At 43.8% G+C, this 71,421-nt stretch overlaps 2 protein-coding genes across 4 annotated transcripts; one reads left to right on the forward strand and one right to left on the reverse strand.

Annotated features, from left to right (window-relative positions):
• The first annotated feature begins 16,595 nt into the window (after positions 1 to 16,595).
• On the forward strand, positions 16,596 to 25,724 carry TMEM243 (transmembrane protein 243). Its single transcript, XM_065656261.1, has 4 exons — positions 16,596 to 16,673; positions 23,244 to 23,294; positions 24,281 to 24,385; positions 25,602 to 25,724. The coding sequence occupies exons 1-4, from the start codon at positions 16,596 to 16,598 to the stop codon at positions 25,722 to 25,724; spliced, it is 357 nt and encodes a 118-aa protein (XP_065512333.1).
• A 13-nt stretch (positions 25,725 to 25,737) lies between these two features.
• DMTF1 (cyclin D binding myb like transcription factor 1) lies at positions 25,738 to 55,691 on the reverse strand. Of its 3 annotated transcripts, XR_010607831.1 has the most exons (18): positions 55,568 to 55,691; positions 48,806 to 48,922; positions 48,187 to 48,306; positions 47,143 to 47,237; positions 46,325 to 46,439; positions 44,851 to 44,927; positions 43,320 to 43,477; positions 42,485 to 42,517; positions 41,013 to 41,122; positions 40,036 to 40,264; positions 38,169 to 38,320; positions 36,463 to 36,678; positions 33,561 to 33,646; positions 32,291 to 32,449; positions 31,189 to 31,563; positions 28,248 to 28,395; positions 26,547 to 27,457; positions 25,738 to 25,815 (listed from the first exon to the last, which is right to left on the reverse strand). XR_010607831.1 is itself a non-coding variant. In XM_065656273.1 (17 exons), the coding sequence occupies exons 2-17, from the start codon at positions 48,912 to 48,914 to the stop codon at positions 27,348 to 27,350; spliced, it is 2,292 nt and encodes a 763-aa protein (XP_065512345.1). In that variant the 5' UTR covers positions 48,915 to 48,922; positions 55,568 to 55,691; the 3' UTR covers positions 26,082 to 27,347. The 3 variants fall into 3 exon arrangements, 2 of the variants coding, with proteins under 2 accessions (XP_065512345.1, XP_065512354.1); XM_065656273.1 differs by lacking the exon at positions 25,738 to 25,815 and having other exon boundaries at positions 26,082 to 27,457; XM_065656282.1 differs by lacking the exons at positions 25,738 to 25,815; positions 36,463 to 36,678 and having other exon boundaries at positions 26,082 to 27,457.
• Between the last annotated feature and the right edge of the window lie 15,730 nt (positions 55,692 to 71,421).

Here is a 71,421-nt window from a genome sequence, read left to right on the forward strand (position 1 = left end):
AATAGCTAAGGGTTATGAGACTACAAAGGGCTGAAGTTGGGCCAAATTCAGGTCAAAAGGCTAAAGTTTCCTTGGAGAACAGCAAGGAGATCAAGCAGATAATTTAATGAAGGTCACCGAAAAATCAAGTAGCATGGACTGCAGATTCAAAAATGAGGTATGGTAATAGAAACAGTCACTATGAAAATGTATTTCTGAGCCATAAATAAGGTATCCCCAGAGTATTTTTGTCAGGTGCAAGTATTAATTACTTGAAGAGGAAGTATTAATTGACTTGATAGCATGCACCTTTTTATGGAGGGAAAAAAGAAAAAAGATTGTGCATTTACACATGGTGGGTTCAGGTAGTATAAAATTGCAGGTAGAACATGAAACCCATACCAAGTAATATTTATGGTTTGGTAACTTACACAGATGATACGTGGGATTTTTGTCAACATCTACACCTGACTTCACCCTTTGTTCTGGGTAGAGGGAAGTTGTCTCTTCTGACCACAATTCATTTAGTCTAAATGTAGATATGCAACATTTGCTTTGAACATGTTGCTGTGACATCAGCTCTGCAGAAGCTGTTCATACATGTGCTGCTCTGAGGTACCGTGCTTATCTTCACGCATTAGGGAATTTAAGTCAAATACTTTAAAATGCCAGAACTCTTTATGCAATTAACTTGTAGAACGGATTTTTGTTATGTAAATCAGTAGGTGTGTTCATGTTAGTTACCGAAAAAAATGTTATTAGTTAGTTACTGAAAAAATGTTATTAGTATCTCCTGTGTCTAGACTGTAAATCAAGTGGTATCTAAACTAAATTTTAGGCAAAGATTAGCAGTGTGCATTTGACTAACTGTCTTACAGATATTCTTCCTCCATGTGAACCTCAGATGGTGGCCAGCTCAAAGTGCAGAATAGAGAACTTACAGCTCCAAGTCAAAATAATTAGTATAGGTGCAATATTCAGAAGATCTTACTGACAATAGGTGACCATGATCTAGTCACCTTATTTAGACTATGTGGAAATTTCTATGAGCTCTATTAGATAAATGAGGTAATCAGAAACAAGTGCGAAGCTTTTTTATTCCAGGAAGGTTTTAATGGCATATAAATAGAGCGTTATTGCAATCATAGAAATAAAGCACTGCTACAATAATTTCTACTTCAGATTTTCATTCTGATTTCTTTTTTTTTTTGATTGCTCTGGGTGTACTTTTTAAGAGAGGATCTCTTGCATACTTTGCAATCAAAGAGTGGGAAAAGAACAGTTATTAAGATAATCCACCTATTATGTCACTTTAGGACAGTGAATCTCACTCGTGAAATTTATCAGATTCCTAAAAAAGAAATCTTCCAGGGGACATGAAAAGAGCCTTAGAAAAAAAATCACAAAAATAGATGTGTTATATACCCAATTCAAATTTATTGGCAGAGATCACTGCTAACAGCACACACAGAATAAGTAAGAACATTTGATACAGCCATTCTCTCAGTCTATGAAAAAGACATAGTTGGGTATTCAAGAGCAGCAGCTAAAACTGCAAGTAATTTTTTAGAGCTTAACTTTTTTTAAAGAAAGACCTCTTAAAAATTGAAACAAACGTAAAAGATTATTCTGTGCTTCCCTCCTTCTACCTGTCTACACCTCAATGTTTTTGCAATACTGCTGGATTCTTTCTCTCATATTGTGTTCTAAAACAATGAGTGTGCATTTCATATAGCCTACAGAGATTTCATTTCAAACGAGTAGCATGGGAATTCATGTTCCAGTTCTGAAATGCAGATTTTGTGTGAGTTGGCAGATGCTTCTCACTTTGAGAGAGTGAATTACCTAGATTTTATTACTTACATTTTTTAGCATTATCAGTGTGCTAAAAGGTTGAATCTCACTGTAATATTTAAAAGATTAATGGGCTGAAAATGAAAGATGAGCCTTATAATTAGCGCGGGAGACCCGTTTACAGACGTAGCCTTTGTCAGCCTCAATGCTGCATTTGGGAGTTTGCTTACTGCATTAGCAAAACAGCAGGATTTGTACTGACAATGGGAGTGTCACTTATAATTGTCCCTCGACATCCAGTTCATACCCATATTTCACTCCAACTCACGCTAAACTTAAAGTAATGTAAAACTGCGCTTTTTTAAAAAGACTGTAGTTGTGTGATGGCCCTGGCTATAAAGTTAATGGGGTTCCTCTCTTTAAAAAGCAACAGGTACAGGGGTTCTTGCTTGAATTCAAATTTGTCTGTGATCACAAACCAACATTAATCTAGTTTAAGGATGTTTACTTGAGTTAATTCTTAGAATTATTGAGTGGGTTGGGTTGGAAGGGGCCTTCAAAGATCACCCAGTCTAACCCCCTGCCATGGGCAGGGACATCTTCAACTAGACCAGGTTGCTCAGAGCCCCGTCCAGCCTGGCCTGGAACACTTCTAATGATGGAGCATCCACAGCTCTGGGCAGCCCGGGCCAGTGTCTCACTACCCTCATGGTGAATAATTTCTTCCTTATTTCTAATCTAAACCTACATTTTTTCAGTTTAAAACCATCACTTGTTGTCCTATCACAACAGGCCCTGCTAAAAAGTCTGTCCCCATCTTTCTTATCAGCCCCTTTTCAGCACTGAAGGGCCACAATAAGGTCTCCCCGGAGCCTTCTCTTCCCCAGGCTGAACACCCCAGCTCTCTCAGCCTGTCCGCCCAGCAGAGCTGTTCCAGCCTCGGATCATTTCTGGGGCTCCTCTGGCCCCTCTCCAGCAGGTCCATGTGTGTCCTGTGCTGAGGACCCCAGAGCTGGACCAGCACTGCAGGTGGGGTCTCACCAGAGCGGAGCAGAGGGGCAGAATCACCTCCCTGACCTGCTGCCCACGCTCCTTGTGATGCAGCCCAGGATACCATTGGCTTCGGGGCTGCCAGCGCACGTTGCCGGCTCATGGCCGATCTCTCACCCACCAGCACCCCGAAGTCCTTCTCGGCAGGGCTGCTCTCAGTCCCTTCATCCCAGCCTGGGTTGATACTGGGGGTTGCCCCGATCCAGGTGCACTTGCCTTGTTGAACCTCATGATGTTCACATGGGCCCACTTCTCAAACCTGCCAGGTTTTTTCCTGAAGTGGCTTTTGTATTCAGCTGTGCTTGTCGAGCATGAAGCTGATACTCAAATACTAACGAGTTTTCTTCTGATAAAGTTATGCTGGATGTATCTTTTTCAGACAAAAAAGCTGTCAACAAATATTAATGTCAGTATTTTCTCTTAATTTGATAAATCTATAACTGAAAAGTCTTGTCTGTCACCTCAGTTTGAAGCATGCTGAGACTCGTTAGCTTATTTGTGTCTTAAAGTCCCTATGTCAGGAAAAAGTATTGTAAGCAATCTGAGGAAGCTATGCTTCATTTTAGGGGTGACACAACAGTTCATATCAAGATAAAAACTTATTTCTGAATGCCATTACAAAAACTTTTTCAACTGAATTACTGTAACATTAAAGAGATAGAGATAAAATCACATCTCTCCATTTTATTTCCTAGAGATGAAAAATATATGTCATTTTGCTGATTTGAGTCTTGATAAAAAGTAATTCTGCGAAAATACTTCCCAAGGCACTTTTCTTATCTGTCGGTATTCCTCTTATCAGGAACACTCTAACGCTTTCCATGGCCATTTGTAGCAGCTCAACGTATGGAGCTCCTGTTGCTCCCTGTCAGCAAGCGCTTACCAGCTGCTGAGGTCTCAGGTACTTAGTCTAATTCTAATTCACTTCGTGGCTTTGCACGACACAAGCTCATAAAAAGAGGTAAAACAAACTTTTCCAAGACCTACTTTTCAGTCTTTGTGTTTGACAGCTACAAGTGAAATGGCAAGAGTGCAACTTCTCTGAATTCATCCAGTTACTTTGGGGAAATAAAGGCTGCATTGGCATGTTCTAGTTCAGTTTTCTGTGTTTTCATCCTTTACTTGAATTCATTATGCAACAGTATTGTCTGAAAGTGATACCACAGTTATTTGATTGCTTTACAGCCACAGCAGCTTAAAGCACCACAAAAATATGGTATAAGCATTTTAATTTTCACTTTGGTACCTGAGTGGACAGTGTTATTTCCAAATCTGAAGACACTCGAGCCTCAACCTTTTGTTTTTCAAACATAGTTCTCTTGTTTCAAGGTGTTGAAAATTATTGACTGGCTTCAAACTCATTAAAGACAAGTTTGTAACTCAACAGCTGTTGGTGCTGCTGTACCTCACGTTGTCTGATACAGGTGAGGTCTGTCTGAAAGCAGCTGGAAGGGAGCTGTCTTATGGCCTTCCAGGTTCTCTCCTATTACCCTAGTCCCACTGGATTTATATTTATTTCTAGGAGCTGCTTTCTAAGTAGCCAGCCTGTGCTCAGCACCTGTTGGCAAGTTCTAATTACTTAATAAAAACACGTTTTCTTTCTTGTTGCAGTTGAGACTTTGCACTTACTTCAAGTCTGAAGCTCAGCACACTCGCAAACAGCGTGTGGGAGGGTGACTGGTGACTATGTGCCAGTGGCTGGCACACAGGATAGACAGTGAAATGACGCAGAAAAGGTAATTAAGAACGGGATTTAACAAGAAGACAGGCCAGACTGCAGGGATCAGGGCAGGGCCCGGTCAGGTGAACGTCCTGCCCGATCGCCTGCTCACCTGTCTGACACTTCCAACCTCCCTCCTCGCCATCTTCCCACACTTGTTCTACCCTGATCCTTCCCTTTCTGCGTCTGTGGTCCTTATTCTATTGTGTGAAGTCCCCCAAATATCTCTTAATATTCACACCACGTTTTCTCCTGATAAGTTACAAAATCGAGGCTGACCCTCTCCAAGGCTGGAGTCATTCTTTTCATGGCCCATCGGTAAGTGCCTGATGAGCTCTGGCTTCCATTATTCTCTCTCTTATCACCTGCTTATTAATGTTTGTGTGTCTGTGTGTTTAATGTAGCATTTTCCTTGTTGTTCGTTCTTTCTGTGGTAAGGAATAATCCTTAACCAAATAACTTACTGAAGCCGATGCTGTGTGTGTATCCTCACGCCAGCATCCCCGAGGCAGGCGGCTCGGCTGCAGCGTGATGGATGATTCTGTGTAGAGACACCTACTCAGCAGGACATGTGTCCTGCTGCTGCAGATGTCCAGGCAGGTGGCAGCTCCAAGGATGTGGAGAGAAAGGGAACGGAACACCTTAGAACAGGAGGAGGAGGAGGATGGGGGAGGGAAGGAAAAAGGGCACATAATTTCAGGGAAGGACAAGCATGTGTAGGGAGTCGACCACACAGATGCACCGGCATTTTTCTAGTGATAATATACCCATAGAAACTTCCTCCCTTGCTGGCAGTAGCTCGGTTCTCGCTGGCTAGAGAAGCAGGATGCGGTCCCAGCATCTCGCTGCAGATGTTCATCCTTCCTTGACAGGAGCAGCCAAATGCCTCGGCCAGGGGGAAGGTGTCCTGCTTGTGCGGAGGAGCTGCTGGCAGCTGCTTGTTTTTGCATGGAGGATGGGGCAAAAAACAGGTGGACGAGATGCGTGGCAGCTTCTTCATTTTTGCCCATGGTGTCTAAAGGATGCCAGCTGTGCTGCACTGCCCTGGGGACGCTTTTGTGCCAAATACATGATGGTTTAGAGGAACAGCCAACACTGGGACGCGAGCGGGGAAAAGCCAGCAGGTGGGTGTTAGGAGATGGGTACTAGGATGCTGTGCACGGAGAGATGGGCGATACAGGGACATGGTGGGCAGTGTTTCTGGAGGAATGAGCATGGCAGCCCTGCAGATCTGCCTCTTTCCATGGCTCTGGGCTCCTGAAGCTACAGACAGCAGAGCTCTTGCTCCATAGCTCTGGTCTGCAGCTGCGGTGAGTAGAGCCTGTCCACTCCAATCCCAACCTCCCTGATGGATCCATCTTCATCTTGTTCAGAAGGAACCTGAGTCGCAGCCCAGAGGGACCCTGCTTCTCGCCATCGACTCTTCAAAAAGGAGGAGGTCTATGTACCAAGGGCTGAAAAATTACTGCTCATTAAAACCATTAAATATCTCTCCGATAGCCTATCACTTACAACCTTGGTCTCAACAAATGAAAAAGATCACTACACTTGCAACTGTAGAGATCTGTTTAAAATGTCATTTGATTAGTATCTTGCCAGGCCAGAGCAATATTTCAACAGAGAGGAAGAATTTATGTATCTGAAGGACGAATTCAGAAGAGGGGCTTAGAAGAGATATTAACTTGTACTACGTATGGCGCAAGCAGATTATTGAGAATGCAAGGCAAAAGAAACAGAAGAAACATAAAAGCTTAAGTATGCTACAGACAGTAAGGAGACATTAAAATGACATTTGGAATCTTAGTTTAGGAGTAGCTTCTTTGTTATTTACAATTTTACCGTTTGTATCCATCAGATAGGAGAAAAACCCACAACGAATGTTCATAATTCCTGCTTTACTATACCACAATAAACTAGTAGGATCCAGCTTCACCAGATGAACTAATTTACCATCTGCAACTGAGAAGGATGTGAATCATCACCTGCAAAATGTAAACACTTCCAGTTCAGAAGTCTGGGCTCGTGTATACTCCCAGTCTTAAGACCAGTAGCTCAGGACTGTCTAATTCTCTGATTTTAGATCGTAACAAACTTTGGAAAACTGGAGAGGTGCCAGAAGACTGATGGAGGGTCAACATGATCCGGTACTTAAAAGTACTAGACTGGGTAAATGGACTCTAATCAGGGATAAATTAATGAAGTGGTCACACTAGGACTCTGTCAATAAAGACAAATGGGTTAAAAGGTATTTTGCTCTATGCTCAGCTGATCAGATGCATCTTGGCTGATTTTGAAGTGTCAGCGATGAGACACAGGGAAGATGAAGAAATAGGTGCTTTGGAGATTTTTTTTTTGTCTGGAACATCTTATTTTACTGCCTGAGGACTAACAGATTTTCTAACTGATATCATCAATCTCAGCTCAGAGTTAGCAAATAAAAGCAATTACTGCACTATGCAAGACCCTGAGACGAGCGGTTCACAACTCTCACATGGGATGCAGCCCTCCACCCTCAGACTCTGTGAAAACCATAAACTTTTAGTAAGATAACAGCTCCTTTGTGCAAATGGGATTTAAATTACTCGGTTTTCAATCCAGACGCTGTAGCTGCCGCAGATTTTGAATTGCACAGCCCACAGAGAGGAAAAACCCCACGGTTGCTGGCTATGCCAGCTGGAAATATTTCAGCACAGGAGGCAGCAGCCTGGATTTCAGGCAGGTGTTTTTGTCACCCCCTGGCTAACCACTGTTTAATGGAGCATATGCCTCGGGAACACCGAGTTTTGGGAAGGAAAACTCCTTCTCCTGGATGTGCTTGGCTGCCAGGTGGCCCTGAGGTGACTTGGGAAGATGCAGGACTCACACAGACCCTCACCGCTGGTGGGATGACCTCTCCTGGCATGGTGAAGAAGGTCTCTCATCTCACCTCTCTGCAGAGATCATCACAAAACCCCGTATTTCAAGGATGTGGTGGTGCCAAAGGGACCATATGCACATGATGAAGAAGGATAAGGAAGATTTATTTTTTCTGTTCGTCCTGCTGTAGAAAGCTTAAATGACAAGATAGAAAACCTGCAACATTGGGAGGTGGCACTGCTGTTCTGTGTCACTTTCTGATTAAAAGTAGTGGGTTTTTTTCCTCTTGAAAATACAGTAACAATCCAGATTTAATTTACTGCCACCCTCCCTGGGCTGACAAGTGATGGTGTCTAATTTGCAAACGCAGCAGATGAGAGGGCTGGTTTCACTGTTCAGCGGGTGCAGAAGCTCCAAAGGCAGAAACAACTGGTGTTAGTTCGAGCGTCTTTCCTCTGCTCTTCAAAGGGAGGTTTTGAAGCGGGTCCGCAGGTGCTGCCCCACTTAAAGTGAGCCAACAACCTCAAAGAAGAGCTGCATGTTGGTAAATTGCTTACATACATCTCACAGGCTCAGAAGGGAAATTTTCATCACGTGTATACAAATATATATTTTTATTTAAACATTTCTTTTTTTCAATATATTTTTTCTCAAAAATAAAAAATCTTGAAAACATTTTTTCTCTAAATCGTCTTGTATCAAGCGCTGTGACTCAGTTGAGCAGAAGGAGCAGATGGGAAAGCTTCTGTGGTACATTAAATAAGACAATATAAAAGAGGGAGAATCCACAATCCTCATGAAACTCAAACTGCTGGAAAACCCAAAGGAGAGTCGAGATTAAAATGACTAATTCGGACAACACATCCCCGACTCCGTTTCAGCTTCTTCACTTGTTCAATCTCTCATCTGATGTCCAAGAGCTAAACATAAATGTGGAAAAAGTAAAACACAAGAGTTTTGCAGTAGCATTTAAAGCTTGCTGTGGGTATTTCTCAGCTCAGGGGGATGCCACGGGCTGGGGCTCACACTGAATCTGTGAGCTCGTGCCTCCCTCTGCTGACAGCCTCCCCCAGACCTGTCCTCGATTACAAATGAGAAAAGGCTGTGATCATTTTTTCGCCTTTTAATGAGCTGGATTGCTGGGCTGAGGCCCATTGTATGAGGTTTAACGAGGCCGAGTGCTGCACTTGGGTCACAACAACCCCAGGCAGCGCTACAGGCCTGGGGAAGAGTGGCTGGAAAGGGTCCGGTGGAAAAGGACCTGGGGGTGTTGGTGACAGCGGCTGAACGTGAGCCAGTGTGTGCCCAGGTGGCCAAAAAGACCAACGGCATCCTGGCTGGTGTCAGGAACAGTGTGTCCAGCAGGACTAGAGAAGTGGTTGTGCCGCTGTACTCGGCGCTGGTGAGGCCGCACCTCGAGTCCTGTGTTCAGTTTTGGGGCCCTCATCATAAGAAGGACATTGAGGTGCTGGAGCGAGTTGAGGGAAGAAAACGGAGCTGGGGAAGGGGCTGGAGCACAAGTGTGGTGGGAGCGGCTGAGGGAGCTGGGGGTTCAGCTGGAGAACAGGAGCTGAGGGGAGACCTTCTGATCTCTGAACTGCCTGAGAGGAGCCTGGAGCGTGGAGTGTGTCAGTCTCTGCTCCCAAGTAACAAGTGACAGGATGAGAGGAAATGGCCTCAAGTTGCACCAGGGGAGGTTCAGATTGGATATTAGGAAAAAATTCTTCACAGAAAGGGTTGTCAGGCATTGGAACAGGCTGCCCAGGGCAGTGGTGGAGTCACCATCCCTGGAGGGGTTTAAAAGATGTATAGATGAGGTTCTTAGGGACATGGTTTAGTGACAGAGTTATGTTAACAGTTGGACTTGATGATCCTAAGGGCCATGTCCAACCAAACCGATTCTATGAACCTATGGCTCTGTGTCGGGCTAACGTTCCTCCCTGTGTCGCAAGCAATGCCCGTGATGTCCAGGGAGCTGGTGGCTACAGGCTGCTCATTCCAGCAGTGCTGTGTTCCCCTGCGTGGCATCTGCTCCTTGGGTCCCACTGCCACTGGAGTTTTCCATTAATACTAGAATAATGTGTGAATCCTTTTTTAAGGGAAAATCTCTAAAAGCCTTACAAGGCAGACGCTCGAATAAAGTCACTGTAAGGTGAGAAAGGCAAGCAAGGACCTTTTGCTAGTACACTAGATTACAGCTGGAGTATGCTAGAAATATTTTTGCAGAATTCTGGTTATGTGGGTAGGGTTTTTGTTTGGTTTGGTTTGTTTTTTTTCAGTTCGAGTATGTCTGTAACGCTGCTTGGTATCGTTTTAAATATCTTAGTCATTACAGGCAGCTAAGTAAATCTGACCATGGGAACTGCAAAACACAAAGGTTTTGGTTTCTCTTCTCTTTTCACACTCAGCCTTCAGTAACCCCGTGTCCTTGCAGCAGACACGTCCCCCTGGCACACGCAAAGGCAAGAAATGTATAATCTCAGCATTGCGGGATTAATTGGAAAAAGTCGTGCCCCCTGCTCTGGGGTGGAGGAGCAATGCTGGAAGTCCTCGAGTTGGTTTTCCCCTTGATGGTGTTGCAAATATCTTGTCCATTTTCTCCTCTTCCACAGCATTTCCTCTAGCTGGGGGCTGTTGGATCGTTTGTTAGGACAGAGATGAGTTTGAAGTCCACTGTAACAAAGCAAGTTTGTTAATCAGGTTCCCTTTGGTCTTAAAAACACATGAAAACAGCTCCTGGGTCCTCCAGGAATTTGGGGTTGTGGAAGCTTTGTCAGAAAGCTCAAAAAAAAAAATCATATCCTTTAAAAATAAAACATGACAAATAGAATATCCAAAGGGCCATCGTGCTGGGAGCTGAAGGCTGATTTAATGGTGCAAAAACCAATTACCAGACTGTAATCACTAATGGCTGTGTTGGGAAGCTGAAAACGCTACGGGGAAGGAGACAGAAGAGCAGTGGCTGCTGTTGCTGGAGCTGCGACTAAGATAAATTGCAGCAGAAAGCCACTGCTAACAAAGAGTTATGGAATAAATTGATGCATTAGAAAACCCGGCGCATTAGATCATTTGAAAGGACACACAGAGCATCAGAGAACCGGTTTGGTGAAGAGCTGGAGACGGCATTGCCTGCACAGATGAGTTACTGACCTGCACCTGGGGACTCACACAGCCGGCTGATGAGCTACAGGGGCAGCAGCATCAGTGACAATGATATATAATTAGCCTTGGGATATATTAAAATTTTCATATATGTGCTGAATTGAATCTTCACCCAGAGTACAGGACAAACCACATGATGGCCTTTAGAATAAATAAAATATTAGACAGGGGAAAGCATATATTTTTTTTACAAGTCTACAGTGCTGATGTTCTGAAGAGACTCCAAAGCTTTTTGCAATTTATGGGCCAAATCTATTTATTAGGAGCAATGCCAGGACCATTTTTGAGAAAGGAGAGCTAGAGCTCAGCATGTAAGCCTTGGAACTGCTCTAACACTTAGAGGCAGCCAGCTATGATAAATGTAAACTGCGCTTAAGAAGAACAAGAGAAGGCAAACTGTGTCCAACCTGAGCAGAACAAACCTTTGCAATGTTCAGCCACCTGAGAGTTCCCGTCATTTCCTCTATTAAAAAGCAGGTTGGTTTTTATTTCAGACCTGAAAAGCGTACGTACTTTTCACTGAAGATCACTATACTTTCTTTAAATTGTAGCAAGAAGTGAGCCAGTGTTATGGGTCATCAAAATTGTGGCAGTCATGGATGCAATTGTTTTGAACTTGATACCAGGAGCTCGTCTTTATTCTCAGACAATACAGCTTGATTCAGTTTTTGGAAAAAAAAAAAAAAAAACCAGTCTGTGTGAGAAAGAGAACAAATCACCAAGCAAATGGGCCAAATAATTTTATTGTTTGTTGAATTTCACCGGGTAGGAAAGAGGGAACAGACGACCCCCTAAACTTTGAAACGTGGCAGAAAACCAACAGGTCCGTTGTACGATCTGTCCCCTGCGGGAGCATCAGCAAATACCGAGTGTGGACACCCTGCACACCCACGCTGCGTCGCTGCCCAACCAAGAAAGATGTGGAATAGCCATGAAGAAGGTTGACAGCATTTTCACTGAGGATGGGGTATGTGTTTTAAGTACTACCACAAATGTTAAGGTAGAGAGGTCTTTAACCACATGCACCAGGACTAGAGGCACGGTTTCATTTTCCAAGGGAGATTTCAGAAGTTTGATGAGCTCTGATGTGAGCTCAGTAGATCCTGCATCATAAATCACGTGTATCAGAGGACTTCAGGTTGAAAAGAATGTCTAGCTTCCAATGCCAATCACCTTCCCCCACCTGATATTATTATTCACAAGTCAGTGAAACTCCATCTTTAAAGCAATGTGATTTTCTGCTCCCCACAACTCTGCCTGAAAGGTTGTCCTAGAGCTGCTCTCCTTTGATTGAGATGCCCCAGTCTGACCACAATACTATGGGTGCATCCTTCACAGACATTTGCTCTTGTGCCAGCATAACCCATTAGCTTAAACATTTTAGCTTGCTCCCCAGTATTTACTCCTCCCCACGCTGTGTATAAAAGCCACAGTATCCCTTCTTGGCCTCCCTTTCACAGGACTAACCAAGCCAAGTTTTTCAGTCTTCTCATGGAAGACAGGCCCTTGTGCTCATCACCCCACTGTTGAGCTCCTCCTGATACCCGTTTCAGAAAAAAAACAGTCTTTCCTGAGCTTGAGTGGCTAAAATGATGAGCAGATTCCAGATGGGATCTCACCGGTACTGTGGCAGAAATTACTCCTTTTTTCCTGTAGAAATTCCTCACCTGGGATCTCAACAGCCTCCGCCACTGCTGTACCACACTGGTTCATAGACATCGAATGACCGGTACCAAAAGCTTTCTCCTCCTTTTCCATTTCTGACAGAGGGAATCCCAGCTTAGGGCAGAAATTCCTGGTTGTCCTGAAGTGACCCATGAGTCTTGGATACGTCCGCACCCCTCTCGCTGCTGTTATTCCTGTGTAGCCCCCCAATAAATGATCTCGCAGGGAAACTTTTCAGTCTTAGCTCGTTTCATCCCTTCCCTGAGGACTTTTACTACAAAGAGTTATTCATTCCCAGCCTCCAAAGGAATTCAGCTGCATCGTGCCCTGACAGAGAGAACGAAATTCATGGATGGGACCATGTGCACAAGCAGGGGTCTCACTGAGGTACTTGCTGCCAGGGAGCATCTCTCTCGGATGAAGCAGACCGGCTCCCACAGGACATTTCTCACCCAATGACCCAAGTGTGTCTCCTACTGAGAAAGAGAACCCAACTCCACGAGACGCACCTCGTGCTGAACAAGTGTTGTCGTCCACAGCAACGGACACATTGAGGAGAGACCTCATGGCGGCTACAGCTTCGTCACAAGGGAGGAGGAGGGGCAGGTGCTGAGCTCTTCTCCCTGGTGACCAACGACAGAACCCGACGGAACCCGAGGGAATGGCAGGAAGATGTGCCGGGGAGGTTCAGGTTGGACATCAGGAAAAGGTTCTTCCCCCAGAGGGTGCTGGACACTGGAACAGGCTCCCCAGGGAGGTGTCACGGCCCCAACCTGACAGTGTTCAAGAAGAGACTGGACAACACCCTCAGACACACGGTGTGACCTGTGGGGTTGTCCTGTGCAGGGACAGGAGCTGGACTGGATGATTCTTGTGGGTCCCTTCCAACTCAGGACATTCTATGATTCTATTAAATAATTTGTATCGTGAAAAAAGACGCTTGGACAAGTCAGCTGCTAAATCTGCTATGTTATTTGTTTGGTCTGCTACATTAATGGCTCAATCATATTTTCACTCATCAAATTAGAGTTGCTGCCTACTAACCGAACGTGTCACCCCGAGAAGTGTTTTAATGCACAAGCAAGTGGTCCAGGCTGGAGATGCAGATTGGTTAAGTTGAGAAGACATGTAGCATTTAAGAAATGAGATGCTACAACAAAGCATGGGCCAAGTAACACCCCTGTTCTCATCTCAGCATGGACATGTGAGCACTTTGTCCCTTTCAAGGTGCGTTTGGCTTGTCCGAGGTTCATGGGACAACCCACAGGAGCCAGGGTTGTCCCACACCACCACCGAGGCCCAGCTGTGATCGCAGTGCTGCCACAGCACCAGCTCACTGGGGCTCCGACCCATCTCTGAAGACCACAGGCTGCTGCATGCTGGAGGTCAAACCAATGGCTGTGATCTAGTGGCATTCGATGACAGAAAATATTGTTCTCAATATTTTGGTTCTTACTCCTGACCAGTCCAAGATATACCTTTCATACCAAAATCTTAGAGATGCAGGTGTTGGAGGGACTGATGAGGAGTAAGGAAGGAAGCAATGGAAAAAAGAGTTTTTGTCAGTTTATGTCCTGAAGAGGTTGAGACAAACACAACCCATCCCCCTTGGCCAGAAACCTGAAATGAGCTACACAAGCGAAACACCCGGTGGAACAACAAATGAACAGTTTTATTTATCTTATGAAACCCAGCTATTGTAGAGTGTATTTCTGAGTGCCATTGGTTGGCATCTTCATCTCATCTATTAACTATTTATTGGTGCCATCTCGGTTCAAGTAATGGTTTGTGGTTTTAATCTGGTCTTGCCTGTGTTTTGCGTTTGTTCTTAATTACTGCTAATTAGTCAATAGGTGTTGAAGAAGGTTGTGTCCATTTGGCCCTTTGAGCTGTAACTCCAAGCATAAACACAATACGCAATGCAGGGGACTCACACATTTGCTCCCCTCCAGCAACATGGTGCTTCCTGGGGCCCAGCCAGACCCTACACAACCCTCAGGAATATGCGTAAGTGCTGAAAAATGGGCGTAAAACCGCCCGTAAGGTTTCTGTAGGTCAAGAGCACTTGTGTGTCAGGAAGCCACATCCTTCCCCACACGGGATTTTTCTTTCCGAGTAGCTCAAGATGACATGAAGAGTCTTCCCACTGAGCCATGGAGACCCTTCTTCACCAAACGGTGAGTGTGGGAGCAAGTGCTGGAGGGTTACACAAGGTCTTTATGACTTTCCACCCAGTACTTAAGCTCAGGATGAAGTCGAGCTCATCAAAAGCTTGGTAATTTTCTGGCCTTGCTTGAATTTAATACCTTTCACCTTTGAAGTTGCGGTGCTTGGGTCTTCAAGCGCGTTGGCCACAGGAGACTGAGTGGAGATCAAGTGCAACCGGAGCCCTGTGTACACAGCACGTGCCCCGAGGTCAAGCAGCCCCCGTGTCGCTTTGCACCTAAACCGACTGAAATGTTTCGCAAGAAAAGTGACAGGTTTCACCAGGCTCTTGTTCAGGGGTTGGGGAGCTCCTACGAACCACGACCAGCGGCCTAAAGGGGGATCTTGGGTGGTGGGGGGTGACCAGGGACTGATCCCCAACCAAACAACTGCACAAACATTTAATATTTGCAGCTGGTTTTCTTCTTTCTGGTCTTTTTACCTACAGATCTGGCCTCTAAATCTTTCCTATCCAGCAAGAAGGAAATGCCCGTGTTATTTCTACTAAATTTCACTGCTATTTAGTGGAATTTGTCTTTCAGGATGAAGAAACCTCCTGGGGAGTCGTGGAGAGGTGCGTGGTGGGGGAGAACAGGGTCAGGAGGAAACAAGAGACAGTTTGAACCAACAAGTAAAGTCTGTTCTGGGAGATGTGACATTTAGTGCACCTTAACTGGTTCATTTTCATCCTAAAGTGCACTTGGAGAAATGCTGCAGTCAGGATGGTCTGGGGATGTCCAAGAGGAAAGATGTTTTGTGAGGCCCAGTGATACAGTTGGAAAAAATAAAATAAATAAAAAACGAATAAGATTTAAAATGAATACCAATAAATGCAAGAAAAATAAATAAAAAAATAAAATTAATAAGATTTAAAATTAATACAAATAAATTTAAGAACAATAAATAAAAATAAAATAAAGAAAAAAAAATTACCTCCCCTAGGCTTTCTTGCATGCAAACCTGTCTTTGGCTCCGAAAGAGCAGCAGCAAGCTTTAGGCGAAGCAGAGGGGGTGCACCGAATTTCACTTGGTGAATCTCAGAATGTATAGGCTAATGTATAGGACAGAAATATTTCACTGCCACCAATCCCAACTCTGGGGATGATCACTGCCTTCTACCTAGTTTATGTGGGTAACACAGGCAGGTGACTGGGAAGACTGTGTGAGCTTATTTTATTCAGTTCTGCTGAAGTTAGTTGTTTAAAAATAAAATACTAAAAAGAAGTAACATAAATTAACATAAAAATAAAAAGAAAATTAAAAAAAAAATAACATTAAAAAATCATAAAATAACATAACAATAAAATAAAAAATAAAATATTAAAAATAACATAAAAATAAAGGAAAAAATAAATAACATAAAAATTAAAAAATAATAAAAAATAAATAACAAAAATTATCATTAAAAATAAAATAATAAAATAAAATACAAATAAAATAACGTAAAAAAAATAATAAAATACAAATAAAATAACGTAAAAAAACCCAAACAAAATAACGTAAAAAATAAAAAAATAAAATACAAATAAAATAACGTAAAAAATGAAAAAATAACATACAAATAAAATAACGTAAAAAATAAAATAAAAATAATAAAATAACATAAACCCCATAAAATATCTCATAAAAATAAAATATCATAAAAAATAAAATATCATAAAAAATAAAATATCATAAAAAATAACATAAAATTTAAAATAACAGAAAAAACCCTCATTAACCCCCCCCCTAAAATAAGTAAACAAAATAAAATAAACCGCACAATTCCTCCAAATCACACCACCACCATCAACAATGAGATTTGCTTTAACAACGCGGCTCCGCTGACTAAGAAACAAGCCCCCCGCATAACGGACCGGTGCCCTCAGCTCCCCCCCGCGGAGCCGGCCACACCGCAGCCGCGCGGCTCCGGCTCCGGCTCCGCGCCCGCGTTAAGGCCCGTCACAATCCCCACACGTGCGCCACAGACACGCCTATAGACACGCGTATACGCCCCCCCCCAGGTGTAACGCCCCGGGCGGGCCCTGTCGCAGCCCCCCCCCCCCAACCTCCGCGGGGGCGGGGCCGGGCGCGGGGGGCGTGGCTGCGCGCGGCGGGGCGCGGAGGGACGCGGAGCGGGGGCGCAGCATGAGGGCGCGGCCGCCGGCGCCCCCCGCTCCCCGCCATGGACGGATTCGCCGCCCGCAGCTACGGCACCGGCGGGCCGGACAACCGGCCGCTCTTCGGGGAGACCTCGGCCAGGGTAAGGGCTGCGGCGGGCGGCGGGGCGCGGCTGCGCGAAGGGGAAAAACACCCCCCGGGACCGGACCCCTAATTCCCTCCCCGACAAAATAATCCCCAGCAATTAAAACGCAGCAGAAGCGCCCCCCCCGCCCCCTCCCCCCGCCCCGCGGCGTAAATGCCCCCCAGTTTCCGCCCGCTCCGCAATAACGGTGGTTCTACCCCGGGCTCAGCAAACGCAAAGAGCACCGCAGGCAGCCCCCCAAATGGAGAGAAACCTGCCCAAATCCGGCAAACATTTAAAAAAACCACACCTATGAAATAAAAAATAATTATACCCACCCCCCCCCCAATAGCACCAAAAATCAGTAAAGTCACAACAGAACTGAACCCCGGTGGAAAAGTGTAAAAGGAGCCCCCCCCTAATTCCAAAAGGAACCCCTCAAATTGCCGGAATTATAAAAACAAACGAAATCAAAATAAAACAAACTTCGCTCTGATCGGTGCAACAAAAATAATCCATCAAAACCAGCTCAAACAAACAAAAAACCCCAACTGCAAGAGCCCACCCGCATCCCCGGAACAATCCCCCACAGCAAGACCCCCTCCCCAAATAACAAACTCTCAAAACATCGCCCCCACCCCCAAAGAAACAAACTTCCAAATAATCCCCCCAAACCACCCCCCCTTCCCCAAGGCCCCCGGGGGGGCAGCAGGGGCTGGGGGTGTAGAGAGCCCCGGGGTGTCCCCTAAAGGGGCTGGGGTACAGCGGGGGGGTCACCCCAGCCAGGGTGCCCTGTCCTGGGGTGTGCCACCCTGCAGCCCCCTAACGCAGGGCCCAGCACCCCGAGCTGCATCTCACCTAATTTTGGGGGGGGTCTTGGCTGGAGATGGGGTTGGGGGCTGCCCTTGGTGCTCTCTTGGTAATTATTTTTTTCCGCGCTGACGTGCGGCGGCACCGACTCTTCAGGTGTCAAATCCCCCGTAAGCCGCTCAGCCGGGCGGCCCCGGGCGCTGCTGCGGGTCGGGGTCGCTTTCGGGGGGCTGCGCTGGGGAGGGGGCTCCCCGATTCCCCTCGGGAGTCGCGATGCCCGGCGGTGAGCGCCCGTTCCCAGCGGCTTGGGGCTTGTCCCGTTAGGAGAGGTCACCCATCAGCGCGTGGGTTTGCAGGGCTGCAGGCTGAAATTGTGCTGAGTTATTCACAAAAGCGTATAAAATACATCGTCCTCCCCCCAAACGCAATAGTTGGAAATGCTGCTAAAATTATAACATTTAATAAAAATGTAAATGAAGTGATACCAGCCAAATTAGGGGGGAGAAAAAGAATGATGGGGGATAGGAGGAGGACAGGTGGGACCTCCGAGAGGATGAACTGAGGGGGAACGGTTCTCCCGTGACAGTGGGTGCCAGCCCTGATGGGGAGCGCTGGAGGCGAGGGGACCTTTGCTGGAGTTGTGTTGGCCAGTTCTTGACCGGGGATTTTGGGAAGCCTCCAGGGATGGGGACGGCTGGGGACCGGGACGTGCTGTTGGAGCTAGACAGCTATCCCAGCAGGCGAACCCCCGAATTCCCAGCCCAGGTCAAGCCCTCCATCCCTGACCCCCCATCTCTTTCTGGCTACAGCTCTGCTTGCAAACGAGAGCTGTAAATAATAAACGCATGATGCTGATTCCAGTTCCTGGGGTCGAGCGGGGATGCGGTGTCCTGCTCATCACCCCTGCCGATCTCCACGTGGGACCGGTGGCCTCTCCGTGCCGTACCCGTGTCTGACGGACAAGGGATCTCTGTGCTGGCTTGGGGTGGTTTCCTCCGTGATTCACTGGGGTTGCTTAGAGACAGACACTGGTGAGGTCCAGAGCTGGAAATGGTCCATCTCGGAAATGGCGAAGCTGAACTTCACCTTAAAATGGGAGCAGGTCTGCCAGGAGAAGCGCATCTCCCCGTGCCGTGGCTCCAGTTTTGGGTGTCTGCAAGCGACGGCCGGTGCCGGCAAACGGAGACCGTCAGCTTGGGCTGGGCACAGGGCCACGGGGAGGGACAGGGGCAGTGCTCGTGCACCAGGGAGCCCTGCACCCAAACCAGGGTCTGGCACCCTTGCCGACGGTTGGAGATGGATGTAGAGATGGAGATGCCTTCTCGTTGTCGTCTTAGGCTCTCCCGGTCTCCAAGTTGGTGTCTTTAGAGCTAAAGCCACCCTATGGGGATGAGAGAGCTGAACAGCAGCACTGATCTCCTTCCCCTGCTGTGGCTGCTCCTGCCAAGCTCACCCTCCTGTGCTGGCTGGCAAGCAGAGGTTGTGGGCAAGCTGGGACCAAAGAGGGCTCTGGTGGGAAGAGGGGTGCGTAGGAAGCCGATGCTGATGAATGCCAAGCGCTGTGGATTCAGCTGTGGTTACCAGGGATGCAGCACTGGCAGCGAGCGGGTATGAGACGATGCAAAGCAAAGGCACGAGCGGTAAGGTGGCAAAGAGGAGAGTGAGTGTCACAGATGCAGGACTTCTTGTTGAAAGTAGAAGCTGTTTGGGTTCCCCTGTGATGGGAACATTAAATATAAGCAGCTGGTTGTTCAGGTTAGACATGAGGAAGAAATTTTTTACAATGAGGGTGGTGAAACCCTGTCCCAGGTTGCCCAGAGAGGTGGTGGATGCCCCATCCCTGGAGACATCCCAGGCCAGGCTGGACGGGGCTCTGAGCAACCTGAGCTGGGTGAAGATGTCCCTGCTCATGGCAGGGGTTGGACTGGGTGAGCTTTGAAGGTCCCTTCCAACCCAAACTATTCTGCGACTCTCTGGCAGCCTTACTCCTACCGCACTCAGTGCTCAGACACCTCTCTCCAGCCTTTTGAATGAATTTACTTAATGTACTTAATTTATTCTGAGTTGGAAGGGACCCACCAGCATCACCAAGTCCATCTCCTGTTCCTGCCCAGGACAACCCCACGGTTCACACCATGTGTCTGAGGGTGTTGTCCAGTCACTTTTTGAGTACTGATGTTCATTGCTGTGGGTTGGAAGCAGAAGGCAATAGACTGAGCAGCTCAAGCTGGGCATGAGGAGCCATCAAGGGCTCAACAGCGTTTCCCTGTGTATTGCAGCACCAGGGTGGCCAGGGTGGCCCTGGGCACAGCTCTGCTCATGTACAGCATCTACTGTCTGCTATTCCATGTAGTTCAATCTGGCAGTAGGTTAAGGTGTCCCCTATGGCTGCAGTGGGCTGGCGTCTCGCTGCCATTGCTGCTGACTATCTGGACTTGCTGATGTAAGGCATAAAAATGGCTTTTCCATCATGCCTGCAGAGATGCCACCAGGTACCCACCCTCCAGGGGACCAGCACGTTCCCCTGTCCTGGCCAAGCCTCTGCTGGGAGCTTGTTCACAAGCTGCTGACTTGGTGGATGCAACGTGCCAAGCTGGAATAGGGCAAAGAGCAAAGCTGTTGCTCTGTCAAAGCCCACGCTGCAGGCGCGGTGGTGTGGATACGCTGTCAGTCTTGGCTCGGTTTCCCTGTTGCTCAAAGGATTCTGGATTGTGTCCTCCTGCTTTGCGAGGGCTTGATGCCTCCTGACCTCGTCTCCCTTGCCCAGAGGCAGCTGGAGGGAGATCTCTGCACCACAGCAGCTCCCTGGGGTCTGCCCTTTGCCTCCAGCCCCTGCAACACCCTCTGTGGAGCAGGAAGAGAGGGCACAAACCCTCCTGTTTCGAAATGCAGGTTGTGCAACACTGAAACCCAGAAGTTGGTGTCCGTGTGAGAGCGCCCTGCACCGATGCAGGTGACGTCCAGCAGCCTGCGTGCTCACTGTTTTGATGTGCACGATGCCTTTTTTTTTTTTAATCTTTTTACTCTAGCAGCTGTCATAATACACAGTCATGCTGGAGAAGAATCAGCTGTGCTGGTTGCAAGACCTGGCTGTGCCAGCCAGGTGACGTGGCTTGTAGGACACATGGCTCATCCCAGCCCGCTTCCCCATGCCCGATATCTACAAGTGTCTGCTCGGACACAGCACAGAGGTGAAAGGCTCTTGTCATCCCCAATCCCTTTAGCTGTCTCAGCCTCTGCTTGTGTATTTTTAACCTTTTTGCTATGCTAAGCTGCCTGGGGCTGAAGTGTCAGCGGGCACCAGGGAATCCAGCCTCTCGCTGCTTTGCCAAGCCTGGGATTTCAGGATCAGTGGCTCTAATCCCTGGATCCTGAAATACCTTCTTCTGCCCGTGGCGCATTTGGAAAACTTTAGCAACCGCGGTTTTAAGCACGGGGAAGGGGATGCCCTGACCCGCGGGGACTGGCTGCCACGCAGCCGAGCCGCTCCGTGCTGGCATCCCGACCCAGTCTGGCTGCTGCCGCCATGTCCATCACTTGGTGGCATGAGATGAGAGGTCCCTGTGCTGCGGGGATACTCTTCTCCTGTATGCCATAAAAGAGGGAGAGAGAAATGCTCCACAGTCACTGCTGAGTCTGACCCCTTTGTTTTCTCTTGGCACATCAGTATCTGTTCTGGCAAAACAGGTCAGTTCTGCCTATCTTAAAATTGCCACTCCCCAAGTCTGTAATTAATTAGGAAAAACCTAATCGTGGCTGAGTTTCTGGATGGGGGGTCCTGTCCACAGGTATGTGACCGTGTGTCCATCCCTACCGGGCTGTCTGGAGAGCAGCCCTTTCATCCCTGAGGAGCTGAGCACAAATGCAAACTCTGATCCCCTCTGCAGAACCGCCTCGGTGTGCTCAGCCGGGTCTGCAGGGCAAGGGCAGAGCAAAACCGCCGTCCTCTCCTGATACAGGAGTTGCTTTTGGGAGTAGTGACCCCACCGCATACTGTCTAGAGTAAAGTTAGCTTTGAGTTCTTTGATTAATTTATTTTAGCTTAGGTGGAGGAACCCAGCTGAGCTGTTGTGATAATTTCTCGTGGAGGTGACGTGCTTGCATTTTGTTGCTTCTGTTACTTGCCTGGCGTTATTTCCCGTAGCTCATTTTTTGGGGTTGGTGGTAGGTACCTCACAGATGGCTCCCAGGGGCTGTGGGAATGCTCTGTGTGCAGAAACGCTGGAGAGGAGAAGGGTTTTGTGCCTGGCTGGCAAGGACCTTGCACAGGGGGTGTTGGTGACAGTTTCCCATGGAGATCGGTCACTTCCCTCTGCTGCAGCCACCACCGTGACTTGGGGCCTCTGAGCTGTAGGAGCATAAATGGTCTGGCTTACATGGAGGAGTTGGGACTGTCAAAAGATGTTATTAAAACTCTGCTGGCTGTGGCCCTTACCCTCGGGCTCGGAGGGACCCAACAGCCACCGAGCAGGGCACAGCACCCGCCTATTACTGAACCGCAGGCTCAGACACCCGAATTCTGCTGAGCCCCAAGTCAGGGCTGGTGATCTCCCGCTTGGCTCTCTGCCTTCTCCTCTCTGCTTTCTCTTCCTGCCCCGCAGCTGCCCTGCTAAACTTCTTCACAACCCGGGGCTTTCCCCTCTATAAATCAGCTTCCAAACTGTAACGCCAGAGGAGAAGACGGGTGTGTGACCAGGAGAAAAGCCTGGGTTGTCCTGCCCGCTGGCTGGGATGTCTTTGGACAAGATGCTTTCTCTGCCACAGCTCTCACAAATGACTCTCCTTTTCTCACTGTCTTTTAAGCCTACATTTTAACAACTCCCATTATAATTAATTGAAGTTCTGGGGTTTTTTTTCTCTCTGCACATCTTTTCTATTGTAGCTGTTCTAGTATTTTATTTGGGGAGCCAGTCATTGGGGTGTTACACCTGGCTGCGTGCAGCCCAGTCCAACTTTGGCAATAGCTGTTTGTTCTCAGAGCGGCACTGAGAAGCGAAGGGGGAGGCAGGTGTCTTGGCAGAGATGGGAGCGCTCTCCTTTTGCATCAAATTGTTTATTGCTCCAGCGAGTGTGTCAACACCAAGGTCCTGCCCTGGGGTCTTCTCTGATCCCATGGTGACACAGCCTGGTGTCACTGTCGGTCCCTGCCCTGATGCCGTCTGGGGTGGGACTGTGATGCTGACACCCAGGGATGCTCTTCCCACGTGCAAAAATTTTCTTCTCCCAGCCCTGTGTTTTATACTGATGGGGAGCAGCAGAAAGAAGTGTCTGGGGGGATGTCTGTCTGTCCAAGCAGGGCTACCCTGAGGTTTCTTTGCGTCTGCTGGTGCTGTGGGAACGTTTGGGATGCAGGGAACATTCACCTCCCTGCCAGCAGCCCACAAATTCCCACCTGAGACACTATCAAGCTATTCATTCTCAGGCTCTGTGCCTAAAATAAGCTTTTTCCTTTTATCTCCGTCTGTGCTCTCCCACTTTTAAAAGAAATTCAAAAAGGATTTGCACAACTGTGATTGATTTGGACATGGTGAAGAAGCCAGTTCCAAATGAGCAAACCTGCTGCACAAGGACTTGGCCAGTACAACCTCCCTGAGGTCCATGGAGTCAATGGAAAACTTCAGAGCTGACCAGGGAGCCTCAGTGGTGCTGCTGGGTGTGCTGGTGATAACGTGGGTCCTGGCTGATATGGTGCTTTCAGAATTGTCCATTACTGTTCTGTGTGGTTTCTTTTTCTTTTTTTAATAAGGCGTGCATGTAACTGTCCTCTCTCTTCTTCAGGACAGAGTCATCAATCTAGTTGTTGGCGGCTTAACGTCCTTGCTGCTTGTAGTAAGTATCCTCTGTCCTGCGTTTCGTTTCTCCCTTACCTGATGTGGTGAAAACTAGAGTTCCTCCCCAAAACAGGGGGCAAACTTCACTGACCAAATAGGCTGTAGTTTGGGGGCCTGGTAGTCACTTTGGAGCACATCAGTCTTGTGAAACTCTTTGACAACAGGGGAAGAAGGAGAATACTTTTCATAGAATCACAGAATGGTTGGGGTTAGAAGGGACCTCTGGAGATCATCCAGTCCAACCCACCTACTACACCAGGTTCACCAGAGCAGATCACACAGGAATGTGTCCAGGTGGGTTTGAATGTCTGCAGAGAAGGAGACTCCACCACCTCTCTGGGCAGCCTTTCTTCAAGCCATGTTTTAAGATCTGCCTGTGCAATAAAAAGCCCCAAGTGTGTGGGCAGGTTGTCCATCCCAGCCAAATTTGAGGCTGGGTGAGATGACAAAGTGCTATGATGGAGAACTGGTTTGCTTCTCTTGATTTCCTTCTATTTATGACTTATTTCCCTCTGTTTATGGATTATAGGAGATTTTCCCTGGTTTGTCACTTTGTCTCGAGCTATGCTTTCCCCAAGCTTTAAAGACAAACCCGACGCCATCGTGACTGGAGAGCATCAGTTCTGCGGTCCATGGCGGCAGCATCGTGTGCGAGCTGGGGTGCAGGGAGGTGTTGGGAGAGCCCCGGTGCCAGCTGCTGGGGCGCTTGGCTGAAGCGATGCTCCTGCATGGGCGGCGAGCACCCCCGTGCCTGCTGGCTCTCCGGCTGTTCGGAGGACAGTTTCCAGACACAAGCGAAGTTTTAATCTTTTTTTTTTTCCCCCCACTTCCTAAGTCTGCAGTTGTGTCCAAGTAATTTTCCTCCAGAATTCTACGTTTCCCTCCAGCTCTTCGCGCGGTGGGAGTTAAAGCGTAGGGAGGGGTGTGCAGAGCTGGATACGACAGGGGAGAGCAAAGTCTTCATCTTTGTTTTCCTCCACACAGGTCACTCTAATCAGTGCTTTTGTCTTCCCGCAACTACCTCCAAAACCTGTGAATATATTTTTTGCTTTCTGCATCTCCTTGTGTTGCATTTCTGCTGGCATACTTGTAAGTACCGCCACGTTTGCTGTGTGAGCTTTTGAGGGTATGACTGAGGATTAAATCCAAATAAAATCTGCTTTACATGGTGCCGCCTTCTTTTTTACGCTCTCCCAGAAAAGCTTTCCTGCTTCCATAGAACAAGTTGACCATGAAAGCGTGGGAAGCATTTTCGTGTTTGCTGCAGAGTAAACGTGTGAACTAAGCCAACTTCTGCAGCCCAGCTGTGATGCAAGACTTGTCACCTCTGTCACGGTGCCAACTGTAGCTGCCAGTGGAGACATAAAGTAGGAGACCGGGGAGCAGAGCAGGGAGAGGGGAATGCGGAGATGGATTGTGCTGCAGAAGGTGGAGCAAAGCACTTGAGGTGGTGGGGCCAGTCAGGCACTTGGAGAAGTCCCTGACCTTTCGGAGGCTCAGGGGATGAGTTACAGGGGCAGGAAGCTACAGCAGGTGCCACTTTGTCCAGGTAGTAGCAGAGGTTCCTCTACTCAACAGCTGTGGCATCCCAAGAGTTGGTCCCAAGCATTGGCAAAAGGAACTGGCAGCTCAGAGTTTGTAGCATGGTTTGGGTTGGAAGGGATCTTCAAAGATCATCTCTATTCCAACCTTTCTGCAATGAGCAGGGACATCAGTGGCTCCTTCCTCTGCTGTAGCTTTTCATACTTGGAGCATTCTCCTTCCCCCAGCTCTGACCTGGAACAGTGGCAGCCCTGAGCTCCTGCCCCTCACTGCTGGGAAGTTGCTCCGCGTTCCCTGGTCAGGACCAGTTTCTGGTTCTACAGCTGGTAGCCACGATAGATCTATCATGTAGTGCAAAACCTGCCATCAACCAGTGTGTAGCCAGTTTTGAATGTTTACAAACTAACCAACCCACCCATCCTCTTCAACAAAGCTGACAAGATAACCCATGTCTTCATAGCTAACCCAGCACCCTTGTTTCACAAACAGCCTTGTTTTGGGAAGAAACACCCTGCCAAACTCTTCTTTGTGTATTCCACAAACATGTTAAGAAAACATAGGTGGTATTTCTTGTTAAGAAGATAAGCTGGATTCCACACCTAGTCTTCTCTACTTAGATGAAGCGGGGTTGTTTTACAGAAAAAACAAAACCAAACCCCACAACCACTCGAACCAACTTCTAGAAGTTGCCAGTTCAGTTACTATAAAAGCTTCCTCAGAAGAAGTACCCGGCCTTTTAATACAAACTCCTTCTCTCTTCTAGATCTACTGGTATCGACAAGGAGACCTGGAACCTAAATTTAGGAACCTGATTTACTATATATTATTTTCTATTGTCATGTTATGTATATGTGCCAACCTGTACTTCCATGAAGTGGGTAAATGACGGACATTGGGGATCCCAGCGATGATGCTCCTGGGTCAGACTGCCTCCAGCTCAGCTCTCAGCTCGAGACATTTCAGTGAGGACAATCAGCCTGAGAGGAAAGAAGTGGGTTGTGCAAGGATAAACCAGTACATGATTTTCATGTAAATGTATATGTAATGTCCCTCTTGTTGGGGAGAATTATTGCCATAAGACGTGACATTCTGTTTTTTTTTGAAGAGCTACTGTTGCACTTAATGAACATTCCAGTTGTACTGATGTTTCAGAATGGCACAAGCTTTTTCATTTTGGAAAAAACTGCATTTTTTATTATTGTACAAATAAACTGCAGCATTGCAAGGATCTGTAGCAGTATGAATAAATGGCATCTTACAGTTACGTAAGACAAATACTCTTTATTTCGTTTAAACTGAATATACAATTATTTCTGTTCCCTAGGCAACCATTTGAAACTACAACTTGTTTTTCACATTAACAAAACCACAGACTGAAAAAGACCAACTCTTGATTATGAAGAGCTAATTACAGAAATAAATAAAATAATTTATACATGAGTCTTTAGTTTCTATAGCTTTTTCTCTCAATCCCTAGCTAACAGGCTGCTGCTCAGCCTAGTGTCTGTTTCAACCCTTGAGTGTAGGAATTAACTGGCTCCCTTTGCCTCAGGGCCCTATGCCCGAATTCTCACAGAGCTCTTTCTCCAAGACTTTGCCACCTCCACACCACCCCCAATCCACTAACATGCTGCATAAATCACCCCTGGAGAGGTGGCTGATAGTGTCATGTAAACAGCGAGAGAAACAAGTATTCCAGCCTACTCACAACAATCTTCGAAGAAGTTACAAGCTTGTGGGGGGAGGCTGGTGAGTCCCAGTAGCTTCCCTTTCTCATAGCCCTTCCCTTTTTATTCAGCTTGCTGTAGTGATGAAAGAAAATTTAAAAAATTAAAAAAAAACTCCACAAGTGATCTTTCTGAGCTCTGTCCGTTGCCAGCAACGGAGTCCTCAGGAACAAGCGGACCAGGCAAGTCCCATAAGCATCTGTGTTTTTTTCCTATGCCGCAGACGTACTAACAAGCCAGACGAGATGGGAATACAGACCATTTCTCCATGATGCTGCCTGTGCTCCCTGAAGTCCTCGGTGGAATACATTTTTTCCTGAAATGTAACAGTCTCTTACTCCATGTATTACAAGAGTCAGTAAGTGCAGAATTCCTCACGCCTTCTTCATGAAACATGTGCAAACTAATTCTTGCTGTGGCACTGAGAGGCTACGGTCCACAATCCTTGACTTCTGTCCAGTTTTCCAGATGTGCAGCTCAGCACACCAGGAACGAGTCAGATCAGAATTGACCACGTGGATCCCAGCAGTGAGCACTGCAAGAGATTCTTTAAAAACACTGAAACACCCTGGCTGAGACATCAGGCTTCGGTTGGCTGCCCTCTAACCCTTCACAAATGAGGTAAATAGCCTGAGCAGAGAAAGTGCACTGTAGTCATTTCAAACTGGAAGGTTCTGTTTAAAGACACAGACTGACTACTTTCTTTGGAAATGTGGCACAGGGTTGTCACTAATTTCACAATGTGAACACGGTCAATAGAAAACGGACACGATGACTGCTTTTCAGTGACAGCTCACTAAATCTTCAACGTCCTTTGAATCTTCTGAGTCGGGACTGCCCAACGATGAGCCGATAATGTGTGACCCATCTCCGTGATGCTGCAGGATAGGATCTGTCAGGAGACACAGCACATAAGAACCAGTATTTACTGTCCCATTATAACAAGATATAAGATACACACTTTGGAGACAGGAAGTGCACTCTGGAATTTTAACTGATTTTAAGCAACGTTGGTCAAACTAGTCCTCAATTTCTAGTTCCAAAGCAAGCTATGACTAATGTAGATGTAACTGGTGTGACTCACGTTTGGATTCATCAGGTATGACTATGGCAGGCCTAGTGCTGACCCTCTGATGGCTCTGCAAGGAGAACCCTTCCTCTGGGGAGGAATATTTGTTAGGTGCAGCAGTGGGAGAATGTGTCTGAGATGACTCCTGGCACTGGGAAGCGCGATGCAAGCCCGTCCAGTTGAGTGCTGTGCAAACACACCCCAAACAGCCCAGTCCCTCACCACGAGAGGCATCAAGTGCCATTTCTGATGCCTCTGGTCTTTGCTCAAATAAGAAATTTCATTCAAGCACCAGGTGTAAGGAAACACACGCTAAAGAAAGAGTTACTCATTAGCCTATGTGTACTAATTCAAGGCTCAAGGGCGATGGAAACAGTGAATGATGAAGCAGCTGCTGTTCTAATGCTTTTCCCACAAGGTTAAGTGGGACTTTCTTGCACTTCTACAGATGTAAGTGGGGTAACTAACTTGCTTAAAGTTTCATAGCAATGACATGGAAGATTATTTAAGAGAAAGCAAGGACCTATAAATTGTTGTTTATGGGAACCCGAAGTGCCACACTGCCTGAATGAATCCTAGCTGCAGCACCAACCACATGAAGGGACTGATGTACCTGTTAGAGTTGTCAGGGGCAAGACTGATTCGCCATCGATATCATCCGTTGTCTGGATAAAACCATGAGGAGAAGGAACAATAAGCACAGTCTCATCATCTATTGTAGGCTGATCAACTTGTTCTTGTATCGTTGGAGAACCCAGGTCCTGCACAACACAGAACAACAGGACGTGACAGTATATTCTTGGCAGCCTCAACAAAAAAACCTGCTGTGGTCAGCCATACTCCATAATAAGGAACAGACTCCCTGGATGAATTTTATCTCATTAAATTGAAATGTCAGCATCTGAGCTAGTTTATTTCAGCATTTATAGGGCACGTTTCATCATAGTGCAGGCATCTAAAAACAAGATGAGAAGAATTCTACCCTGTGAGCAGTATGAGGGCAAGGAGAGAGGAGAGCCTGCTAGGTGGTGATAGAACATCCTCTTGTACATCAAACATTTTGTCTATACGGAGGAATAATTAAGCTTTTGCACTAGTTGCTGTCTAGATGTTCTGAGATACTGAAGCATTGCCTTTGTAGTACTTACCAGCTTCACAAACACAATCAATTTCCCAGAACTTAATACTTAGTTTTGCAATTCCCGCTTCCGTGTCAAGTTTTAACTACCAGACGCAGAGCTCAAACGACCCATTTTAATTGCTGTGCCTTGCTTGCCCTGTAACTTGCTGACTGTAGGGCAGCTCCAAACATTTTGAGCTGAGCCTCATTATACAAAAAAATAAGCAACACAGCTATTCCTTCCAGGTACAAACAGTCAATACCCCCAACCCTCTTTTGGTTCCGTAAGAGCTGCTGCCTCTTCGCTGGCTCCGGCAGCGCTAGCACTGAAATGGCAGTAACACGTCTGGCTCACTTTGTGTCCCAGCACACTCCGGCAGGCTCCTGATTCTGCAAACGCAGTGAAAATACTTCCTAGATAGTGCTGCCACAGTAAGCAGGGATATTTGGGTCCCAGTTTTTGTGCATAACAAGTGTAAGGTTTGTTCGAGCTTCAGGAATCACTGTGCGGAACACTAGTAAATGTTGCTGGCAGAATGGGAGGTACCTGGATTTATCCCTGTTTTTGGAGGGAGTGGGAAATATCTGGGAGAGGTTAAAGAAAATACTGAAGTTCCTCCACCTAGTTTTTTAGGAAAACTCATTTTCCTACATAGTTTCCCAATATTTTTGTAAAGGCAACTGCCTGAAAACCCCTTCCCTGGTGCTGCTGGAGAGCTACAGCTCAGTGAATCAGACCTGCTCCAAACTGTACCCATTCATGCAAGGCACACCGTGCCTGACCTGCAAAAGCAGCTTTCTGCAGAGACCACAGCTGAACCGGCCCATGATAAGCAGCGTGAAACTGGGCAAAGGAGGCGTGAAAAACTAAAGAAGCCATTGTGGCAAATGGGCACCTTTCCCAGCCAGGAATAATAACACCCTGCAGCACGACTGCCTGCTTCCCACTGCCCACACGCACAGCGACAATGCAACACTGGCTAACGCATAAAAATAACACTGACTTAAAGAAAGCAAAATTTAGGCATGTCTTTCTAGAGTAACTTTTCACTTAGAATCACTCACAGACAGTTCAGTATTTCCTAGAATTTAAATACACTTCTAGTCAGATTGAAGTTTGATATGTGTAAGGCAAAGTAGAATTACAAACTCTGTTTTTCTGTACAGAAAAAAGTTACTATGTCTTTATATCCTGCTGCCATAAGCAATTTCTACAAAGTTTAATTAGGAACTAGGTTTGTAGCAAAGGTTTACTAGTTCTACCTTGAGAAGCTGAAATTTTAAGCCAGGAGTAGAAAGCTGATGGGCTGCCTTAGCCTTTGAGAATCTTATCACAACTATGTCAACCGTGAGACAGAGAAGAAAAAAATGGAAGAATAATGCCTGGCCTCAGATGTGTTCAGGATCCAAATACTTCTGGAGCAGCAGAGTGTGGAGACGTTGAAAGATCCTCCTCTTTGTAAAAGCATAATGGATATGAAGTGTCTGTTTTTCAAAGACAATGCCTAACAAAGTCTCAGCATATCAACCATGGATTTTCAAGACTGATAAAGCAGAATTACAGCAATTGTAGAGCACAGTGTTTTAGAGGACAGGATGAGGTATTTGAATCTAACTCATATCTTTCCACAGTATAACTTAGTCAAGCTTCTAAGGGAAGAGGGATTTTCTACCCACTGAAGAGAATTATCTTCTTTTTAACATCTCTCTTTTCTTTGACTTACTCATTATGATACTTCCAGCAACTGAAAGATGGAGGAATTTAGTATAAACAATCCAAATGCCCGAAATAATTCGGATAAACGCATTTCTGCATCTCACGTGTTGGAGCTGAATAAAACCGAGCCCAGAGAGATGACTAAAATGCTAAAATGGCTAAATTCCAATTTAACAGATAGTTAACTGGAGTACTATGTGTAATAGAAGTCCTCAAAGAATGGAAATTGTGGCGCACTTAGAAATATGTTATTAGATTCATAGAGCAAAAGCTAAACACTGTACCTCACCTCCGTTGCTCAGCACTCTATCTACCTGTAAAGTATATGTGTTGGGCAATTAACAGCCCAGTTTAAAGCAACAACATCAAATAGGAATTAGGTGAAGGCAACTGTCTGGTGCCACCAACATTCCTGCCTGACAAAGTCATCAAGCAGATGTACCCTGAGTAATGAAGCAACTCCACAGCCAGCGAGGTACTCAATACTCCAGACGAAGTCAAATATATGCCTTAGAGTTCCATATTAAATCCTAGCACTTTCACAGCCATATTAACAAAGCTCAAGGGTAGAAGATCTGAACAAAATGCTTAGAACTATGATATACACAAAATCACTGACATACTCATACAAATAGTTTAACATAAAGGTCCAAGATGCAATTAAATCATTCTCGTTGCAGCAATGGGGAAAATATCAAGTATCACAGACTCCCTTACCTCAGTAACATAAGTGCTAGGTAAATCCGAGTGAGAATCCTCTTCCTGTTTCAGGTCGGTGTCTGTAATCTCAGTTCTTACCGTAACTCCATCCATCAGTTCACTTCTATTCCTGCCACTGAATTTGGAGGCATCATCTTCATTGTAGGCTGACTGCTCTTCATCACTCAGCTTGGGTGGATGGATATCACCTGGGAAAGTGTTTGTTTCTAGGGTATCGTGAGGATCTGTCAGGTCAGCCGACTGAATGTCTGAATCGAGTTCTGCCTGAGCGACGGAGGAGGAGATGTCTTCAGCAGCAACGGTGCGGATTATGACACTTGGTGTGTGACACTGCACCGTGACATTGTCACTTGTATTTAACAAGTGCTCTGGCTGTAAGAGGTATTTGCAAAGAGAGACACAAAGAAAAAACATCAGAGGCTTTCCTCTAAGTATCTTCAACTCTTTCAGCAAAGGAAAGCAAAAGGATTCAAAGAACTCATTAGTAAGTGTAATTTAAAGTTTTATGTATATAGCAAGTCAGCCTAGTTCATCTGTTGACCTCTTCTGGCCTTAAATGATGAATTTGTAGTCTAAATTTGGTGTCAACTGTTCTATAACTCACAAAGTAAATATGTAATATGAAACAGAAGCAACTGTTCAGGTGAGGATCGCTGTAGATTCAAAAGATCAGAGCTTTTTTCCTGAATTTTGCATCACTTTTATTATTGAATCTCCAGTTTGCTTCTCCTTCCCTTCCTCTTACAAAAAGTAATTCTGTTACTACTACATAAGTTTTGTGAACACCCATATTTGTGAGAGGAACGTCAGGAAACCCTGGTGTTTTGTTTTAGTGGGACGAACCACTAGATGGAGACAACACGTTCAGCCACAATAAGAACTAAGTTGCTTACTAAGCTGTTTTCAACTAACTTGAAGCGTCTTTTTAGAAACAGTACAGAAAACTAAATTCTCAGCGTCAGTATTTTAAACAAAATAACACTGTTATGACTTAATAACTGTTTACAAATTTTAACATGCGCATATAGTGACCTACATTATTATGTTCCCCTACCCCTCACTGCCCAAACTCCAGTCTTTTCGCTGCTCACATACATACCGACAAGGCATGAACGATGATCTGCTCTGGGGAGGCTGGAGCAGCAGCAGCTGTGAGGGTCATGGTAGGACTCGTCGTCAGCGTTAAAGGAAGGCCTTGGCTTGAGCTTGTCTGTAGTAAGTATGTACCTGGTGTGCCAGTCGGCTGGAGATGGAAAGACTACAAAAGACAACACAAGTTTAATACCCAAACGCAATGCCTTCCTGGGACACACCGAGTGTGCTTATTTACATAGAATCATCAAATAGTTTGGGTTGGAAGGGACCTTCACAGCTCATCCGGTCCCACCCCTGCCATGAGCAGGGACATCTTCACCCAGCTCAGGTTGCTCAGAGCCCCGTCCAGCCTGGCCTGGGATGTCTCCAGGGATGGGGCATCCACCACCTCTCTGGGCAACCTGGGCCAGTGTTTCACCACTCTCAGTGTGAAAAATTTCTTCCTCATGTCTAACCTAAATCTCCCTTCCTCTAGTGAACTAGCCTAACTGTAAGTCCCCTGGAAAACAAACACACAAATCCAATCTGTGCTGCATCGCTCGCTGTTCTGCGCTCCAGAAGTAGAAAAACTCATCTACAGCCTCAGGCTACCAAGACAAGTATTATGGCTAAGAGTCAAGCAGGGCTGTATTATGCTGTACAACAGCAGGGAAGAAAGGAAGAAATTCAACTTACTTTTAACATTGAAATGAAAGAGGAACTGTGCTATAAATTACAGTGCAATAGAACTGAGAGAATCTTTGGAACAGGCTGCCCAGGGAAGTGGTGGAGTCACCATTCCTGGAGGTGTTTGAAAGACACGTCAATTAGGTCCTTAGGGACATGGTTTAGTGCTAGATTTAGGTTATGGTTGGACTCGATGATCTTAAAGGTCTCTTCCAACCAAAATGATTCTGTGATTTAATTGCTGGGAGCTTCTTCTGGCTCTGTTATGTCAGATTTCAACAACAACCAAAAAAACCCACTCCAAAACTGAAAAAAGCCCAACTAACAAAATACCCCCACAAGCACAAGAGAAAATTTTATAGCACGAGGGCATTAAGACAGATTTAAAGCATTTAACTGTAATTCACGTTTTACTTCACAGCCCTAATGAATTACACCTTTAGAAATGCATTTTGCTTTGAACTTTTAAGTTTTAGATCACTTCCTCTTTCCACTTCAGAACTGGTTTTTGGGGTTTTTTTTGATAAATGCATAGTTCCATAGTCTAAGAAGTAGCTGTGCTTAAAAGAAAAAAACACAGAAACAAATACCAGTTCTCTGTTACTTACTGGAAGAATCTCAAAGGCCTGTAGTGTTCCACTGTTCAGTGTTATTGTCTCAGAGTCAACAGTAGCAGCAGGGGAATCGGTTGAAGCTGCAAAAGGAAGAAAAAAGAAAAAGAAAGTATGTAAACCAAAATGTACAGGCCTGCAGAGAGCATAACATACTATAATTACTACATAGCGGGGTACTGTTAATTCCAGTAATAAGAAAAAGAAAACTGGCTGCAATCCTAATTACATGGTTTTCTAATTGGTACCCAAGATACAATACAACTTAAAGAGGGAATTTTACAATCCAAAAGAGCAAAAGTAAGTATGGTTTTAGTGCACAGGGATAAAAGCAGAAAAATAAAGTTACCTGACAGGATCTAATTACTTTTTGTAATGAGATCTGTAAGAGGTTCTGGTGTAATGATATCCTTTGGATCATGTATTACTTGCTGTAAAGTGGTGTCAGGTTTAATATTGTCTTTTTCTTTTCTTTTTTTTTTTTTTTTAGTTTTAACCTTTTCTGGCCCCCCACAGTATGTCCACTGCTGATGAAAGATGCTCCCCAACACATTTACCTGGCCTGTGTGTTATGACTGCAGTGTATAAAAGCTGTAAGCTTTCTTACCACAAGTGTGTAATTATTTGATGATCTCTATTAATTCTAAAACTAAGGTAAGTTTACGTATCAGACATTTCAAGATCACCAGGTCCAAGCAGCTCTTATCCAAAGCTTTATAAGGTATCAAAAACCTATTCAGAACCATAACTATGATTTTTTAGTTATTCTTAAAAAACTCAAAAGCTGCAGGCAAATTCATACTTTGCCTGGGATTATCCAGTAATTCCATAAATACCAAAAGGGCAAAAGACCTACATGATGACAGCAGTGCTCCGAGCACTGGACACTTGGCCTTTTCAGACTCTGGCTTCAAAGTAGACTAATTTGGGTCTCTTAAGAAGACACAAGCTCTGATTTTGAAGCTTTTGTCGTTGTAGCGGCATCTCCTGCTGCAGATTTCCTGGCATCAAGTAGCAGACAGCTGTAAAGTGTGGCCTGTCTGTTACTCAGCCATTTATGTCCGTAAAGATTACAGGAATTATCCCTCTGAAACCTTGAGTATTCTGTCAAATGCAGCTGCAAGTGGCTGATACGATCAGCTCTCATGGGATTGGGAAAGACAGAAAAGACACAATACAAAACTCACTTGGATTACACGAACAGAAATTCTTCAGCCAAGCAGACTAAAATGGGGAGAAAAGGCTTTTTAGGCAGACCAGGGCAAGTGTCATCACAAAATAACCATTATGGGATTCAATTCAGAAAGGACTAAAGGTTACAGAGTCCCAGCACATCTTGCCTGTTCATCAAAACCCGCTGGCTTTGAACAGCTTGGTTCAAAGTATATGACCACCGATGTGTTACTACAGATAAAAAGTTCTTGGCTTGGTGTTGCATGACGTTTTAGTTAAGACATAAACCAGAGAAAATGAAGAGAGCGCTTAAGATAGGCATTTGGTAGACAGTTTTTTTGTTTATAATTTCATTATATTAACCTATCTAGTTATAGCCTGAATAATTAGTTCTTAGTCTGATTAGCTAATTTTTCTAATAAAATTCAAAAATGACAAGCAGTGCAAAATAATAGACCATAGAGACAACAGGTTGCATACAGGATGTCTGGACTGGAGTGATTGGAGTTACTTCATATGATTAGTTACAAAAAAACCCAATAAGCATTACCATCAAAGTAGAACTGGTAATAAATGTTTGATAATGAGCAAAGTTCATCCTTAATAGGATGGGAAGCACCAACTTAAAAAAAATACAGTGGTTCCAGCAGATCATCAGCTGAACATTGAAACATTTTGATTGGAAAAGACCTTTAAGATCATTCAGTCCAACCGTTAACCCAACACTGCCAAGTCCACCTCTAAACCATGTCCCTAAGCACCACATCTACATGTCTTTTAAACACCTTCAGGGATGGTGACTCCACCCCGGGCAGCCTGTTCCAGTGCCTGAGAACCAACTACTTAACGCTCTCCAGAGTGTTTGTGTCTGCATAATACAGAACAGGGGTAGAAAAAACATTATATACCTTCCTGCTTAAGTGTCCTTCATCAGAACTTAAGCACAGCAATGAATGTATTACGCAAGAGGAGATATTGTACATGACCTTATTGCGGCCTTTCAGTACTTAAAAAGTGGCCTATAATAAAGATGGGGACAGACTTTTTAGCAGGGCCTGTTGTAACAGGACAAAGGGTGATGGTTTTAAACTAGAAGAGCGGAGATTCAGGCTGGACACAAGGAAAAAGTTTTTTTAAATGAGAGTGGTGAAACACTGGCCCAGGTTGCCCAGAGAGGTGGTGGATGCCCCATCCCTGGAATCATCCCAGGCCAGGCTGGACGGGGCTCTGAGCAACCTGAGCTGGGTGAAGATGTCCCCGCTCATGGCAGGGGTTGGACTGGGTGAGCTGTGAAGGTCCCTTCCAAGCCAAACTATTCTATGATTCCATGTTCAATGCTCTAGACAAGAACTACCACAAGAAATTAAAGAAATAAGCATATATTTTGAATCTCCATTAAGACACCTGTGTACTGAAGCCTTTTCAAATACCACGTTATATGGCAAGCTCTTGTGTCCATGCACACACACAGACACCTACAACCCCCTACGTCCAGGTGTTCCAACTGCAGCTTCTTGGTACCACTGTCACAATAATATCTACATTTGCCTAACAAAGTTAGAACTGGGCAAATGGCATCCAGAAATCCTTAATCTGAAGTTATGGCAAGACCAAAGCAGAACTATTAACATTCTTTAAGACACGCCCACTCCTCCTTCACCATTTTAACATAAGAAAGCTCTAGGTTTCATTAGAGGGCAGAGACACGTTTGTTTCAGCTACTTACAAACATGTGTAATCTGGACTGGAATCTGCAGAGCTGCCACAGTGCTGGGTGTGCTGCCTGCGCTCTCCTCCAAACGAGCCACTCGAATCTGCACGTGCTGAACCCCCGAACTGGAATTAGTGTTTGGTAATCCACTTCCAGACTTATTCTCCGAAAGCTGGTGCCCTGGATTGGTTTTTTGGTTCTCATGGAGTTGTTTAAGACCCTTTATCAGCACTGAGAGAAAGAATACTCATGCTAAAGCATGTTGAAAAAGGACATTTGAAATGCTGCATGCGAACTTTATCGAAGAGGAAAAAAATAACCAAAATCCTTCTGAATTTGGAATCTAAACAATTTATAGAAATATTTCAACTAGAAATTTAGCACATACATTAAACACATTTATAGTCAACTACTGGAGTGAATTTGATTTTGTCAAGGAATCTGGACATTTTACGATGCTTGTAAAAAGAAAAAAAGCTCATAAAATTTTGGACCTCTCTAGAAACATGTATGGTATATCTTCAAGGTACAATAAAGTGCCAGTATCATAGTTGTGTAATGCTGCTAGCAGAAATTAACTCTCCAATCTTACAAAATGTGGAGGCGGATTTGTTCAAGAGATTGACAGAATTGCCACCGGAAATAGGGAGCCAGAGAGAATTAATCTCACAGTGGCTGTACTACTGTTCTTTGTGCAAGAAGTCGCTCATTGCTCCAATAAAACTGCCCGGCTTTCTTCCCTATGACCACTTTGGTCCCACAGAGGGAGGGGTTGACATATATGAGGTTACAAAAATTGAGGCTTCTGCTTTGCCAGCATTCAATACAGCGAATTGCTTAAACACCTCCCACTCCTGACCCCATGACATTTTGTCTGGGGAAAGAGAGTGGATCCTGTTGATTCAGTGGTGTAGTTATATTATTATTTGATGCAGCAACTGTCTATTAACATACGGTTTATACCATATTAACAGGGCTACCCTCTCAATTGCAGCTTCCAGGCATGACTAATATGTAACTACAGTGATGACGGCAGCAAAAGTGTCCATCAAATTACACCTTGCATTATGACGTGAACAATGTCTCTGATTTTTTTTCCTCTCCCAAAGGCAGAGAAAAGGAGGATTGAATGAAAAGTCACAGAGACTGAAACACCCTTTGGCTCAGGTGCTAGTTTCTCTGACCAAGAATGAGAGCTACGAGAGATGTATTTGGGGAGTTTTATACTCCTGATTCCTCCCCTCCTCACTGTGCAGCTTGTAGTAGATCTATGTTCTTTCTACACCGAAGGTACAGCACCTCACGCAGAACACATTTTAACACGTTAAAGGTAACAGATCTAACCTGAGGTGATACTGTCAGGCTGCAGATACACATCCTCTTCCACCTGAAGAGGCCACTGCCCTCCATACCAAAGATCATCATCATCTGAGATCTGCCAGCTGAGCTGCTCATATACACCTCTCACTTCAGCCAAAGCGAGGGGAGTTGGCAAAATCTACTGTTTAGTTCTATATGTCAACTTGGCTTGTTTCGACTGAAACACTTGATTGTTTGTAGGAGCAATTCAGTCAGAAGATCCAAGGGGCCAGTAACTTCCAGCAAAGGAGCAATGTGCATTTTGGCCAGCAGTGCTTTAAGTAGACAACAAAACACAGCCTTATTCCTTTGACATTTGTGAAAGGAGCTTTCAGAAGAGAAGTGTGCATGTAGTACGTTACCAGGGAATGAAACGTCTTTGTGGTTTGCAATCTGTCTTTTAATGGTCCACCATTTACTCCGAAGCCACTGTGGTGAGCGGACACTACTCCATCCTTCAGCTAGTAAATCCCAATTGATGTCATTTTCATCAGAAACTTCAAGTTCCGCTATCCTGGCAGGATACAGAAAATATTTACCTGTTAGAAACTACCCTCCAGACTGGAAGGGGTGTTGCACATCTCTGGTCTTGTCACACGTAACAGCGGCAAAATGGCATGCTAGTGAATAGTCCACCAGAGCTCATGATTCGACACGGGCTTCCACGGCTCCACGCTGCCAGAGGTCAAGCAGAATCATAAACAACAGAAGATGGACTAGACCTGTTAGATGATCCAGTCCATCTCCTTGCCATGCAGGATTATTCTCCTTATTTACATACATATTAGGAGTTTGATCAGATTATTGTGAAGCATTCCAAATGATGGTGCTTGCATCTTTTCTCTTTGGAAAACCATTCCCCAAACACATCTCCAAGGTAGGAAAAACTTACTGAGATTCACTCTGAACTTTCACTTAATTAATTTCATGTTATGGTATTTACTCCTGTTTTCTCCTAAATAATACTCATCCATCCTTTACATAGAGTTTTGCCTCCTCTCAGGTGCTTCTTAGCCAAAGTAGATGAAGTTAACTACAGTATTAAACAGTTCCTCATAAATTAACTCCATCAGGCTCTCCAGGTAAGAGACAGTCTTCACGCTATTTTGGCAGATGTTACGCACACACTGGATTCTACCAGAATCTGTTTGAATACTATAAATATCTCTGAATTGCCTCCAGCTCATCTGTACCTGGAGCATATGAATGAGAGGTGAACAGTGAGAGGGAAAAGATTTTGTGAAAATCAAGAAAGGTTCTTTTCACAAAGCAAGAAATAGCACTGAACACTTTTGCTAGCTAAAAACCCCCCACAAAAACACCTCCCTCAAAACAAACACAACCGAAAAGGGAAAAAAGAAAAGAGCTCCCAAAACCAACCAAACGATCCTGTAGGATGTTAAGGATATCTGGACAGACCCAAGCAGATATAATTTGTAGTGAAACATATTAAGAATTATAACCAGATAACCAGCACATTCTGAAATGTGCAACTGGGTTCCTCATTTTGAGTTCAAGTAAAGCAGCTTCAGCAAATCAGTAAATATTGGTCTGTAAGTAATGTTTAGATTCCCTGTATGTCTTTGCTTTTTATTCCCACCCAAAACTATCAACCCCTAAAAATCCACTGGCTAAAAAGCCTGAGTTAAAGGCACTCTAAATGGGAGGAGGACTGGAGAGAGCAAAAGATTTCCAAAGTTACTATCAGGCTGCCAGTTCAAATGTAGTCAAAGATGCTGATAACCAATCAGTATTTGGTGGCCTACATGAAATTAATTTGCAGTCTTGGTTTAGTTCTTTGTAGACAAGACGTCCACATCACAGAAACCACCACCACACTTGACCCTTGTTGGTCGTCTCAGCAGAGAGGCCAAGGACTGAACGGGCAGGGAGACTGAGCTACCCTCCAGTTAAGGGTTAAAGCGCATCGGTGGGGCAACGTGTGGGAAGCTTGCATGGTCGCTGCCTGTGCTGTACCTTTTCTGTGGAATAAAGACTTCAGTCTCCAGGGTTTTCAATCTGACACCTTTCACGAACACTAACATTCACTAAAAAAACAAACAAACAAAAAATATGTTCAATAATAAATCTCTGGGAACTGTAAACACAGCAGTGATTTTTGGAGGGTTCTAGAGTTTTTAGTGTCTAAGAAACCAGCAAAAGGGACCCCAATGGAATCCTGCTAGCATCATGTATTATGAACCTTTAAAAGTAACTAAACCAACAAACCTCAAGATCAGATTTATTTCATCTTCCTTGGTCCACTCAGTGCCTCCACTTTGTTTCCAGTTGAGATAGTTGAGCCACTTAGAGCGGCATTGCTTTTCAGAGCGTGTGCCGACCCGTTCTGCTACGGCAGCCCATGATACGCCTTGTGTGACAATGTCACCTGGTTCTGTGCTGGTCAGCTCGTGCACTACTTCTGCGAGTCTTTTTTCTTCTTTCTCTGTCCACTTTCCTGAAAGAGAGAAGAGCCCCTGACTTAACTAAAAGCAGATGCCCTCTGTTCTGATCTGTAACATGTCAGACATTTATCTTCAGTGCCTAACACCTTATTCCACATGCAAACACTGATTTGTGAAGAAACAATTCTTCCTACTTACTAACGATTTCTATCCATTCCTGATTAACAAATGCATAATTCCATTGTTTTGCAGACAAGTTTCTTTCTCTTACCTTCCTCTCTCAAGTAAATTAAACCACATGGAACTTAATCAAAATCCTGACTCCAAAGTAAATTGGTCCAAGCTACCCAAATTGTATTAGTTGAAGTAAATTAACTATGCAACAATTTAGTATACACTAATTACATGACATCTGACTAGATTTTCCTTCCATTTGAATATATACACTACAAAATAAATAATACTTTACTCCCAAAGTGCATCTGTCTCTTAATTGACACGAAATATACAGTGTATGTTTATAAACATTAAACATGAGGGAAAGTACTTTTAAATCCACCTCAATGAAATACATTCCATGATGGATACACATATGATGGGTAACGGACAGAAAAAATAAACTGATCTTTAGGAAGTGAAACTGGAGAAACCTATACCAAGTCTGTTCTAAAAATGTCTCCAGATTTCACATTTTAAGTTCCTCAGTTCAGAGTTACACATCTCTGAATACACCACCGACAAAGGCAGAGGTGACAGAGTTCTAACGAGAATATCCATTACTGACATCAGCATTTACCTCACCTGTGTTGCAGGTATCCTTCATCAATCTACACCGATCTTTTACAGATGAAGCGCTTCTCCCCAGTGCAGCTCCTATTGTGGCCCAATCGTTACCATGCTTTATTCTCAGCCTAAATAGAAACATGCTCATTAGCACTATAGCCAGTGAAGTAATTACCAAAATATCAAATACGTTCTAATAAAACCAGGATAAACACGCAGTTTACAGGCTTAAAGACAGAATGGGGAGTCTCTGATACCACAGTATTAACATATTTTCTGTCATCACTGCTAATTTTTCTGTGTTTCTAGTAGCCTTTTGGGCCAGCTAGCCCACAGGATACTCACTTATAAAATGTTTAATATCTAACTGTCTTGTAGGAATGCTTTGAGGCTTAATTACTGTCTTAAATACAATATGAATGTTTAGATAAGCAGCCAACATCCATTCTGCAAAAGTTCCTCAAGGATTTTCAGGGGCTATAGAGATAGAATCATAGAATCATTTTGGTTAGAAGAGACCTTAGTTGGTTAGAAGAGATCTTAGTCATCAAGTCCAACCATAACCTAATCTAGCACTAAACCATGTCCCTAAGAGCCTGTGTGTCTTTTAAACCCCTCCAGGGATGGTGACTCCACCACTTCCCTGGGCAGCCTGTTCCAGTGCTTCACAACCCTTTCCAGGAAGAAATGTTTCCTAATAGCCTTGAGAAATCTAAATAATGCCCGATGAAAACCCCGGCATCCTACAACTTAAATGAGGCAAACCCCTGCATAATCATGTTCATAATTTTAACTATTATTTTCCTCCCACACGTGACAATAGGTTGCTGAACATGTTGAGCCATGACTACTTTTGATACCTCTGGAACCATGGGCACCTTGCGAATGACACACACCAGCTAAATAGATCCCAACATATCCAGCAACGCAATGAAATATATTCCCTTTCTTCCTTCAGTCCAACATGGTTCATTCCAACTGCTCAACCCTGGAAAGCTGCAAGAGGAGATAAATCTCCGGACCGTCCCCCCAGCCCCCCCTCCCTGATCTCTCAGGTTTACAGGTAAAATCTAAGAGCCTTCCTGATAATTTATGTCTCTCTCCAACACTTCATAAGGGAGATCCTACCCTTGACTTGCCATGTTCTTCAGAAATAACCTTTGTTCAGGTTTCTATTTTTCAGAAACATTACTGCAAATGTTGACTGTGCTTGTAAAAATCTGAAATGCTACTGGTTTCATCGGAAGGGTTGCTTTAGAACTTTGTTGCTCATTGCTTATGTCCTGAATACACATTAGATAATATAAAAAAATAATCCAAATGTAGTTTCATTTCTCTTCAGGTTAATGTAGTGACCACTGTTTGCTGATAGAGTTGGAGCAGTCAAATTTACTTGTAACTTTTCAGTGATTTCATACAACACTTGTAAAAACTACTCAAGCTACTAAATATAAACAAGGTGGTGTAACCTTGCTAATAAAAAGACTTACTCTTTAAGCTTTTCTATTTCCTCAGGAGTATACCTAAGAAACAGGTAAATAAAAAGACATTATTTTCAACAGAAAGCATAGAGTACAAATATTTTTGTTTTACTAACCACACAGTACATATTTAGTTACAACAAGATACTAAGGAATTTCAGCTGTAAGAAACAATCTGACTGAATGCTTTGAAAGAACATGAAGAAAAAATGCCATTTTCCACATCAGTGCATTTCTAAGGTTATCTGGTCTAACATCCCTCTCATTTGCCAGAAGAATTCCTCATTCTTAGTGATCTTACTAAGAACAGAATTAGAATTTTGTGGATTAGTCTCTAAAATAAACAGCTATTAATATTTTCTTCCTTTCCATCTCAGTTCGCAATCACCATAAGGCTGACTTTCCGTCAAAAAAAAAAAAACATCAACATTGAGATGGCATTTTTAATTTTCAACTACCTTTAATTCCAGCACTGCTGGATGGCACCATAACCACTGCTTTACAGACTGGTAAACTAAGGGCACAGGGATGAAGATTAATTCGCTTAAGGTCACAGTTCTAGAAATAAAGTACATCTCAGCAGATCCACGCTCGTGTCAAAGTCTCCTAATCATATCAGAATCCTCTCTGAACCTTTTGTTTTGTTTTGTTTTAAAGTTGTGGATACCATCAATTTAACAGAACCATTGCCAAGGTTGATATACCGGAATTCAGCAGAGGCGACATGATTAGGAGCCAGGTATGTTTGGCTAAAATCCTCTGTCTCACATATAAAATGTCAAACATTCAATACATGACCCTACTCAGACCAATAAAACCATGCAGCAATTAGAGGGTTTCATACTTTCCAACGTGGTTTCTGTCATCATACATGCGAAGAACTCTTCTGTAGACAGCAAAGAGAGGCCGGTTCAGACCCCAAGCTATTGTCCTGTAGAAATCTTTTCTTTCATCTTTTGACATTTCAAATATAATTTCAGTGGCATCTTTTATTCCACGAGCCTAGAAGAAAGCATTAAAAAAAATTAAAGCAGCACACAAACAAAACACCTTAGATAGTCTCCTAGAAATGAAGAACACTTAAGAACTGAAGCCTAGCATACTATTATGCAATTTCTATGTATCTCAAATACTACAGGCCAAAAGATAAACTGAGTATTTATGAATTAGCTACCGCAAATACAAACACTTGAACAGTAGGGTTTTTTTACACTGGAGTCCAGGTAGACATGGAAGCTTTAATTTTCATCTACATTAAAAAAAACCCTGCCCGATGTATATTTTAAGATCAAAAATTGAAGCGTCATTTAGAACATCATGGAAAACATACTCTGGTGGAATTATCCAGGGATTATACAGTGGAACGTTGCTAAAAAGTGCTATATCAATTCATTACATGCTTTTAGATACTTTTTTTATCCGAAAGCAATTTTTTTCGATTAAACTACTCTTCTTATTCTCATGGAAATGAAATGCAGATTTGATACAAAACCATTGGAGTTAAGGATCAAAGGAAAGCTTTAGTTTAACTTCAGCTTAAACTAAAAATCACTATATTTCAGTTATTCAAAGCAGTACAAGAGAACAGATAAATGGGAAAATAATGAATCAAATGAGTTATCAGTAACTCAAAAAGTTATTTAGCTACCTTAAAAAAGCTTCTCTAGATTTAAAAAGTATTACTTATGAATGATTTTGTGGCAGAAATTCTAATAGGGTTAAGGGACAGGCACACTTTCTACAATGGATACTGAGGGTTTCTTTACCAATGAAGACTAAATTCAGAGGGTTTTTTTGATTCACAAACGAAGGTGGGTGAACCTGTAATATCCATGCTATACATTCTCAGCTCAAATATTCTCAGTTGTAAGCCTACCACCAATATGAATTATGGGCAATTATCACTGTCAGCATGTTAACTGCATGCTTATTTTCACACTTAACTCTGACAACTATATATTAAGGGGAAGAAAGCCAACACTGGCATCCTGTTAGTGTAGCAAACAAATACAGATACAGCATCAAAGAAGTCTGGAAGTTGTATATAACGCTTTGTAAGGAAAATTATCTCTATTCCTAGTGCAATTTTTCTTCTGTCTTCACCAAAGACATGAGAGAGATTAAGCCGCTTAAGCACACTGACGTGAAATTTTAAAATGGGTTATTATCAGTACACAAACTAAAAGCAATGTTACGTTCCGCACTCTTAAATTCTGGGTTGGATACAATTATCTTATTTATTTCAAATGGGTAATCACCATTTCCACTACAAACCGATCAGAATCACTTATTGCACACTCTGAGAAGTACTTAAGAAAGTTGGTTCCTAGCAGGGGCTGCATCACCACGCCAACTAGCAGATATTTAACACATACCTTTAAATAACGCTCAATGTTACTCATCAAAATGTCAATCTCTTCCTTCGACCACATCCCTTGCTTCCATTTATGGCCTGAAATACAGAAATGGCAAACTAACTACTGAAGTGAAAGTTAGCAAAACACAACAAAAACATCCGAAAAAACACAACCCTCATTATTACAACTGACAAAGAATAGTTATTTTAGCTACTTAAACTAACTAGAAATAATTTTAAACAGATGTTATTTCAGAAGTGATAAACATCTTTAGTAACCGTCAACTAGTGTTTAAATAATGTGAGTCAGACCCCTCTTCAAAAACATCCATTTTTTAAAACAGAACATGGATTCCTCTGTGCTGTCAACACACATTTTCAGGTTTTCTCTTCAGCCACAACTAGAAAATTTCTGTCTTTAAACTGACAGCTGAAATTTCCATGCACTCTCATGATTCCAGAAGCTGGGACTTAAAATGTGACTCAAAACGTTACTTGAGGAATTGGCGATACCGTGGGGTTCTCTTGTATGTCTTATCACTTCCCAACATGCGAGTAGTGTTACCTACTGTGAGTGCTTTTCATGCACGTAAATGCTCTACCTAGTCGATTTTGACAAGCTGGTCCCTATCTCTCTTTCTCTTTTTATTTTCATTGGGTATAATGCCCAGTGGTCACAGTCAAGATGAAGACTCCTGCTGAGTGTTTTATTTCCCAAATAAAAGCGGTAAATCAATAGAAAGAAACGTTATGTTTTGTCTCTCTATGCCCTTAGTAACTACAATGCCAGCTGAGCTTTAAAAGCAAAACCAATCAACTTTATTCAGAGAAAAACTTGCAAACCTGAGGTCTATCAATAAAACATTCCTACCTGAATTTATATATAGATTCCTCTTTCTTCCCCTCATGCTCATACCATACTTCAAGTTAATGATCACTTATAATTAAGATTACGCTGGTGACCCAGTTTACGTACTGGTGTGTGCTGGCTACCTGCCCATCTCTGCTCAGAAAAATCAGGGTATTTCTTTCTCAGCCTGCTAATTACCAGAGCCGAGAGGCAGAACACACCAAAGAGACTGTTTACTCAAATCCAATTATAATGAAAAGTACAGGCATTATTACTAATTCTGTTGGAACTGATGAGAGAAAACTCTTCCCTTGTGCCTGATGGCTTCAATCTCTTCTTCCAAAGCCACAGAGAGAGAACAATAACCTGCTGCTGTAGCTGCCATTCACACCTCTATCCGAGCATCCGAACTGACTTAAAGGGACAATGCTACATTTCACATGGAATAATCTTTAACCTCCAGCTATTTTAGGAAAGGGAATGTATTTTGCACTTCATCTGTTTGCATACTCAGTCTTCTCAGATATCTTCACTAAAAAAGCCAGATTGGACATTACTTTATGCAACCTGCAAAATGTTCTGAGAGATTTGGAATAGCTTACCTTTTTTATAGCACGGGAGAATGGAATTTGAAATAACTTACCTTTATTTGTTAGGGAATCCTTATCCTCTTTGGTTGTGAACCAGGCTTGACTAACAGCTGACACTTCTTCATTGCCCATTGGGGAGATTTCATCCAGCTGTTCATTCTGAAGAATCTTGAAAAGACCAACACGAAATCATCCAGTAAGATCTTCAGTTCTATCACCTTGCATTTAACATGGAGGCATAAATTGAAGGAAAATGAAAGTAGCACACTTAGTTACCTTGCTGACTGCTCAGAAAGTGCCACTTTTTAGATATGGCATTAAAAGTACATTCACCTTTCTTAAGACACCTGAGTAAGATTTAGCACCTTAACTCTCACAGCATCTATATGTTAATTAGAGAACATTCCTCATCCTGTTTATTGAACAGTGAATAGGAAGAGTCTCACTGGCTTTGGTGGAAAGAGAACTATGTCCAGCATCTCTAATCTGGAACTTTCAAACACAGTAAACCCACAGGAACTGCATGAATCTGTTAGGACTGGTGACAAGACAAGGCATATCTAGGCCTGTATAAAGCTTAATTTATAATCAAAGAATGACAGAAATAACAGGTGAACTTGTCTTCTATGCAGACCACCACAGAGCAAGTAATCATCAGTGCAGGGTTACATCTATTAATGTTTACTGTTTTGTTCTTTGGGCAGTAAGTTACACTACAAATAACCTCTTCATATATAAAATGATTCAAATGCACAACATTTTACAAACAAGATCCATGCTGAAATACAGTAGTTTCATAATAAAAATAATCTCTCATTTCAATTTAAATAAAATGTACATCAAATAGGTCAATTTTGAAGTGTTACGGTACCTGTATCTGAGTAACGGTTCCTTCGTTAATCTCATCTTCAGCTACCTCAGTGGTAGCAGTCATGGTCACCTCAAAGCTCTGATCATTTTCTGAAACTTCAGAATGCGTAAGTTAGTTGTATACCTTACTCTAGTAAGATTTTTTTAGGCAGGCTACACCTTTTGTAAATTGCTTCCTTTGCACTGAAAATTTTAAACAGGTATTATTCTGTATTTATTTGTAGACACGGTAAAATCATCAAAATGATTATCAACTGTTCCTCTTCATAAAATTTCAGTATGGGTTTTGAAACCTTCAGTTTTACACTTGACTATAACTAGAGGCCTAATGTGATACATATAAATAAAAGGTGTTTGATTCGGTGCAAACACTTGGTACTGTATTAATGATTCCTTTCCAGCCCTGTCTTTGGTATTTTCCAATTACTAAAGGACAATGTTCAAATCTTTCAACTGCATTCTTTTTCCCCAGTTTTCCTTCAACATTATAATGCCTTTACTTCTAAGGCATTTCTACTAATTTCCACCAAATAAAGAGCCACTCTAGGTATTGTAAATTGGTATTTTAACTTGCTAGATCTGGTTGTGCCTCCCTTATATTGAACTATCTAATACTGAATCAACTTCCTTAAGCCTAATCCAGTACTCAGCCTACCTTTTGTACAACAATCTCTACCTTAAAAAGACCATTTATCTCAATATTACAAAACATGAAATACTACCTATACTGTTTGATCATTAAAAAAGCTTAATGTCTCTTTGCAGAAGGAGAGCATCTGGTTTGTTGTTCATTCACTTATCCTTCAAGTTATTCAATGTACCTGTGCCTGCAGTTCTCTATTGGTAAGGCAGGTTTACTTTGCCAGTACTGTCTAGATAATAATTGCTGCAAAACCATCCAAGGCTCTGAGAGGTAAAGATTATACCTTAGTATATTAATGAAATTTTTAAATAGAACATGCAAAAATATTCTAATGTGATCCAAAGAGTCGACATTTAACTTTTACCAACAGAAAAATTTGTACGTAAACTCAAAAGAACTTACTTGGAACTGCAACAACAGAAATGCAGGGAGTGGAATCATCAAGGCTTTGATCATCCTCTGATAAGCAAAGCCTCTTGTGTGGAGGTTCAGTGCTGTCTTCAGAGTCTACTTCATCAGTTTCTAACAACAAAAACATACGCAGGTTACTTTCTGTTAACAAAGTGGAGCTTTGGACCAAGTTCTGTTAACAAAATGGACCAAAACACAAGGTAGAAGCACATGTGATAGGTTGGTTCGGTGCTTTACTGCTGCCCAGGAACTTGGTCTGAGTTATGAGCAGTAACAATTCACATGCTTTCTTCAACACAGATTTTCTTTGTACATTCCATCTGCAGCTCATTACATATTTAAGTCTACACAAACTTGGGTACATGCTTGGTTCTAAGAACCCATTTCCACTAAAATAAATTAGAATAGCTGCACCCTTGTTGGGCACATACATACATAATTTTGTGACGGACACCTAATTTGACACTTTAACCTTCTTTAGACTGAAACAGAACAAATTGCAGCATAGTAAGCAGAATCCAAGCACCTCACAGAATTTGAAGGCAGGGAAGTACAATGGTTGGATCAATGAAAAAATAAGAAAAAAATACTATGCAACACGATTCCATACCATTTTGAGGGCAATGAAGTATAAGGTTCCCTTCAGTGTCCTGAGTCAAAGTCACGGAGTTCACGGTTTCTACTGTCACTGTGTCAGACTCTTCTTCAACTGTGCTCATACTCAAACCTGAAAGAGCAACACACAGGTTAGTTTTCTGCACTCAGACTTCGAGCATAATGCTGCATCCCTTATCTCAAACCACCAGCATAAACTGCTGCAGAGAATGATGAACGTCTGTCCTTTCACATGAAAAAACCCCACGGTTTAAGACATTCACTCACCTGTACTTTTCCTGCATACTTACACATTGCACAGGGTCACATCAGATAGCTCCAAATCTACCTTTCCAGTTAAAAATAGTACCTAAACTCCCTATTCAGGAGCATTTGTAATCTACTATGACCTTTTTTTTTTAAACACAAACCTAGGCTATTACTTCTTCAGCATTTCTAAATTCTCCACATCTGATACTTTTTGTCTCACTAATATTTGTTCCACTGCTCATTTGATCATTTTACTATTGTATAACCTACAGCTAGTCAGGATTGAGAAATATTTTTGTAGCGTCATACTACTCATAGCTGCACTTAAAGATTGCTAAGTTGCAAAATTTTATTCTCTTTCCATGCATATAACGAACTCGTGAAGCTAGTATTTTTTCTTTACCATCGAAGCAACAGAAAAATTGGGTGCAGGCAATCACCAGCATAAAAAATTACTCAGAAAATAAGTTATCCAGGATAAGCAGTACACACTGAAGTCAGTGAATTTGGGTAATACAAAGTGCTTCTGATAATCTCATTTCCACTATAAAAATACCACGAAGAAACCCAAGGCGTATAAGGATTTCAATGTAAACTAGCACTATTACTAATTTTGAAATAAAACCCCACAAATAATTCTAATCCATCGAATATAAAGAAATGTAACCTTTTCTGCTGCAGAGGCTAAATGAAAATACATCTAAAACATCGAGAAGCTTTGCAATGATTTAATCAGTTTTAAGCACCTGCGTTTGGTGACTGTATTTGACAGAGACTTGTTAAATGAAAGTATCATCTATTTCTCCTTGAAGTGCTCAGTGCTTTGTATGTGTCTTCTCACGCCAACAGGAAAAAATGACTTGTAACTTTTATTTTGAAGCTAAAATACTGTTATCAACAATTTTAACTTACATTGTTAAAAAAAAAAAATCATTGCCTATAGCTTAAAAAAAAAATCCACACATTACAAAGCCTCCATGTACCAGGCAGGGATACCCGACTACGTAGGTGGAACATACAACCAGGATTTTAAATCCCCTGTATAATCTTAACAACATTGCTTCAGCAGGAAATGATTTAATTTTTAATCAGAGAACAGGTTCCTTTGTATTGAAGATTCCCAAGAGCAGTGGTTTTTTGGGAGGATAAAGCTACTGCCAGTCTTTCAATGAAATTACTTATCACCTCTCAGGCTCCAGGAAGATCTGGCACATCTTTAAGCACATGTAGTGACTGATTCCTAGACTGAACATGTCAAAAGTTTCAGATACCGTTGACATTTTACATCAGAGGGTTCTCAAATTTTCTTTCATATCTACCATCAGCAATAGCTCCTTGCCACATACAAGTGTAGAAGGCAATAACTTTCCTGGGATTCATCTGCATTTCAGTTTCACAGCCTCTGCCCCATTCTTCACTAGAAGCAATGTCTCTGCACAGCTGCAGTCCTGATTTTTAAGAACCACAAGAAGCATCCTTAACTCTAACACATTAAGAAAGAAATCCAGAATGTTACAGCTAAATTAGAAGACTGTAACTTCTTCAACCCAGTTTTGAGTTACTCGTTTAGCTTTTCAGGAGTGAAGAAATTGGATAATTCTGGACGGCCAAAAAAAATTGATTCTCTTTTTCATGTTCACATGTACTTTCTGAATAACTTTTACTACAGGGAACGCTGTAGCAAAAATTCCCAAAGTCACCTAAAATGCCATGGAGGATTCTTCTTTAATTTTACATGAACAGATAGGGATAACATTTATTTTTCTATAATCAGCTGAAAGTACTTATTTTTATCCTCACCACTATAAATGTTTGAAAGACACGAGGTTTATTTTCATAAAACACGTTGTGTCAATCACGTGCTTCACCTAAAGCTGATCTAGGAGCAGTGGAAACTACAGCATCACCCGCGGAAGACCGTCCCTTCTTTTTATTGAAAGAATACTGAAAACTGAACACAAAATACTGAAAACTGAACACAAAATACTGAAAACTGAACACAAAATACTGAAAACTGAACACAAAATACTGAAAACTGAACACAGAGATAGCAAACCAGGGCCGTTCCTTCATCAGTTATTCAGGACTTGCTGAGAATCAAAGAACATGGTTATAGGATTAGGCTTCCGAGTCAAAAACAGAATAATTAGGGTTGTCCATTTGCTGGTTTGCCACATTAGAAAAGGACATGGCATAAATGGGGTCCATAAATCCAAACCTGGCACTTCCATCAAAGGTGGGGAGGAAGATTCACCACGATCAGCAGCTGCTACCCTGGCACTTCCAGACAAACAGCTGTAACAGGACTAAACAATAATGTTCTGTGTCAGATACTTGAGATTTAGTGTATTTCAAGTTTTATGAGTAAAGGCTCTAATCATAACCAAGCTTCGATAAGAAGTTAGGAAGAGCCAAATCCTTGATTGATTGGAAAATTCCCATCAACTTTAATGGACACAGCCTTAGACCTCAACTGAAAACTGACTGCAAAGAATGTGAGGAGCCAAATCAAAGTCAAATGCATATTTTGGACATTGTTTTTTATTCATCAGACTATACAAATACAAAAAACCTGAAGGAAACAAATTTGTTTTTTCAAGATACATTTACACCAGGACAGGGGCATTAACCAATAAAGACATGGATTAGTGAACAAAAGGTGAGAAGAGAAAAAAAAAAATTGAGTAACTGTGGTGGTTCTTCTGTGTGAACAGGAAACAATCTCCAGATCTTATAAAAAACACCGCTTTACACTTAAATAATGACAGAACTACCACGTATGCTGAAGATATATCCAATATGACATATGACAGGACCACCTGGAGCTGACGATGAGCTCAGTGGAGGAAGCACAGTGCTGCTAAAGAGGACAACGCCACTGTTGCAGCTTCTTTGACGAGGCTGCAGGGACATTGTACCCGCCCAATGTCCCTGATTTATCACGGGGTGACAGCCGAAGCCACGCTAACTGATGCCGTGCCAACGCAGGGCTCTTTTAGGACAGGCCATGCAAATTCTGTTTAATAGAGACACCTGCAAACCCACTACACACTCACTCTCCAACACGTTAAACACAACGTTAGTGACAGCCAATGTTTCTTAATTAGTGAGAATTACAACACAAGTAATCACAGCATCTCTAAAATACAACCTTCTCACAGCTTCACTAGGTATGATTTTGAAAAGGCATTGCTTTCTACTTAAAACAAAAAGCTTGCTTTAATTTTAAATGCATCACCTAAGGCTTTTCTTTAATCCTTGATTCAAACAGCCTTTATTAAGATACTAATCTATCACCAATATTTCATATTATGAAGGAGGTTGTTAGCTTGTGGGGGAAAGGAACGCTGTTGGATGCACATACATTAACAGTATGGATGTGTATGATGAAATACAGTGAAGATAATGTAATTTTAAACTTCTAAGATAGCGGCTTAGAAATCAGTGTAAATTTAATAAGCACTTTTTGGCTTGTTAGGTTTTCAGGTGCATTTACCAAATCCAACATTTTTAAGAGTTGCGTTACAATTTTAAACAGGTTTCAACATGCAACCAAACAGACAGGAAAATACTTTGCCTACAAGAATAATTTAATATAGAATTCCAACATAAATTTTCCACTAAAGCCACATAATAGACCAGTTATTGATTTGGAAAACATGTAGCAGATTTAGGCAGAAACACCCTCCCCCACCAATCTGATTTTATACCAAGTTACAAAAAAATTGAACATTTTTATACACAATTACTGTAATTCTAAATTATCTTCATCAGGCAGATGGGCTCAATTATTCTGCAGGCTGTAGAAATTAAGCACTTATAAGAAATAGTATTTTTACCCTTGCAGACAGAATCTTGTCATTATGCCTAGTTATTAACTGAATGTTATGTCTAGTCTTCCGTGGACTGCTGTAAATATTTTAAAATTTCTACATGAAACTGTATTAAAGGCTGTGTTTTCTGCACCGGGCAAAAAAGAAAAAAGCATATTGCACTAAGTCCTGTAAGAAGCAAAAATCAAAGTTTATTTAAGGGAGGCTTCTGGCTATTAAGGCATTTAACTGGAACAACTACATGGGATGCACTGGGATTTCAAGGTGTTAGTTCAAGAGTAACACAAAGGAAACAAAGTCATTACAGGACCCATACACCTCATATTCAAGGACGCCTCAATGTTTAGTGTGTTCCATACCACGGCTCTTACGTAGTCTATACTTAAACTACATGATTAGGAGTTTTTACTATCCAACTAGTGCCAATTCTAAGATTATTCAACAAAAACCCTTTTATACAGACTAAGTGGGTTCCACTCAGATCTAAAAATCCACCACATGGAAATTGTCTTTAACAGCTGCAACAATGGATTTAAGAGAGAACCAAACTGGACAGGTATCAAACAGAAGGAACCAAATACCCGAGTTCAAGTCACACGAAGATTTATTAAACTGTATCAGTATGAGATTACTTCTACTCATTAGGGGTATTTAAAGAAATGGACCATCACAGAAATAGGGAGACACAATGGGAAAAACTGTTCACATTTGCATCGATCCAAATTTGGCGGAACTCCATGCTTTCAATCCCATCCATTGATATTTTAATAAAAAGCACTGAACATGCTTTAAATGTCACAAGGCAGGGGGGGTGGAACAAAACAAAGCAAAACTTCAAGTCCCAGCTCTTTCAAAAGAAAAAACACAGAAAACTGTAAGCTTCCTTTTTCAGTAACAGAAAATGGCTCTCAGGCACAGCCTTATGGCTATGGATAAAACAAATATTTTCTTTCATGTAAATCCAGTTTCATTCTAAGAATTCTAGTAACAACTTCACTTTTGTAAATAACGGGCAGAAATTTAGCATGCAATAAAATATGAAAAGTTGATTGTTATCCTAATTGTATGAGGCGTAAGACTGATAAACAAAGCCACAGCTCTGCTGCTTTCTGATGGACAGAGCACATAAATAAGGGATTATTAGAAAATGTAAAATACAGTACAGACACATGGAGGTTTTGGTCTCTTATAGATCCACCTTTTATAATTTTGAGTGGTTAAGCCAACAATCAGTTAAATTTAGGTGTTCTATTTAAGGAGTTTTAATTAACGTTCAATATTTTCAGTAAGTCATAACACATCATCTAGAAAGCTTCAGTAAGTATCTGGAAAACAAGCGTGAAGTTGTTGCTATTATTATATTCATGTGGAGTGGTGGAAATCAGAATTTGACTCCGATGTGTCCATCTCACTCCAAAGCCAACATATGGTTCTGCAACCGAGTTTTAACTACACTGTCAAGAAGCCGACTTACATCAATGGCCAGGAAAGTGCTGGCAAACAAAACGCATTTTCTAGATTACTTCAAAACGTAACTTACAATGGGCAGGTGGGGCCGAACAATAGGAACTCTTTGTGAATAAATACACACAAATACTACCTGTCAGCTAAAGAGGTACCTAGAACTGTAAGACACTTCACTGTGTCTAAGTCCACAACCAAGAATAAAGAGATCTCAAAAAGAGAGAAAAGACAAAAAAAAAGAGAAGAAAAAAGAAAATTTAAAAAAAAGCCCTGTCCAACCAGAATATTTTATTTTGGCAAAACAGGGAGCATAACTTTAGTGCAGAAAAGCCCGGTGCTGCTTTTAGATGAAACTCTTGATCTTGGCATGTCAAGTTACACATTTCAGACTTAAAAATAAAGCCCCAAGCAACCTCAAATCACAACTCCCGCTGGCAAGAAAAAACCCAACCAAGCAAAAAAACCCCAAACAAACAAAAAAACCACAAAACCCAACCCCCCCCCCCCCCAAAAAAAAAACCCAACACAGATAAAAGCCACAAGCTCAGGATACCCCAACCGCAGAGGCAGCGAGGGGAAATCGGGAGATTTAAACGTGTTCGTGCAGGTGGTCTTTTATTACAGACATCAAGGTAAAGGGAAGAGAGTTTAAAACAGAAATAGCAAAAAGAAAAAAAAAATAAACACAAAACCAACCCCGCACGCCACCCCTCCCCTGCCCTCCCAAGGGAGTTGAGGTTCGGAAATTTGCCAGTTTTCCCCTATTTTGCTGCACACACCCCACCCCGCTTCCAAATTTCTCCCTGCGCAGCGCTGCCGGCAGCGCCCGGGGACACGGGAACGGGCGCCCCGGCAGAACCGGCGGGACACGGCGGCCCGGCCCCGGCCCCAGCTCTGCCCCCGGGGCGGAGGCCGCGCCTCAGGGCCCGCCTCAGCCCCCGCTGCCCCCCGGCCGCCAGCGCCGCCATTTGGTCCCGGGCCGCCGCCGCCGCCATTTTCCCGTTCTCTCGGCGGTCGGCGGCGCCGGACGAGACCGCTGCCAGCTCCGCTGCCAGCCCGACCCGGCCCGGCCCGGCGCAGTCCGGCCGGCGGCTGAGGCGCGGGGCCAGACATGGCCGCCCCTCTCCCCGCCGATCCCCTCATCCCGCCGCCGCGCTGCGCCGCCCCGGCCGCTCCGGGCCCTGTCAGCCCGCAGGCCCCCGCGCACTTACTTCCTGTTTTGGGTCCGGGCACTTGAGAAACCAGGATGGAGACTCCCAAGTACCAGGATGGAGGCGCCGAGCGGCAGCGAGCGGCGAGTGCGGGAGGCGGAGGCAGCGGCGGGGCGAGGCGCAGCCAGCCCGCGAGCCCGCCGGAAGGGCCCGCCGCCCAGCCCAGCCCGTCGCTTCCGCCTCGGCCGCGGCGCCACAAAGCGCACGGCGCGGGGTCCGCCGGAGCGGCGGTGCGAGAAAGCGCACACGGGCTTTGGCGTCCCCGCTGCTGGGGAGGCGGGAAGGGGTCGGGGTGCCCGGCCCTGAGGAAAAGCCGTAGTTTCCACCCGCGCTTCTCTTTTTCCCTCCAGCCTAACGACCTGAAAAAAAAAACCCGGCGTATTAATCCATAGTGAGCCTTAAAAATGAGAATAAAGAAATGTCTAGTGGTGTGCAGCTTGTGGTGCTCACCACCTCATGGAGTTGGTAAAAATAAAGCCTCTGGCTGAGCCACCTCACAGAGTCACCGGGTACGTCAAGGCAAGAGGGTGAGTGGAATCCCCTGCCTGTGTTTTTATGTGTAAAAGTCTCATCACACGTCACAAAGCTGCCTTTTGGCTAATTATGTGATGGACATTGAGCAGCAGCATCCCCCGAACACTTGGGAGCTTTTAAATATAGGATCATAGAATTATTTTGGTTGGAAGAGACCCTGGAGGTCATTGAGTCCAACCATGACCTAACTAGCACTAAACCATGTCCCTAAGAACCTCATCTATACATCTTTTAAACCCCTCCAGGGATGGTGACTCCACCCCTGCCCTGGGCAGCCTGTTCCAAAGCCCGACAGCCCTTTCTGTGAAGAAATTTTTCCCAATACCCAATCTACTCTGGTGCAACTCAAGGCCATTTCCTCCCGTCCTGTCACTTGTTACTCGGGAGAAGAGACCAACACCCTCCATGCTCCAACCTCCCTCCAGGTAGTTGTAGAGAATGGTAAGGTCTCCCCTCAGCCTCCTTTTCTCCAGGAATTCGCCCTTGTCTCCCATAAACAGCTTTTCTGTAAATCTTCCTCGCAGGCTGCAGGCATCCTGAAGTTTCAGGAGAGGTTTGCAGAGTCCCTTTGCCAGGCAAGATTCACTTGTCCTAAACATCTAGTGCCTTTTAATACCTTAAAACCCCAAAAGCGTCAAAGATGCCTGTGGGGGACTGGTCAGTGTGATTAAGGGAGCCCCATGTGCTTCTGAAGCAGCAAGCGGAGGGAGGCAAGGCAGGGCAGATGCCACATATAGTCTGGGATATCTCAGATGAGGCCAGATGACTGTGGTTAGGCAAATGCATCTTACCCATAAGGTTTTGGGTCGCTCTGATTGCCCTCAGCATGCTACAGCATCGAGATACTGGGGCAAACAGGGTCCTCCCTGCATGGCTCTTCCCAGGGAGTTTCTGTAGAAGGGAGTGCAGCAAAGCTGGGTTTTGCTGTTTCTTAGCCTAGACTAAAGCATAGTCATGAAGAAAACCTGAGGATTTGCACCTGTAAAACAAAAGGCTTGTAGCTGGGATGTGGAAACAGGGGGTAATGCTCAGAACTGTAATGTGGAGAGAAGGTGGGGTAGAGAGGAGACGCACATAAAATGAGGGTGGTGAAAGAATGGAGATGAAATGCATGGCTAGGGACAAGGAAAAGGTAGCTGGGATAAAAGCTGAAAAGCAGGATTGATAGCATCTGTTTTGTTCGAAGCACACAAATTAACTCTGATGCCTGTGTACTTGGTCTTTCTGGACATCAAAACTCAGGGATCTCCAATTCCATGTCCAATAGCTGACTTCCAGGGAAAAGTTTGTTTTAAGTGCAGGGTTGCATACAGCTGCTGGACTCACCAGCCCATGACCGCTTGCAGCTCCCTGATTATTTATTTTTCCTCAATTTTTGCAGAAAATGAAGCCTGGACCCTACATTTACCTTCTTTGAAGTATATCTCTGCTTTGTTTTGTTTTGTTTGGAGTTTTTTGTGTGGGTTTTTTTTTTGTTTGCTTGTTTTTTTGTTTGTTTGGTTTTTTGTTTGTTTGTTTTTGTTTTCGTGTTTGTTTGTTTTGTTTTCAAGGTGGCTATAGGCATGCTTTAAAATTAACAGGTTACCAAAATGCACCATCAAGAGGCTGAGTTCGGACTGTACAGGAAGCAACAATTTTGACATTTAATTTGTGTCTTCACCGTGTGAGAATTTCAAGAAAGACTTCATGTACTAAGCAGCAAACATGAAGAGAACTCCTCCCATACCATGCTTATTTTCCCCCTGTGTTATCCCCTCAGTTAAGAGCATATGTCATGCTGGTTATAAAGTCTTTCTCCTTATTCTCTTTTTATCTTATTTATCTGGATGTACCTTGTAGAAAACAATATTTTAACTGCAAAGTCTGTACCTCCTTTTACATAGTGGTGTTGTTCTAGGATGTGTTGTAGTGAGATATGATGATGACAAACCTTGTGACTGGGGCACTGGGAATTATATGCCACCATCCTGTGTTTTAATCACAGATCTGCAAGACTTTTTGCACAGTTTGGTGGTTATGACCTCTCTTTGTCTGCCATTTCCGTTTTTTGCAATGGAAATCACAGAATCACAGAAGGGTTGGGGTCGGAAGGGACCTCTGGAGATCATCCAGTCCAACCCACCTGCTAAAGCAGGTTCACCAGAGCAGATCGCACAGGAATGTGTCCAGGTGGGTTTGAATGTCTCCAGAGAAGGAGACTCCACAACCTCTCTGGGCAGCCTGTTCCAGGGCTCTGGCACCTCAAAGGAAAGAAGTTTCTCCTCATATTCGGATGGAACCTCCTGTGCTTCAGTCTGTGCCCGTTGCCCCTCATCGTATTGCTGGGCACCACTGAAAGGTGATGCCTCACAAATACATTATATAACCACACTTGGGAACATTGACTTTATATCAAGTTGAAGGTATCTGTAGAAAAAGCGATGACTGCAGTTCTCTGGTGTTTCATGAACAGGACGAAATCTTACTCTTAATGGACTCTTGTTCTGTGGAGGAAATGAGATTGATGCATCCTGAGTTGTGTTAAGGGAACAATGACATGCATGTAATATATATTGCTATGGACTTAATGATCCCTTTTTTAAAGTAGCAGTTTGTTTTTTAACCATCCATACAGTTTTCTTCCACGTGTCTCTGCTGGTACGTGCTCTGGAACCACCGGTTGCGTCTCAGGGGTGGAACTTTTCTGTCTTTGCTGCAATGAAGTTAAAGCTAAATTAGCATTGCTCTGTAGGTACAGAACACTTGCTCCTCATCAGGTGTTAGGGGAAAAGTGAGACTGTGGCACTGCTTGATAAGATGTGAGACTGAGGATCACCAAGCTGATGACACCATAAATCGTGAAGGAAAAGCAGGTACTTAATAATCCTAAATCTGATTACATGGGTGGTGACAGAAAGTATAGAAGACTGAAAGCTTGGTATAGATCCTTTTTCTTAATAGAAGGAAAAACGTTTTATTCTGCAAGATTCAAGAGAAGAAATGCAAAAAGTGGAAGTTAAAGAAGGCCTTGAATTATATGTATTAAATACTGGGAGGTGGGCAGGGTGGATGATGCACAAGATGACAAGGGGTGTGGCTGGCCTTGATTTTGAACTGCCCCGTAAGGGTGTGTATGATTTCAATACGAGGCAGGTGACAGAGAGGAGCAGTAATCAATATTGGAAGCCCTGAAGCAGATTTTGATGTAGCTAGAAAAAAAAATCTTAGATCTTGGTTATATTGTCAAATCCATGGGCTGCGGTATGAATTCATGGCATACTGCCTTCTGCCTCTTGGGTTAGGGAGACGGGCACCCCGGGCGGGGGAGGATGGGTTGGGGGAGCCGTTGCAGGGTTGGTTGGGTGGCACAGATGAAGCAACACAGGGATCTCCCTGCTGTCAAGTCAAAGCAAGGAGCAGAGGTGCAGCAGATATTCTGTACAACTCTCTATTTCTGTCTTTCTCCTGTTAACTGTCTGGAATCGGCGTACCTAAAACCTACATAAATTGTTTTAAACACTGAAGTGCTGCAGATCCCAGCGGGCAGTCCAGACTGCTTATGCTTCAGATTGGCCTAACGTCTTTAGGCTCCCCTGTCTGGGAAGTTCCTTAGGCTCCTAATTTAATTTCCCATGAAGTATTTTTGTTCTGAGACAAACAGCTACCTCCCATCCTTAGGTCCACTGAGATGCACTTTCAGACAAATACTAAGGTGAAGCTGCTCTGTTCCTTTCCCAATAGGTAAGCCCTGTCCTGGAGTAGAGGGGTACAGGACCATTCCTGCTCTACTCTGCACTGGTGCGGCCTTACTTGGAGCACTGCACGCAGTTCTGGGTGCCACACTATAAAAAAGATGCTAAGCTACTGGAGAGTGTCCAGAGAGAGCTACAAAGTTGGTGAAGGGTTTGGAGAGGAAGCTGTATGAGGAGCAGCTAAAGTCACTTGCTTTGTTCAGCCTGGAGGAGACTGAGCGGAGACCTCATGGCAGCTACAGCTTCATCACAAGGGGAGCTGGAGCGGCGGGTGCTGATCTCTTTAGTGACCAGTGACAGAACCCAAGGGAATGGCAGGAAGATGTGCCAGGGGAGGTTTAGGTTGGATGTTAGAAAAGGTCCTTCATCCAGAGGGCGCTGGAGCACTGGAACAGGCTCCCCAGGGAGGTGTCACGGCCTCAGGCATGAAAATATTCAAGAAGCAACTGGATAACACCCTTGGGCAAATGGTCTGCATCTTGGGGTTGTCCTGTGCAGGGACAGGTGTTGGACTCGATCCTCGTGGATCCCTTCCAACTCAGGACATTCTATGATTCTATAGTTCTATGAAAATATTAAATGCAGAAGGATGTACTAATTTCAGTGGACTGGATCTCACCAGGGAGGTTTTCAGTTTTGTGTATCTGCCCTGACATCAGAAGGAGCTTTGGTGCTCGCAGGGGAATGGTCCTTCTGCTCTGCCTTGGTATGTAAGATATGTCTTGCTTAATGCAGTCTGGTGCACTGGTCCCAGTTTGGACCCTGGACTGGTTTACTCTTGTCTGCAGTTTCACGGAAAGATGCTGTCATGAATTGTGCTTTTTTCTCTGGCTTGTTGCAATCCACTGCTCTGGAGGTTCTCTTCATTTAGATGCTTTTATTTATCTGTCGTGCCCACTTAGCATGAGATGCTCCCTCTCTCACTTTGGGCTGGTAGAGCTGAACCACTGATTTGACCCACCAACCGTCTGCTGCTGTAACTTCATCCATTCCCAATGGCACTGACAGGTGTCAGGGTGGTGAGCAGCAGTTCAGGATTCACATTCCAAAAATGCGTCTTCATGTCAGCCATAAAAATATTCCTCCAAGCAAAAGGCAAGTCCACAGAGAAGAGCTGGAGAATCTCCTGTGTATTATCCCCTGACTAAGCGTTTGTATGTGGGTTTTTCCACCCTTTCCCAAGGAACTGTATCTTGCTGTTGCAGACATGGAGATGTTACTCTCTAGGGCAAGGAATTTCTGAGCGGGAGTAGTACTTGGCACAAGCTGGAGGGAACAAACACGGAGGGAAAGACACCTCTCTTCACTGCACCATCCTGCAAACAGTCTGATTCCTGTTTTTTTATGAGATTATTCATATTTACATAGATTTCTGTGTATGTATATATGTATCTAATTACGTATGAGTATAGCAAATATATTCATTACTTATTTATAGAAAAATATATTTTTATATATAAACTATCTAGTATTTGTATAACACATGCTCATTTATATGCTCACAGTTTGGTAGATGCTGGCTCTGGAGGATTGCTCAGGCTCTGGAGGATTGCTCAGGCTCTGAAGAGTTGCCATAAAAGAGATGCCAGAGAAGGAGTAACAGAGCAGAGTGTGAACTCGTGTGGCTTCCCCATTGCAGAGTGAATCTCCTGTAAGAAAAATTATTGCCTTGCAGCCTGGCCTAAGAAGAATCCTGTAGAGAGTGGCCACTCATTTTGAGACATTGTCTTTGGGGACAATCTCATACATGTCCTCACTTGCACCTGAATGAGGCTGTAATGGACTGACCCACCTTGAAAAGCCTCTGATGATGTTTTGAGTGGCTGCTGTGTCACTTACCCACTGTCAGAGTCGTGGAAAATATTAGAGAATGTCAGTGTATGCAGGAGCCTCAATACACAGTCTGGAACTGGGCAGGAGGGCGTTTTCCTTTCTTTTTCTTTCCTGGAACCCCTACTATGGCACCTAAATGGGGATCACAGACAGTCTGGGCCGGATGGGCAAGTGCAATTACCACCTGGGTTGCCATCAAGAGGTGCCCAGCTCTCCTCACAGGCTGGGGCCATAGCAGTGGTGATCCCACTGGACCTAACCCAAGCCTAGCAATGTTTGTTTTGATACAGCTAAATATAAAGAAGAAAAAGGAACAGAGTCCCAGAGACAGTGAGAAGAGGGCAAGCTGTCATCAAGGTCTACATGAGGCTGAGCTGCCAGTGGCATCAGGATGATGGAGTGAGTCTAGCAGAAAGGGAGCTGCACGGTTCACTGTATCCATAAAGAATTTGGTGGCTGGAGGGAACATCCAGGAGAACAGGATGGAGGAACCAGTTTCTGTAAGATGGGTGTATATGGGCAGTAGGAGAAGAGAAGGAACGAGGCTTCACAGAATCCCTGGTGGAAGAAAAGAGAGAGAAAAGGACAGAGCAGATGGGAGGAGCAGATGGATCCCGGCTGGGAGGCGACTGACTGTGTGCCACTGAAATCAAAGGCGCTGATGGCAGGGGGAGGCGTGAGGAGAGGGTGGCAAAATTTAGTTCTTGCTGTAGGAGGGACGGGCAGAAGCGGACGGGTGCTTTCTGCATGGCGTCCCACACCGACTGTGCGCAGGGTTGGTGGGTGGGCAGGGGAGCAGCAGCTGTGCAGGGCAGGGAGGGACAACGTGGGGGACAAGAGCTGGTCCCTTGGCCTATGTAATCCATAAAATTCCAGTAATCGGAGCTGTATGATCATGGTCTTGAACTCTCCGAGGAGACTGATGTATTCCACGCTGGGAAAATGCATCCTGTTCTGGAGTTGCAGGTTGATTTAGGTTTCATGTGAGTTCAGCTTCTTGGCAGTGCTTGCCAAATGCTGGTTACCATGAATGCAATGGCAAATCTCCTGTGCATTTGAAGGGGACAAAGTCTTCAGGCAAAAGGTACCACTGATCATGTAATTCTGCTCTCTGCTGGCAGATGGTGCTGCGACATATCCAGGAACTGGGAACCAGCTTCTTCAGCCCTTAGATGTGAGCAAGCAGCATCTACTTTCTGTTTTCATTCTGGTTTCTTCCTAAAAATGTTTTACTACGAAATGAAATTCTTCACCTCTTTGATGTTCTGCTTCCAACTTCAACTATCGAAGCATGTCAGCGAGTGTTATTTTTATCTCTTGGGATTAGAATAGAACTGGCAGGCAGAACTCAACTCCAAACCTAAATCTTTCCATTGGAAAAAAAGCTATTCATGGCATTATTCCCCTCGATGCAGGATTTTTTTGTGCTTATAAAAACTGCCCTTTGGGCTGATGCTGGTCTTGCAGCCTCCCTTCCATAGTAGTCTGGTACTTTTGTTAGTAGATGCACCAGAGACACAACCTAAACAACCTCTGAGGGCCACTTCTGCCCCAGTTTTTAATGTTTCTTTTTATCTCGCTTGATACTGTGGCCCATTGCTGATTGTTTTTCTTGCAACATACAGTGTGATTCAAGGTTTCTCTCAGTGGTTTCCTTCTGGGAAACAACACCAAAAAAACGAACACCAAAGCCTTTTTTATTGAAAAAAAGAATATTTGGAGGAATTAGTGAAGGATGGGATCTGTCTTGTTTAATCTCTGACTTGTAAGGTCTATAAAGCTACCAAAGAATCATTGATAGACCTCATCTGTTTTCTGGAACTGCTGTCCAAGAGGTGCTTAAACTCTTCACGTGTCTCCTTGCTTTGCTTGAGAGGTCCTTGCAGCCCTGCACCCATGTTCTCAGGGAGCGGCTGAAAATCCTAGAGCTGAAGACCAGAAACACCAAGAAAATGAAAGATCCTGTTCCAGCAGCCGGCAAACTTGGAGCCAAACAAGGATTTCTGTCACTGGCCTCAGATTTCTCTAATAAGAGTTTAAGGTAAAAGCCCTACATGTTCCAGGGAGCTGAGTGGGAGACCCCAATTTTGTCTTGCCCAGCTGAGCATCAGGCTTCCTACCTCAAGCTCATCATCTGGTTCCACGTCAGGAGAGAAGGAGCAGCTATGTCCCCCCCAGCCTTTACCACCCTTGCCAGAATGCAACATGGCTGAAAGGATCTAGGATAAGAAAAAAGTCTAAAATAGGTGTTTTGTTGTTTTTCTGCTTTGCCCTGGATCTTGTCAGTGACCCAGTTTTCAGCACAAACCCACAAAGCTGTCACAAAGCCCCAGGAGAGGGGCTGCAGGACATGTGAGCAGAAGCGGTTGCAGGAGGGGTAGCTTAGAAACCTCTTTAGGTGGCTTCATTGTTGATGAGAACATGTCCATGGACCTACATCCCATGTTGAGGAGGCGCCTGGACACAAGCCTGCCAACTCCTGGGACAGGAATTGTGTCAGCAGCTCTCATGCAAAAAGAAATAAGCACCGGCGCTCGTCTCACGTGCTTCCCTTTTAATAAGAAACCAGTCCATCAGGGACCTGTTGTGAGGTGATGGCCAGGTGGGTGGGACCTTTTAGGATGTGCGTGCCTGACGCTTCCTGTGGATGCCTCACACTCAAGAGACAGAGACCAGCTTAGGCAGACAGGAACACTCTCCAAAAATCTTCACGGGCACTATTCTCTCTCCTCTGACATCTTGAGAAACATCTGCATTCACACCAGAAGGACCATGGAGAGACCTCTGATGTTTAAGCACATCTGGGCCTCGGGTAGTAGTTTTCACACTTAACACTTCATAAATAACATCAATAATGTCAGTCAAATCCTACAGGACCAAGTTCTTCAGATATATTTATCATCTTGCTGATTGCAATTCCACCTGAAGTCACAGCTGACCGAGGAGGCTCAGTGCAAGTCCCAGGGCCAGTGCCCAGTTTTAGTGCTGAAGTGCCCATGTCCATCGTTTTGGGCTCCCTGATGTGTTCAGAGCAAAGTTTGGACATGCCAGGTGCTCTAGAGAGTGGACTTCTGTGCCCATATGCCAATGCACTGATGGCGGGGAAATTGGATACAGGTACAAAAAGTTTATGTCTTGGGAAATTCATTGCAAGGTAGGGCTTGAAACCCAAGCTACAATCGATCTGTTTTTTCCTGTCAGAGATCATAGAATAGTTTGGGTTGGAAGGGACATTCAAAGCTCACCCGGTCCAACCCCTGCCATGAGCAGGGACATCTTCACCAGATCAGGTTGCTCAGAGCCCCGTCCAGCCTGGCCTGGGATGCCTCCAGGGATGGGGCATCCACCACCTCTCTGGGCAACCTGGGCCAGGGTTTCACGACCCTCATTGCAAAAAATTTCTTCCTCATGTCATGATGTGCAAAAACTGGTGAGAACAATCTTCAGAAGCAATCAAAGCAGCAAATGAAATTTGGCAATTTATAGGGCAGTGGCCAGGACAACATTATCCATTTCCAAAAGTGACAGAGTGATATGTTTCCAGACCTTAAAAAAGCCTGTATTTCCATGCAGTTTAGCAGAAATATATTTCACATTCTAATCTGATTTCTTAGGCTAGAGAAAAGGTGACTAAATGAGCTGATAATACTACCTGGCAGCTGTCAAATGACGTTTTGCTGTCTAGAGAGAAAATGGAAGAACATGTGTTCTGAACTCCTGCTCCTTAACTTAGAGGATGAAAGAAATAGACGGAGTTTAAGCTGGAAATGAGATCATGCATTATGCCCTTTGGACAGCATGTAATCTGGCTAATGGCATCAAGGAGCTATATAAATAACTTCATTAAAATGAACTTGTTTCAAATGAGCTAAATAAATCAGACTCGTTTGTCAAAGGCCTGGGGTGAAATAATCAGGTTAATTTAAAGCTGTTCGCTGTGGGGGATGATTCCTGAATTTGTTCCACCAGTGACGTTGCCATCAGTAGCTTCAGTCACCAGTGGGAGCCCTGAGCCCAGCATGAAAATGCAGACTGGGCTTCCACATCTGCATTTGCAGGAGCCTCTCATGTCTGTGTCTCCATCTCCACAATCCTGCAGCTGGCAGGATGTGTTCCAGGGCACTTAAAGGATTATTCAAACCCACCAGGTCTAAATCCTTCACTGGTGGTTGTGAGCCATTCAGTCCCATAGTCTGCACTTGACTGTCAGCTCTCTGCCTCTGAAATAAAGGTGGAATGAATTTTCTGGAAAATTAATTGCTTTTGGTACCTATTGCTGCCTTGGTGGGGGAACTACATGATGCAACATTCTTTTGCCCACACTTACTCCAGTGCTTTGTGTCTATATTTTCCCTTTTTTTCATTAAGCCCTTTGCTTTAGCACTTTCTGCAGAAGGAGAAATTCATTTCTTCAGGCTACAGATGGACTTGCTCCTCCATGGTCCCAACAACCCTCACCTTTCTGGGGGCAAAAAAAAAATAGCTGTAAACCCAGTCCACTCCAGTGGAATTGGTCAAGATGTGCAAATTTAGATGAACTAAGGATGTGACTCCATAGAGAGTGAATGAGTAGGAAGGTTGTCCCATCCCTGGAGTGTTCCAGGCCAGGCTGGACGGGGCTCTGAGCAACCTGATCTGGGTGAAGATGTCCCTGTTCATGGCAGGGGTTGGACTGGATAAACCGATCATATGGTAAAGGGGGGATGTACAGTGTGTGATGATGGTATATGGGCAGTTCTTGCTCCGTGTCAGAAATGTCAGAAATGACATTTGCAATAAACCAGAAAAGAATATGCAGACAGATACTCTGTTGCGCTTTGGATACTTCTACATAGTGGAGGGAAAGGATGGGGACATGGATCTCATGGAAAACGAATTTACAATCAGCATTTACACACAGCCATGTTTCCAACAAAGGAGCGAAAAATTGATTCTTCACATTTATATCTCCCAAGATCAGAGTTGGAAGTACAGCACATTGTGCTTTTATGCAATGAACCTGCCCTGAAGTATCTGTGGCTGAGAGCTATGGATTTATCAAATGAGAAACTGCACTGCGAATTCAACTTCCAGCAATAAAAAGCCTTTCAGATTTTTAATATATCTCAGTCCTGCCCTTTGGTTGTGCTCCAGCAATGATCTCCCAGCTCAGGTAGAGGGTTGTGCAAATGACTTTAGGCTGCAAGAGAAATTCCTCATTCTCAGGGCACTGATTTATCCAGCTGGGTTGCTGATAGGAACCTCTGGGCTGCTGTAGCCCCGTGAGATGATAACAGCTTTAGGGATCTGTTCACATAAGGGATGGTGGATTCTTCAGCTCACTCCCTCCTACTGTCTCCATCAGCTCGGTGACATACTGCTCAAGGACTGTCCCAATCGTAGAATAGTTTGGGTTGGAAGGGACCTTCAAAGGTCATCCAGTGCCACTCCTGCCATGAGCAGGGACATCTTCACCCAGATCAGGTTGCTCAGAGCCCCGTCCAGCCTGGCCTGGGATGCCTCCATGGATGGGGCATCCACCACCTCTCTGGGCAACCTGGGCCAGTGTTTCACCACCCAGTCACAGTTTCTCCTCTAGTTGCCAGCCTGGTCTGTACCTGGAGACACGTACATAGCTCTGCTTTCCTGTGGAGCACTCTGGCCCTGTAAGGTTTGATTAGTTTATTTTTTTTTTAAGCTCAGCAATGTATGCTTTTAGCAATTCAGGAACTCATGGTTACGATGAAAGACATGCACTCACCACCCACCTCTCAGCGGGGTCAGCTAAGGAGCAAGTGCTGGGCAGAAATTATTAATAAAATGTCTTCCCAGAGTCTGGGGTACAGGGAGCATGGCAAAGAGATCCCCAGCTAAGAGCTGCAGGACTCAGCTCACAACCAGCTCAAAAAGGGATCGAACTGATAAATTCACAGCTGCAGAATTCATGCAAGTCCCATTGCTATCGAATAGCAACCATATGTGTGGGGCCAGAGGTTGTGCTGCCGCGGTATATTTGATGTGATGCTGAATGATGTGCTAATCCATTAGTAAATGTCAACGTGCTGTCTGCAGTGGAAATCAAATCACAGCCAAGCAGAAAACTTTGCTTCAAGTATGAAAATGATTTGTGTTATTATGAGTTTCCTAGTTACAATAATTTTGATAGTGGCAGTTTCTCTCTGAAGGACTGAAACACATTATTCTCTCACTTTTATGAGCAGAAAGGCGTGATACTCTTAGGGATTTGAATGCATCTGGAAGATCTTTTCATTATGTGCTCTTTTTATTTTTCATGCCAGGTGGGTCATATCCTCCTGATTTACAGGGCTGTAAGTCTGAGTTTATCCCACCTGGGTGATTCTTGTCAGAATCTGTTCAGTGCCTTCTAACAGATTTTTAGTTTAAACTGCTGGATTTAGCTAGTAGGACCACTCTTACAAGTGAAGTGAGCAGGATTTATGTTTCAGATATCAGACTCATTCCTTCAACTAATTTGTAAAAGCTTTCTAACCATCTTGAGCCAACCAGAATTAAAATAAAGCACAAAATATTACACTTGCAAACATATGGCTGATTTCCTGTATTGTAGCAGTGACTTCTATACTGCAACCTGCATTGTGGTTCCCATTATAATTTTTCTTTTCATTTGCTTACTGGATTTTGAGATGAATTTGTTCTCAAATTAAATCAGCACAAACCTTAACTATGCTGTGTGGCTGCTGGCAGGGCACCTTTCAGTGCAACTCATCATCTAGAAGGAGTGGGGCACAGGAGAAGGAGGTGCTGGTGGTGGCAGAGGTCAGTCGGTAACACCAAGAAATTTGGAAGGGACATTTCAGCTAGAAGCAAAATTTGTATTTCCATCTCCTTCTCTCACCAAACCCAAAATGTTTCTGAATCTGAGAAATACAGCCTTTTGAAATATTGATAACAAGGCAAAGCTACTGGCAGAAAAATGAATCATTATATCATTGTAAAACCAGTTCTAGACATCAATCTAATGAACACTGAAAGGACACCTGTCCTGCCTCTAACAGGTGATTCTGAGTTATCTGTGTAGCAAATTCTTCTTTATCTCTATGGCTGATGAGGCATGTCACTGGGGATCAGAAAAATCTATATTTGGGGAAAAAAAAGCATCTTTACTTACAGAACTGACAAGAAAAAGGAAACACAAAATCACTCTTTATTCCTTCCAAACAAACTATATGCCAATTAAAATATTGTGTCATCAATCAGCTAGTTCATAAAGAAAGTTGAAAGTCATCAATGTTAAGATCATAGTCTTGAGGTCCAATTCTTGCATGTTCTTCCATTTAAAACAATGTGAGCATCATGCACCCGGGTTGGGACAATCCCAAACACGGATACAGGCTGGGGATGAAGGGACTGAGAGCAGCCCTGCCGAGAAGGACTTGGGGGTGCTGGTGGATGAGAGATCGGCCATGAGCCGGCAATGTGCGCTTGCAGCCCCGAAGCCAATGGTATCCTGGGCTGCATCACAAGGAGCGTGGGCAGCAGGTCAGGGAGGTGATTCTGCCCCTCTGCTCCGCTCTGGTGAGACCCCACCTGCAGTGCTGGTCCAGCTCTGGGGTCCTCAGCACAGGACACACATGGACCTGCTGGAGAGGGGCCAGAGGAGCCACAGAAATGACCCGAGGCTGGAACAGCTCTGCTGGGAGGACAGGCTGAGAGAGCTGGGGTGTTCAGCCTGGGGAAGAGAAGGCTCCGGGGAGACCTTAGTGTGGCTTTTCAGTGCTTAAAAGGAAAGATGGGGAGGGACTGCAGTGATGAGAGGCAATGGTTTTAAACTGAAAGAGGGTAGGTTTAGATTGGACATGAGGAAGAAATTTTTTACCATGAGAATGGTGAGGAACTGGCCCAGGCTGCCCAGAGAGGTGGTGGATGCCCCATCCCTGGAGGTGTTCAAGACCAGGCTGGACAGGGCTCTGAGCAACCTGGTCCAGTGGAAGGTGTCCCTGCCCATGGCAAAGGGGATGGAACTGGATGATGTTTAAGGTCCCTTCAAACCCAAACCAGTCTGTGATTCTAGGAACAGAAGGAAACATGTGCATTCAGCATCTGCAGGATTTTCACCTTTTTCAGCACAGTCCTGCTGAGAAAAATACCAGCCTTCAGGATTCTCAACATGTAAATACTGAACTATGTTCTTAACTTCAGTCATAACTGTTTCTATGAATATATATCAGGAACATGCATGTTGGGAGCCAATACTATACAATGTTTTTAACTGATATTTGGGTATTGAGGACCCTTTTCAGAATGGCTGAAATCCAGGGAGTCATAGAATGTAAAAAGCCTGAAATTGAGGTCCTTGCACAAGTATTACAAATCCCTTTTAGACTTTTATTTGCAAATTCCCATTGAGAAACATTGTCTTTTGTGTCTCAGACAGCTATGGCAGACAGCCCTACTATTAGAAAGCCTAGCAACTCCTAATTCTTTCAGAAAAAAATTCAGTTCTGGTTACATACATGAAAACATCTAGGAAAATACTCAAATTGAATGCATGGTTGAAAGAACGTCAATTGTAACATTGTCCCTTTCAGGTATTTCATAGCACTTCAGCCCTCTTGAAAAGATAGCTTTTAATAATTCACGTATCCCTGTAGTGTGTATGGACGTCACAGCCATAGTGAAGAGTAAATGGAAAAATATGGAGACAAAACCAAGAGACACACATTTAAACAGACAGTAAATATTGAAGTTTTTCATTCAATAAAAGAACAATTAAATAGTTGTGATATAAATGCAGTGATGTGGCTGAGATCAGTGATTTTTTTTTTTTTTTAATTTGTTTTTATCTGCTTTTTTGCTTTTCTGCACTGTGCCTTTAATCTCAGAGCTGTTTGCTGCCCGCTGCGGCAGCTGCTGTGAGTCAGGCCACGCCGTCTACCCGGTCTGATGCAGGATGCTGCCCACCAGCTTTTTCCTCTCTATTTCCTTTTCTAGCGATGATTGGCTATAGAAGCCTTTCTAATTGACATTAGAGAGGATCCAGCCTTTTATATCCTGCTCTTTCAGGCGGATGGAATTGCCTTAGCTCTCAGACACTGTTTGTTGGTAGCAAGAAACTCAGACTCCAGCATTAAAAAGTAGGATTCGGTTGCAGATTTCCTGCGTGCTCCAAACACCGTTCTGAATATTTTCTGAATTTGAAGCTGCTCATATCCAAAGTCAAGGCTGAGAGCTGGCAAAGGCCACTTGGAGAGGTTGTATCTACATTCAGCCTTCTCCTACTTTTGGTAGGATTCAGATGAAGGGGTTTGGATGTGGACACGTCAAAATTCAGTAGGATAAGATGTTTGCCCTGAGTACTCTGTGAAATTGTGTGAAGTCTCTCTTGCTCTGTGACCTTCATGGAATCTGCCAGTCAAGTTCGGTTTTTTTATATGCAACTCTTTTTTAATCTTACAGTGTGTAACAGCTTCATAATGTCCATAAAGAGCTGAGATGTGAATATCACACTGAAGAAGTGAGAAAAGCATGATTCGTTTTCCCAGAAATTATTTCTATGCAACGTCATTACGCTGGTTAGTCTAAAAAAATTGCAAAGAGAATTAACTTCTTAGTAAATTAACAAAAATATCTATTTTGTGCTTTGGCCATAGGAAAAAGGTGAGTCAAGTTTATCCCAAGGAGGAAAAAAACACCTGAAAATACATTTCACCAACATCCCAGCGGCAAATACGAGAGACAGATTTCTTTAGAAATTTCTCTGTTTTCTGTTTGCTCATTGCAGGTAATCATTACTTT

This window comes from Caloenas nicobarica, chromosome 1 (assembly GCF_036013445.1).
Source record: "Caloenas nicobarica isolate bCalNic1 chromosome 1, bCalNic1.hap1, whole genome shotgun sequence".
Classification (NCBI taxonomy): domain Eukaryota; kingdom Metazoa; phylum Chordata; class Aves; order Columbiformes; family Columbidae; genus Caloenas; species Caloenas nicobarica.

What these genes read in the sequence shown, in the direction of transcription:
- TMEM243 (XM_065656261.1), top strand. Translation starts at nt 16,596, where the DNA reads ATGGACGGATTCGCCGCCCGCAGCTACGGCACCGGCGGGCCGGACAAC. An exon ending in TCGGGGAGACCTCGGCCAGG is followed by an intron (nt 16,674 to 23,243) that starts GTAAGGGCTGCG and finishes TCTCTTCTTCAG; the next exon opens with GACAGAGTCATCAATCTAGT. An exon ending in GCATTTCTGCTGGCATACTT is followed by an intron (nt 24,386 to 25,601) that starts GTAAGTACCGCC and finishes TCTCTCTTCTAG; the next exon opens with ATCTACTGGTATCGACAAGG.
- DMTF1 (XM_065656273.1), bottom strand. Translation starts at nt 48,914, where the DNA reads ATGAGCACAGTTGAAGAAGAGTCTGACACAGTGACAGTAGAAACCGTG. An exon ending in GGATTCCCTAACAAATAAAG is followed by an intron (nt 44,928 to 46,324) that starts GTAAGTTATTTC and finishes TCTGTATTTCAG; the next exon opens with GCCATAAATGGAAGCAAGGG. An exon ending in GCCCCTGACAACTCTAACAG is followed by an intron (nt 27,458 to 28,247) that starts GTACATCAGTCC and finishes GTCTCCTGACAG; the next exon opens with ATCCTATCCTGCAGCATCAC.